Source organism: Diadema antillarum, unplaced genomic scaffold (genome assembly GCF_040938485.1).
Source record: "Diadema antillarum isolate AM-2024a unplaced genomic scaffold, OU_Dant_1.0 seq00000226_RagTag, whole genome shotgun sequence".
NCBI classification, from domain to species: Eukaryota; Metazoa; Echinodermata; class Echinoidea; order Diadematoida; family Diadematidae; genus Diadema; species Diadema antillarum.
In genome coordinates, this window is record NW_027271278.1 from 135,572 (window position 1) to 207,660 (window position 72,089).

General features: G+C 38.2%; 1 protein-coding gene across 1 annotated transcript; it reads right to left on the minus strand.

Annotated features, from left to right (window-relative positions):
* Nucleotides 1–25,871: 25,871 nt before the first annotated feature.
* LOC139729219 (stAR-related lipid transfer protein 5-like) lies at nt 25,872–57,612 on the minus strand. Its single transcript, XM_071640150.1, has 5 exons — nt 57,577–57,612; nt 54,850–54,899; nt 53,498–53,630; nt 37,658–37,872; nt 25,872–26,013 (listed from the first exon to the last, which is right to left on the minus strand). Exons 1-5 carry the CDS (start codon nt 57,610–57,612, stop codon nt 25,872–25,874), a joined length of 576 nt encoding a protein of 191 aa, XP_071496251.1.
* Nucleotides 57,613–72,089: the final 14,477 nt, after the last annotated feature.

The following is a 72,089-nucleotide window of genomic DNA, read 5'->3' on the forward strand; positions in this document are numbered from 1 at the left end:
TATGTGTAATTGTACTCTTGCTCTAAATTGTCTGTCGGTCGGTCGGTCGTTCTCTTTCTTACTTTCTTACATATCTGTGAAATCATCCATTCCCTCCCCACCCGACCGATGTGCAGACATACAAATATACTTGTATAAATCATTGCTTCCTCTCTGGCGAAAGCATAATATATTTGTTTCCAAACAACACCCAGCGTGTTTGTGTTTTCAGGGATAACAGTTTTAGTCCGAGCATCTCCCCCCCCCCCCCTTTCTAAGAGTCTTGGCGTAAAGGCGTTTAACTATTCTCCAACTGGGTGATTGCACACTGCGTCACGGATATGTGACACCGTGCATTGCTCATCATTTATCACGTCCCTTTCCCCCATGATATAGTAGACTGCGAAATCTCGTAAGCGAATGCCTGCGGCAGTGGTGCAATTGCATGGTGTGTGGTCGTAGGTCGACGGTGACCTTTCCACGTCTTGTCCGTACGAATCAGAATCTTCAGAGCTGGAAGTGGGAAGAATAAATTGCTAAGACACAATCAGCAAGTAAGAACACCACTGAAACACCTTTCAAATACAGACATCGTCCTCTCTTACTTTTCTTACCATGAAATCAACCTTACAACTTTATCTATATTTCCCAGAATTTTGAATTCAGTAACGAAGTAACTACTTCTCCGTAAATGCATATCACCTGTGATGAAAGTCTTTTAAGATCGCATAAAGTCCATGCGATTCAGAGAATATCTGTCTGAATAAGAATATCTTTACAAGTAACTCGTTCCCAGCATTTCCCACGGTATTTTTTTTCCTCAGGTTTTCCTGAATCCCAGTATTTGGCAAAAGATTTGAGTTTCCATTGTCCACTTTAGAGGACAGAGACCTCTGATGGAGGGCCTTCTTCCATGACCACAAACTCTGGATATGGGTGTGAAAACACCCCCAAGTGGTTCGTGTAGGGTGCGTGAAACAGGAACGATCCATCTTAAGTAAGGTGTTGTGGGGAGGGGAGAGGAGTAACGGGAAGAACATCGGCCGATAAAAGAGAGGAGGACGATGATGATGAAGATGAAGACAATGATAATCGAGAGGACAACGGAATGCAGGAAAACAGGAAAGAAAAAAAATCAAGAAATACATTAAAAAAGAGAAGAAGAAAGAATAAACTTCATGTTTTTAAAAAATGAAATGGAGATCAGGTCGACGAAAATATGGAAAAAAGGAAATAAAAGTGCGGTTTTGGTAGGAAATTGGAAAAGAGCTTTGAGCAATGAAACGCGGTGTAGAAGCACTCTGAAACACTATTGATTTCATTGCTAGAAGAAGTAGAAGAAAAGAAGGAAGACAAGGGGTAAATAAAGGAAATGAGGACAAGAAAAAGATGAGAACTAGAAAAAATGTAGTAATGACAGGTAGTTGCATTACCAGAGAGAATCAACCCAAAGAAATAAAGAAATAGATGGCATCAGTTTCCGAGGTTTTTTTTTCTTTGTACCCAAATTGATTATTCGTTATTTCTGTATTTATTTCTAAATTGTTCAAGTAACAAACCATTTCCGTGAAAAATGGACATAACACATTTCTGCATGTGATGTACATCCCAAATACATTGAGTGTACTTTATGGAAGAAAAGTGCTTGACGTTTAGTGGTGCTGCACGGTTGTCCACTTGAAGTGCTTGATACATTACTACTGCTTGAACTGTCTGATGCGGAAGAGTCCAAAATAACCAACAACCAAGATGCTACATCAATTTAATGTGGATGTAATCTATCGGGATTTCCTCTTCCCCTTTTTTTTCTCTCCCTCTTCCTCTGTCTCTCCGTCTCTGTCTCTGTCTCTCTGTTGCTAAGTATATATATATATATATATATATATATATATATATATATATATATACATATATATACATATATATGTATATGTATATATAATGCATACATACTGTACATATATTTTTGTGTCCCTCTCTCCTCTCTGTCTCTGCAATTTTCTCTCCAATTTATATAAATTTTCTATATCTTCATTCATCCCATCTGTATGAATATAAGTAATACGCATATGAAGAGAGAGAATTATCTGTGTCTCATATACCTAAATATTATTTACATAAATATATGTATATATACGTGTATACATATAATCTAAAACATATACAGTATATATGCTCTGTAGTATATATATTTATGTATATATACATATGTGTGTATGTGTGTGTGTGTGTATGTGTGTGTGTGTGTGTGTGTATGTGTGTGTGTTCCTCTTTCTCTCTCGCTCTGTATTGCCTGTAATCGGGCATGCAAGTCAGCCAGTTATGAAGAATTAAGGGAGACAAAGACAGAACATGACAATTCAGAGACTTGCCAAAAGCCACAGTCACATAAACACAATGGCCATGAGGCTGAGTAAAGCGTCATGGAAGCCTGTTGCTATTGCTTGTAATGACCTCTCTCGGTGAGCCTCATGAACAGCAAATTGAGTTAAAAGAGAAAATATGAACAACGCGTAGCATCTAAGTGAGGTCTCTGCCTTGGAAAAAGGTCAAGTCAAATTTTAAAGACATCGACTCACGCTCCGAGCTAAATAACTATATGCGATGATGGAAAAAACAACGATTTCTGCCAAAGATGACATAAAAAGCAATCCTTTAAGCTCCGAGGGCTTAGCAGCTTTGAAAATTTCCTTTTGAATTTCGAACACCCGTCGAATCCTCGATCGCTATTTTGCTTTCCTCTAGTTTGATGACCTTAGTTCTCGTTTCTTTGTTTTTTCTTCGAATGCTCGCTGGCACGGCTTCCTCCTTCAAAGTCTCTCTTCTTCTAGTCCTTTGCACTGAGTATTATCTTTTGCCAAAACCATGTCACATAAATTTTGGTGTTTGTAATAACACGAATAAATGGAGTAGAATTTGCTAAGATTTTACTCTCCACAAGAGGTTTAGAATCAGAAGAAAAATCACCAAAGTGAACATTTCACACAGCTTTTTACATTCAAACACCATTAACTTGGGAAGCCTTCTTCTTCTTCATTTTCTTCTTCTTCTTCTTTGCATGTTCTTCATCTTCTGTGCATGGCACAATGCTCCAGAATAACAATAAATTGCTAGTCATCTTGGCACTGCTGGGGCAAAACCATTAGGGATTAGCATCATTCGACCTTTTTCTTATGTGGTTATGTCATGTATGTGGGTGGACCTATTCGACGGATTAGCACCCTGCTTTTTGTGATGGATGGATGAATGGCGTGGGATACTTCACGTCCGCGAATCGTGATTCACATCGTGATTCACATACGAGACCTCCATTAAATGTTTTATCCGAGAGACAGAGTGTTTTGAGTCTTTTTAGGGGGTGTATCACCACTAAAACAGGGGCGGATCCAGGAATTCCGAAGAGGGGAGGTGCCTTTACACAACTAAGGGGCGCACGCGTTCCCCACCCCCCCCATTTTTTTCTTTTTTTTTCATTTCTTTTTTTAAAACAAAATATAAAGAGGGGGCGCGAACCCGGTGCGCCCCCTCTGGATCAGCCACTGAACAAAAGTAATAACTACGCTAAACGTAATAACAACCCTAACTGTAATACGTTTTAACCTCAATAAATGTAAGATTCACCCTATTGAGTGTACCCTGCACCACAAAACCAAAAAAAAAAGTCGGCAGACACGGATTTTTAATTAAGGGCAAAATCTGAAAGAGCAGACTCTAAACTTTAAAATGATGTATAATTCAATTCAAGTGGACTCCCGTTACCTATCTAAATACTGGAAAGAAAACACACACTCTGGAAAAGTGTGAACGGAGAAAAGAGGCTCTGAAGTACACTGTCTATTCAAGCGCTTAATCTTCACCAAGCCGTGCTACAATGTAGCTGTGCCATGCAAGGGACAAAACACAGGATGTAAACCACCGGAGCAACAACAATGAAGGGATGATCAGATTAAGCTGCAATTGAGCATGTTCTATTAGCACATGCAGCTCATGATTAATGCTAACCATCAAAGTAGTACCGTCATCCTTTCAAAAGTTATCAGACTTGAAAGTGAAGAGTGTGCAAAGGATTTCAAGACATGAAAAGCGACCTTTAAGACATACCTGATCTTCTACTCTTCTCCCAAAAAGTTGTAGAAAAACTGCTACAAACACACTTTCCATTCATGTTAAGATACCAAACTGAAGAATAATGTAGAAGAAGTATAGCTCTTTCAGAAAATATGAAAACTCAAGATTGACTTGGTTTATCCATTTCACCTCTTTTGAGTCCTCACGTAAAATGAAGGGGTGCGACTTTTATTTGTTTTGTGGTGCACAGTCACATTTTAACTCTAAATGTAATAGCCGGAGACAACCCTAGATGTAATATCAATATATTATGTTTTCGGGTTGTCCGTCGGGTTTTCCGTCCTTATTAATGCGTTATCGTCCGTAGAAGCTCAAGATCAAAGGTCAAAGGCCAAGGTCAAACCATCAAAATTTTACTATATTCATATTCATGCAATGCCTATGTTCTTGAAATCTCGTGTATACATGAATTGTGTTACCAGATAAAGATTCTCTAGGGACAGTTTTGAACAGTTTGGGGTCATTGTGGTCAAAGGTCAAATGAAAATGCAAAACATTTTATTCTTATCTTCTCTCCATATCTGGAAAATGGTTGAAGGTGTCTTCATGAAACTTTGTACATATGCATGTACTGCCTGACAATGATTCTCTCGGGAATTTTGTGGTTGTGGATTTGTGGGGTCAAAGGTCAGAGGTCATGTTTAAATGCTAAAATTCTATCATTCAAGGCTGAAACAGAACTTCTTCTCTGTACTATCGAGATTACTCAATGCATGAACTAAATAAAACTAGGTGTGTACATGTACCACTCTACAACGGTTCTGAAGGGAAGATTTTGGTCATGGTGTTAAATGTCAAGTGAAATGTTAGAATGTCACAATTTTCCCATAATTTGAAAACAGCTCAAAATATTTTCATCCAAATATGAAAATATATCATTTTTGCATTACATTTAAGTTTAAAGATGTATTACGTTTAGCGTCCATATTACATCCAGGGGGTTATTACATTTTGGGTGGTTGTTATATTTTGGGTAGGTATTATATTTAGCGTTGACATGTATTACGTTTTTGGTTGCCTCCAGTTATTATATTTAGGGTTAAAAATCCATTACATTTAGCGTTTAAATGTATTACATATACGGTTGTTATTACATTTAGGGTAAACAACTACACAATACATTCCTGAATCTTTCCTTTGTGACTGTCAGGGTCCTTATGCCGTAATGCTGATGAAAATGTACTCTGAACAGTTGTCAATTTATTGATAAATCCCTCGAATACTTAATTTGTTCAATTCAATACATGAAATGACATGTTAGAGATATCAAAATGTATTCTCTTTTCGTATGTTGTGGCAGGATCCTAATTCGTCTTTGAATGTCTCTGATGCACCTTAACTGATAATGCGCCGAATGAATTGCTGCCTCGATTTTTAACTCCGACATCAATCAATCAATCAATCAATCAATCAATCAATCAATCAATCAATAAATCAATCAATCAATCAATCAATCAATCAATCAAAAGGAGTGTCTTAAGCATGTAATCCACGAATAGTGGTAAGATTTTGGAGCACCAATCTCAAAGCCTTATCTGGAGCAAGACAGAATTCGATTTGGGTGACCACAGAGTTTGTAGTGGACACACCCAGTTGGGTGTAAAGAGCAAACTCCAAAACACCAAAGATGACGTAAACTGAGGCAGAAATCAAATAGCTCGTTTGTGTATGACATGGTAGAAGTTATTCTTTCTCGACGGTATTGTTCTGATGCCGCACTTATATAAACTAGAGCAATGTTTTTGTCAAGCAGTTTTGTCAAACAGTTTTGAGTTGAGACCTTAGAGCATGTTTTCGATGCTGATACAGTCACACGTGCCATACAGCAGTGAGCTCAACACTAGGCAATTCAGACCTATGAGTCCGATACTAGGAAAACAAGACCCACGAGTCCGATACTAAGAAAAAAAAAAACCCACGAGACCGACACATTATGCCCCGTGTTGTAATGTCGAATTCGTGGACCTTCTTGTGCCTAGTGTAGGACTAATGAGCCTTTTTACTTTGTGTCGGACTCTTGAGCCATGTTTGCCTACTGTCGGAAACATGGGTCTAATTTGCCTAGTGTCAAGCTCATATGGGCTGTTTGACACGTGGACTGTATGACTTATGGACCTTTTTAAATGTCGAACTCTTGGGCTGGGTGACTCGTGGATGTCGATCTTCTGGATGACCCCTTCACAGTAACTACAATGCGTGGGTCCAATATTATTCTCCGAGCAAATTTGTTTTGTGTGATGATGTTGATTTTGTTGTAATTGTTAAGTTAAATCGATGTCAAATGTTTTTAACAACGTACTGTCCATCTTTCAGTCTATTGTGAACAACATGTTTATCAACTTCTTCAGTGGCGACCTAGGAAAGGTCTCAAAACTTTACAGAAAAAAAAACCAAAACACTGAGAGCACATTTCTTGCGTACACACGTTTCACTTAAAGACCGTGATTCTGTCACTTGTAAGAAACTAGAGTTTGTCATTCGGCCCTCTCACAATGATTCCTGGTCATGCTCTTTCTGCAAGCATTCACTGGCACATCTAATTGGACCAAACATGCGTGCAATGCCCCAAAATAGAAAATAGTGATGAGAAAAGGGGGGAAATAGGGCCTACTCATTAACCCAGGCAAACAACCTTCTTTCTTTCTTTAGAGCGAGATCATCTTAATTTCACGCCCGAGGCTTGGGAAGTGTCGCCCCTACTTGAATTGGAGCACAAGGGGCGCTCGTTTTGAATGTGGATTAAGGTGAGCTCTGTGGTGACTCGTCCCACAGCTCCGAGTTGTGAAAAACGACAAAGCCGTGCGAAGACGGCCACCACTGTCGATAGAGTACATCTTGATGACTTCGCTTGAGCTGAAACGCAGATCCGGAAACTGACTTCCTATTTTCGCATCGACCCATCGCCTCTCGTGGACGAAAGTGCGCGAGTCATGTGGCAGCAGACACCAGCTAATCACTGGAGGACTCCCCCCCCCCCCCCTTCTCCTCCACCTCCTCCTCCTCTAATTCATCACCTCCTCCGAATGCTCCCCCGCTTCCCATCCACCTTTCTGGCAACAAACAATTGATGTCTGTTCCATACATCGTCAGGTGCGACTCCTTAAAGGTAGGCGCCTAGTTTCTTTTTCTGTTTATCTATGTTTTTGGTGTTTTTTAAGCCTCTGTCATGTCTGCATTCCTCCCAGAAATTGGAGAAAGTCCTGCCAAGCACCACGCCTGGCATGGCGGGACTGAACGCATCCATTAAGAAAAGCAAAAGAACATTTTGAACTTCATGGGTTGTCCATTTTTCCTAGCAATCTCTATTCTACCTCAAGTTGATCTGTTTATTCTCTTGCCTCCTTCACACACTGGCTCAAATTGTTGAATTACATGTTTGTGCATAGGCATAACTTTAATCCAGATATTCTATATCTTTTAATTTGCTTTAAATCATTAAATTCTGTTGGTTGAACTAAAGTCAGAAACATCGTTTCGTTTAGATGCTTCTTTTGGAAAAAAAAAGAGAAAGAAAGCCTTTAACAGATCTCTCGCCGTCACTTATCAGCTCTACGTCCGCCTTCATTAGTATGTACGCGGACCTGGCGCAGAGGTTCTTGACTTTCAAATCACAGATTTAGCTCGAACCGAGGGAGAATCACAGCCTCTCCCTGGACCGAGATGGAGTCAATGTTATTGGCGGGCTCAAACAGCGTATGCATTCGGGTGCTATCCCGTTCTCCCGTTGAAAACCATGTTCGTCATGGTTGTCGCCATCTTGAGCATTTTTGTGTTCTGTGGTGGAGATGTCAGGAGATCAATAAACGAGTAGCGTTTACACAAGTCAAGTATAGATCCAGTGGCCGTGATGGATTGAAATGTATGGCTACTGAAGAAATGATTATTAAAAGCGAATAATCACACCCTTATCTGTGTTTGATCTTTCTCTTTGATCAAGGAAACGTCCAAACGCCCTTAAGATAGCGAAGGTAGTTCTGGTCTTCAGAAAAGGACGTACCTTCTCTTCATTTATAGGTAACTACAAACCAAAGTTTATAACGCCTACCATTTCAAACTCAAAGGGGGAAAAACCCACTCATGAAGGACTGTGCATTTCTTTCGATGTAGATGACCTACTCCTACTAAATCAGTTCAGATATGATTATTATAGATACGATTAGGCCACTTAATACTGTGCAAACTTAAGCAAACTTAATTGGCATATTTACAAAATTATCTAAAGCATCATAAAACAGATATCATTTTGATTGATCAATCAGAATATAAGAAATTCACGGTTTTGAACTTGTATGGATAATCGATTTTTGGATATTGATTAGAAAAAGACAATGTGTTCCATTCAACTTTTATAAATACCGATATGCAGTCGAGGATGTGGCTTTTCCAAGGGATTAGTATTGCTGTGGCGGATCCAGGAAAGATTTGATAAAAGAAATGAAAAGAAATAAATCAAAGGTGCACCCCATTTAATTTGCACTATTTTTTTCTCTTTTTTTTCTTGTCAACCAATTAACCCCGGAAGTGGTAAGAGAAAATACCTGTTAAGGCTTTTTTTTTTCTGCTTGCTTGCTTGTCAGCTGATTAAGCCCGGAAGTGGCACCAGATAATTATATAAACTGCTTTGCAGCCCCTCCCCACCCCTTTACGGAATTCCAGGATCCACCCCTGTATTGGACCCCTAATTGATCCTTGCTTATATTTTATGATAAACTATATATATGAAATTCATATGTTTTATATTTGTGAATGGCGCTATTATTTTACCTCTCGTAAGAACCATGAAACACTGATTATTACCTTGTACACGAGAATTAGATAATGTTTCTCGGTGATTTATAATATGACTATTATGTAGGGTCTAATAAGATGTCCCTAACTTTCTCTTAAGCATGTTTAACACGTTTTAAAACATGATTACTTCACAACTTATTAATAATGATAATAATGACAATGATTTGTAAAAATTACTATTGTCTTCGGCATTTTTAACGTTTATATGTTTGTGTTCAAACACAATTCAGATATCAAATAAGCTTAAAAACTTCCTATCGCAATATTTCCTTACTCTTTTATACAGTGCTATAATTCTATGATATCATATTAAATATACTGTTTGGGAAAATTGGGGCTCAACCCTCCCCCCCCCCCCCCAAAAAAAAAAAATCGTATTCTTACTCTCCAGAAGCGTATTGTGCAATTATTAATCCCTGATTCCCGTTATTCATCCTCCTCTAGTCCCCTATTTTATGAAGTAAAATAGTATTTTTAAAAATGGTATTATTAATGATTACTTTTCATATCAAGTTACATAAAAGATGATACATTGTAGCACAAAATAATCAATGTTTTTATAAAACATGAGAAACGGAGAGCGGACAAGAATATTTCATTCCATGTCAGTTAACAATACCAATTAAAGGAAATCTTATTCAGCTAAGGATGAAAACAAGTTCAGGGAGTATAAGGGTTCACACAGTAGGCTGCAGAGTCGAGTGGAAAGAAGAGCATGTGGTATCAGCAAAATCCATCTACACCTGTACCCGCCAATCACGACTGTAAGCTTCTCTCCATTTCAGTCCGTATTGTCATTCAACAAAACACGTGTCGTGTAACAGCAAGTCCCTCTATCTGCTCGAAACATGATTATATCACCGGGCTACCATAAAGAAATGCATACAAATTTCATGTTTCTGCCTTTTTCTTCATTTCAGTTCATTTCATTTCAGTTCAGTTCAGTTCAGTTCAGTTCAGTTCAGTTTTTATTTCTGCATTTCAAAATCAATACAAATCAACAAATCAACAAAATACTTACATAGTCATTTACAGAGCTAATATTCGTAACGTTTGGATCATACATACATTTTCTTTTTCCAAAAACGAATATCATATATAAAAGGAAGCAATAGGAAATGATAAAAATGAAATGCAGGGGACCATCATCATAAGCTAAGCTTGACGAGGAAGATGGCCCCAGGTAAAGAGATACATAAAGAAAATCTTGCCACTCACTGAGTGGGGGTAATTGTGCGAAGGGCACAATCAAGAGATGCATAAAGAAAATCTTGCCACTCACTGAGTGGGAAGTAATTGTGCGAAGGACGTGCGGTGTGCATTGTGTTGGGATGAATCTTGGTTTGTACGTTGAGTGTTATTTTGTGTATCAGTGTGATGAGGTGAATGTTACTTCAGTTATGGCCGTGAACTCATTGTTTAGGGTGTTTGTTGACCAGATGGTATGAATGTGTCAGAAGTATACTGGATTATGAGGGTGTTTTTTAGTTCTCGTTTGAAAATGTTCAACGACGTACATTGTTTTAAATTAGGGGGTAAAGAATTCCAAATATCTGGTCCATTATGTTTTAATGATTTTTTAGCTAAAATGATTCTGGGGTTTTCGAGATGGTAATCGGACGACTGACGTGTTGGATATGAATGAACGGTGGACTTTGGAGTGAAGAAGCCATCAAGAATTTTTGGAAGACAATTAAATGTATATTTATACATAAAAAAAGGTTAATAGGGGTAAAGCACTGAATCGACTCAATCTTGGAACACAGCTTGATTCATGAATGTGACAACGGTGAAAAACAAATGAAGGTAAACATACATTCACACATTAAAAAAGACAGAAAAAAATCAAGGATGGTTGTTAAATCATCTTCCTTAGAAGCCCTACACTCGGACGATTGCAAGTAACATTCGGTGCTTCCCGTGGAAAACGAGGATTTCCAGTAAAGTTTGCCATCTCAGCATTAATCACGCTCATCAAACCATCAGGACATCACCGTGTCCTTCACGCGCGTATTTCGCCAACTCCCAGCACACCAGTTCGTACGCGGATTCACCTCAAAATCTCTTATCTTCTCGTCTGCTCTCCCCTCCCCCATCTCTCTCTCTCTCTCTCTCTCTTTCTCTCTCTCTCTCTCTCTCTCTCTTTCTCTCTCTCTCTCACTCTCTCTCTCTCTGTTTCTTTCTCTCCTTCTGCACATCCTCCTCCTGCTGCTCTTCTGCTCGCCTTCACAATCTCAAAGTCGTATTCTCCCTATCTGGCCCTGCCCTGTACAACTTGCTTGAACGCTGCTGCTGCAACCTCTTATATAAAATCTCCTCACACGTCGACAGTTAACCCGTATACAGATACCATCTTTACTTGTTGTTTTGTGGTCTTTCATTGCTTTACAACGTCCTTGATGGACTTATGGCCTTACATTCTCTTGTACAATCGTTTTAGTTGTCGTATCCCATGTTGCATCGTAAATGATGCATAATACATCACCAAATCTTAGGGTAAAGTATTCGATCTGAAGTTGGTGTGTGGGTATAGTGGAATTGACATTACATGATAGCTACACTGGTTTCGTTATAGCGAACTCTATAAATCGTAAGTACTTGCGATTAATAAATGTGGTGGATACAGCTACTGTAATGAACACTGCTTTTATGATTAGTAACTACATTGTGCATTGCAATCCACTTCCATGAGATTTCCCCCCTATACTCTCTTTCTCTTTGATTTGTTATTGCGTGACAAGTTAAATCACTGTTATATGTTAGACAATTTTCCCACTTTGGGACCTACAATGTATAAACTATGACTTTTTTTTTTTTTAATTAGGCTCCTCCATATTTTCACTTGTTTGGTATGTCGTCAATATGAAGAACAAAAGAAAGAAAACTTTTTGTGCTTGTTACCCGTTACGCTTTCTGCATGAAATTATATAAGTTTGATTAATTTGCATGCAAATGGATGCACTTTGTACTACGTAAGTTGTTTATCACGTTTCTAGACGTGTATCAATTATTTGTCACTAATTGACTGATTGAGTAGTCGGAATGTGTTATTTATTGTCATTGTATTGTTAATCATGTATTATTTCATGTATGTTATATGTGAAATATGGAAATAAATTGAAAATTAATTGAATCATTGAATACGCGTGTGTGTTTATGTTAATTGATAAGGGTTCAAGGAGAACTCACTCATGACCTATTGTAGAAAAGAAAACTGTCAATCTCATACATCACGAAATCGTTAATGCAAATATGAAGCCTTTGCCGGTATGAGGTAAATTTTATGACATACACATAATGACACTACATGACACTACTTTGTACTTTGCATGCATGAAAGTTCAACTTTGACAACGGTTTGACAAACACATATTTGATATTAGACTTATATTACTGAAATTGCCCTAACTCGACATAAATCTTGATTATTATCCAAGTCCATGACTATGAATAGATTTTTATCATGTGACCAAAAAAATACTACGTCACTTTCCAGATTTCTATTGCACTGCTTCTATAAGTTGATTGACCTTATAGAGACTTACAACTTCACGGTATTTTTCTGGCATAGAACAGTTCTAAAACGAGTAAGCAAAAATACGCAGAACAGGGTCCATTTGTCTGGGTAAGTGAGCCTTGCTCACAGTAGGACTTGTTAAAAGTCCTAGATCTTTGTACTTTTAGTAACCCTGAACAGCCTTCGCAGACTATCAACTAATAATCATCTGAAACTTTAACTAGAAGATACTCTATCCTGCGTCTTAAGTCATTAATTCGAAATCAAGCTCGCGGTCATCCTTTCAGAAAATGACTTCTCCAAATTTCATACAGTGATGTGCAATCAACTTAGAGGCCTCCAGGGTTAATTAGTAGAAATAGCACACTTAAGTACTTTAGAATGAAGTAAGCGTGGAGATCCCTTTCCCTAATTTACCATGTGAGAAAAAACAGTGTCTGGTTTGTTAATGGAGGCGCCGTTGGTGTGTTTGTCGATAATAGACAAGGGACGTCCCTCGCGCACTCGTGGGCTTTGCTGTAGCGCTCTCTGCGTCGAATGGTCTGGGAAGGGAGCTACGCAGTAACCCTACAGAGTGTTTCTGGTGAAACACGAGGGGAACTTAAATTCGAGGAGCAGATATGAGACCTTGGCAGGAATAAATGACATCGAAGTTACATGATCAGCACTAATGGCCTCCATAAATGCTTGAGCACGTTCCGGCAACTAACCGGTCGTGAACGCAGGTCTTGAAAGGTCGCTGAAGGTGTCCTCTCCGCTTGCGGCTAATGGTGCTTGAATTATGGGCAGCGTGAAAATGACGCGGCAAACGCCACTTCAGGCGGTCAATACACAGCTATGTTTCGGTTGAAACTGATTGAAGCCTGCAAAGTGCCTGACGTACACCGATCCACGCCCTATGGTGTCGTGCTTGCTGGGATTCATAGCGGTCAAGAAGAATCCGATGCACCTCACTTCAGTGATCTGTGCAAAGCTATCGAAATGTTTAGTCGAAGAGATAGGACCGTAAATAGCCCTTGCCAGTGTAGCAGGAGACGAGTCCTGCAAAACAGCTTCTACGCTAACTCCAGACAATTTGTGGATTTTTGTGTGATTTTTTGTTAGTTTTTGTCATTTTGTTTTTTAGGTGTTGTCTAGGGCCAGATATATTGGAGCGAGTACACTATATACACACATGCGCATACACCTAAAGTTTTATTTTATTTTTTGTTTTGTACAATGGAAGATGAAACATTATTCTACTAGGTTCATGACAGCTGTATGGATCTGAATACAAGATGTCATTGGTCAACATGAACCCACCAATCTCCAGGGCGCAGGAGCTTGATTTACACACAAGACCATTGAAAAACACTGTTCTGCCAGGAAGCATCCGGGTCAAGAGGACGCAAGCCTGTCATTGTAGGTAGCCCTTCGTTTCTATAACCATTTTATCCTTCTGTGATATTACATGTCAACACCTGCTTTACAGGCTTGAGCTGGCCCATTTCTGATTCCTATAATCTTCATTACGTTTGATACTGATCCCCATTGCTAATGTATCCCGGAATGACACACACACACACACACACACACACACACACAGATACACACAAATATACATATATCAAAACTTGTATGTGTGCCTGTGTTTGCCTGTCACTGTGCAAAGAAGAAGAGAGGAAGGATAAGGAGGCGTTAGTTTTCATGAACACTTATCTCCACGATTTAACACGAAATTTTCTTTTACCCGTGTTCACTAATTTTGCTTGTCTTGCATTAACATTTACTTCTCTCTGATTAAAACCATATTCTACTTGCCAAGCTCAACTCTATTGTGCACCCCGTGTAAACCTTGCGTTGAATCTGTATGATAATGCAGAGACAATGATGGCAATCCACGGCCGTGACGCAAGCATTAGAGCCGTACATTCTGCACATAAATACGAGGACACTGAAGCGGCGCCGAAGTGTTTTGATGGTACTTATGGGTATTCCAGTCACCGCTTCAGACCTGATAAATACCCTGATCCGCAAGGGAGGTAAAGTACTGCTCTAACATCGTTTATTAAGTCGATCATATTACTTCCTAAACAGAGAAAAACCTATAAGACTGCTTGCTTTTGATTCCCCCCCCCTCTCTCTCTCTCTTTATGCGGAGAGATGATGATAACACACTGTTAGAATGTAAAATGTTTTGGTTGTAGGAAAGATTATAGAGATAAAGTGAGAATTCCCCGAATGGCCAAGTGCTACTATCTCCGTTAGATGTGAAAGAGTTCTTCCATAAAATCTACACTTAGTATACAATATAATTATGTATGGGCCTTTATATATATATATATACATATATATATATATATATATATATATATATATATATATATATATATATATTTATATATATATATATAATTATATATATATCTGCAGAGATGCTGACGCGGGTGTCTATTTCAACAATAATAAAGAACGCTTACTTCAAATGCAACTTATTTGGTGCCCTACGTAAGCAGCACAGAAAAACATACAATTTACCCTCGACTTATCTAGTTCTGTCTATCAGTTAAATAGAAAAGAACTCTGTTTGTCCGAGTCAGTGCAACAGTTGAAAAAAATACCTATATAATAGATTATGAAGACCAATATGCTTCTTCCAAGTAAATTTTGTAGACCCCCCCCCCCCCCTTTAAACACTGGTTATCCCTTCGATGTGTATAATCATGGTAGAGAATTTCTTCCTTCATCGAATTTCATACCAAAAACCTATAAGCTAATGGAATTACATAAAATTATGTTCTAACTTTTGTATGCAACATTTCTAGTTTGATATAAGAATGAATATTGCAGTTTAGATTAAAACGTTTCACCAGAGGTAAGTAGGTCCAGGATTTTTTTTTTCTGCATAAAAGCATAAAAACTCCTAATCATAACTCATAAAAATCATAAATATTTAGACATTTTAAAAACATACAAGATTGGAGTAGTGCCGTATGAGCTAAAAAAAAAAGGGAAAAAGATTAAATGACTATAATGATGCGTATTGCAAGTTTTGGAGTTCAAAAAGTATCCCCAAGTAGATGCTGGCCCCACTAACCCAAACAGATATACCATAAGTTAGAAAGGAGATACAATTGCGTTGTAAATCATATCACAAACAACACACTATCGTAAAAAAAAAATCGTATATTCATTAGGAATACCATTTTTTGGCAATTTCATTGCAAATGATATATATATATATGTATCTGCAGAGATGCTGACGCGGGTGTCCATTTCAACAATGATAAAGAACGCTTACTTCAAATGCTACTTATTTGGTGCCCTACGTCAGCAGCACAGAAAAACATACAATTTACCCTCGACTTATGTAGTTCTGTCTATCAGTTAAAATAGAAAAGAACTCTGTTTGTCCGAGTCAGTGCAACAGTTGAAAAAATACCTATATAATAGATTATAAAGACCAATATGCTTCTTCCAAGTAAATTTTGTAGACCCCCCCCCCCTTAAACACTGGTTGCCCCTTCGATGTGTATAATCTCAGCAATGTATACACAAATACATAACGGTGAAAACAGATGTTTCATATCGTTATAATCGCTTTAGAGTTTTGGTACAATGCTCTTTTTCAAAAATAACAACGTCGTTTCTTCGGAATAGATTAAGTGCAGCGATAACAAGAAAGGCTCTCTGAAAGAATGCAGAAGATATGGTTGAATTTGAAAAGGAAGTACATAGATATAAGTAGGAATGACACTGACTTCAGCTGCACTGGAGTGCACTGCAGCAGTTATCAGTATACAAATCGTTAGCTACTATGTCCAATATGAATTCTGATTTCCCTTTCAGATTTCTTTTTCGGCAGGAAAGTGGTGCTTGGCGAAAGCTGGACAGAAATAGAGAATATAAAGTATATGTAAAATATGAAGGGTCGATGTCAGCATCAGATATTTTACAAAGAGGACTGGGGTTTTTAGTAGATCTTTCCGAAAAGGAAGCAAAATAAAACAACAAAAAGTAGAATGATGTTTTTAAAAAGAGCTTGATCAATCAATGCTTGATGACGAAATCGGCACACCTTGTCGTGTCGGTCGACGTCTTCGGATAAACTTCATTGTCTGAGGGAAAGGAAAATGAGGGATGCAAGAATTACAGAACAGATCAAATGTTGATATATTTAGACATCTCGTTCCCACTTCATCAATCTATGAAAGGCGCCCCGTCGTTTAAAGATGGTCATTTCATTCATTAAGATAACGAGTCAGAAGAGCAGAAGTCTTAATTTCCCCCGTCTCTGCCTCTGGCTCTGCTATTTTTCAGGCAAAATAAGCATATCACTTTTTTTGTCAATGTTCTGATGGAGGGTTGGTGGTTGGGAGATCTGAAAGGGTAATTTAGCCTGCTCACGAAATACAATTTTTTTTTTTCAAGAGTGACCTCTTTTCAAGCCTAATTGCTGGCCTGCAAGTACCTATGATGAAAAGCGGATCCTGTTTCTATGTTACTGCTGTTTGATTAACGCCTAACAAGCTTCTCGATCAAATGAACATGTTCCTGGTTTGATAACTGATATTATAGAATAAAAAGGGGAGAAATTTAGACTGTACTTGAATCACACTCGGCTTCCATGTCTTTGATTCTCACTCTGGCAGCCAATATGCTTTTTACTTACTTTTTTTATTCTCATTTTGTCTCTTTTGTTCACTCGAGTGTTTGAGATATGTTTGTTTTTTTTTTTCAGTCAGATTTTCATTTCTGCCTAATGCCTTAGTTGATTGGTTTCACGTCACGAAAATTAAAAGTCATTTAAAGTTATTCCTATGTTGCCGATTTAGATTTAAGCTTTAAAAAATGTTATGAACAAATCGGTTGATCGGAGAAAGGGACATTATGTTTTCTTCTGTTTGTTTTCTTTTGTCTTCTTGTTTACTTAAATCAGTCATTAGCGGCATGATTAGAAAAACTAGAAAAAAGCGGACACAAAATATATTGCGCAGTTTGTGCAGTATACAATTCTTATTATATCTGTCGTGTATTAATTGTGTCTCCCTCGACCTATGGGAGAAACGAAATTCGATAGTTCAGTATAAAAGCGATTTATGCTGTTGACGGATTTCTTCTTTGTTTCCTTGATTTAAAGGTCTAACATACTAAACAAACATCTAATTTATACGCAAACAACAAAGTCAGTGTCCTGAAAAAGGGAGGTATAAAATGAGCATGGTATAGAAAAAAACACAGATATAGGGAGTGGACGCATGATATTAAAGAATGCTATAAACAGAGTCTGAGAATCCCGACATGGATTCTCATCAGTAGAGCTGTCACTATCGTTAATAAACACGCGGGTAACATGTCGTGATCGTTTGACGGACCGAGCCTCAGGCACAACGTCGCTATTACGCTCGCTCCATCGACCTGTTGCATGTATTTCGAGAAGATAGGTTTCCTTGCGCCTGTTGTGCGATGGCGTTTTAGCTTCAAAACATTGTTACATCACCAGCTACAGACTATGTTGTTGTTGTTGTTGTTGTCGTTGTCGTATTGATTTGAGGAAGAAGGATAGTGTGCTCTTGTTTGCAACATTAGTTAAGTATTTCTAGTCTCAGCATGATGTAATTATTTGCTTAAAATCTTTTGTAGTTTACTCTAGAATCATTAGTTCATCTGCTGCCTACGAGACTCTGATATCCGAAAGATTTTGGTTCACGAACGAATCGGTCTGTATATAAAAAGGATACTGGTCACCTCCTCACCTTGAACTCCAATCGTTCTCTTTTCCCTTTTGTTCCCTCAATGCAAACACAGCTCATAAAGATTTCAGATATCAAAGAAAGGATGATTTCTTATTGCATACGATGCAATAGATCCCATAGTGGTTTCGTTTGTTTGTGACCCTACTCTAAATTTGGTATTTGAATGCTAAACATACGTAGTTCAATCAACACTGAAAAGAAAAGAAAATAAATACCTCAGAAAGTATCACTTTGCACTGATTCATTGTACCTAACAGATGATGGAATTGCAAAAGCTTGAAATGAAAGTGAAACCAATTAAGTGTATATCTGCTGTATATACAATGTAGTTGCTGTGTCCGTCCATGTGTGTGCGTGTGTGAACGTGCGCTTTCAGCGACTCTTTTCTTTGCCTAACATAGTAATGTTGTTGAATTTACTATGAAGAATCGCACGGCCTGAATTTACTCCCTTTGGGTCCCGTAAACTGTCGTTACTCCGTTCGTCAGAAATAGAAGAAAGTTGAATTTGTTTAGTTTGACATCTTTGTTTGTGTATTCCTCTGTGCGTGTATGTGTCTGTCTGTCTGTCTGTCAGTCTCTGCGTACTTGTGTCTGTGTCTGTGTCTGTTTGTACTAGGCCTACATCCTGTGACGTATAACTTTTACTCACAATATACACAGTGGAGATTCCTTATAGTATGAATTGTTGGACTGCCGTCGAAGAGAGAATGAGAGAGATATTCTTGGTGGTGTCGAACATGATGCAATATGATTTCGTCACATTCATTCCCCCGAAGGCAAGGGGATATAGATGCGTCTCGAAAAGGCGTCACGTTCTCATGGCCTCTGGGCGGCGCCACCGTGGAAGGAAAGAAGGAGAGTCGAGGAGGTGTTGTTTTGACCCTTCTTTTGAAAGTATCTCTCCCTCTCCCTTTGATACATTGTAAATTATCTCATATATATATATATATATATATATATATATACATATGATATATATATATATATATAAACACACATATATATATATATACGTGTGTGTGTGTGTGTGTGTGTGTGTGTGTGTGTGTGTGTGTGTTTGCGTCATCAACTTGACGAGGCTTCGGCCGAAACAGAGCAACGCCTCCCATCCTACTATATATATATATATATATATATATATATATATATATATAGATAGATATATATACAATAACAAAAAGAAGGAGAGATGTGAATAAGAACTCGGGTGATATGTAACGTCTTTTGTAATGAATATTTTGTTAATATAGGATCATCAAGTTTGAAAGTAAATTTGAAACATATGATGATGAATACACAAAAACCTATGTAGATTATGATAGGAAATCTGTCTTTTTTTGCACCTATTTCTTCTGTTGAAATTCTGAAAATTTCTAAACCTGACTTCAGTGCTGGTTGTGATGGTATTGATGTGTGGAGTTATCAAAAAAATCATTAATTTTGTATGTCGACTTTTAAGTGTAATATATAATAAGTGTTTTCATTTCGGTGTTTTCCCTGATGAATAAAAGATAATTCGTGTTATTCCTATTTTTCAAAAATAGTTCTCCCAAAATAGGATCTAACTACTGACCATTTTAAGTTGTGCCAATTTTTTTCTAAGATTTTTGAAAAATGTATATATACAAAATCATCTTTTATCTTTTTTAGCAAGTGCACTTTTCAAATTCAAATAGATATGATTTAAGGGAAGGACATCATATCTAACGCTTTTATAGATCTTATTCATAAAGTTACATTTGCAACTGGTAATGAAGAAATATTATTCAAGTTATTTATAGATTTGAACAAAACATTCGATACGCTTGACTCTCATATCTTGTTTTCTGAATTACAATCTTATACTGTGAGCAGATGATACTAGCATTTTCAGGTCTCATAAAGATCTGCATATGCATATTGCAAACAAAGTTTAATGATGAATTGGTTAAAATATCAAGGTGGTTGGGGATGAACAAATCATAATATGTTAATACCAATTAACGAATTTTATGATGTCTACAAATAAAAATGTCAATATTTATGATATAGAAATAACATTTTGCTGAATGTGTAAATGAACTCTCTTTGTCTAAATGTGTAAATCAACTCACTGTGTTTTTAGGTATAGCAATTGATAGTAAATTGACATGGAAGAATCATGAAGATACCATTTGCAATAAAATTGCCAAAAAATGGTATTCCTAATAAAAGTACGATTTTTTTACCGATAGTGTGTTGTTTTTAATGTGATTTACAACGCAATTGTATCTCCTTTTTAACTTATGGTATATCTGTTTGGGTTAGTGGAGCCAGCATCTACTTGGACATACTTTTTAAACGCCAAAACTTGCAATACACATCATTAGTCATTAAACCTTTTTCCCTTTTGTTTATCTCATACGGCACTACTCCAATCTTTTATGTTTTTGAAATGTCTAAATATTTATGATTTTTGTGAGTTATGATTAGGAGCTTTTATGCTTTTATGCAAAAAAAAAAATCTTGGACCTACTTTCCTCTGGTGAAACGTTTTAATCTAAACTGCAATGTTCATTCTTATAGCAAACTAGAAATGCTGCATATAAAAGTTAGAACATCATTTTATGTAGTTCCATTAGTTTATAGGCTTTTGGTATGAAATTCGATTAAGGAAGAAATTCTCCACCATGACACTTTATCATATTTTAAAAAGTTTAAGAAGCATCTATTAAAAAAAATAAAATTTTATATTCAAATCATTCAAGCACTGAAGAATTCAAAATGTAACGTTGAATTGTACTGTCTTTTCTTCAGTTTGTGTTTTTTCACTTTGAATGCATTGTTGCATGTCTTATTGGGATTTTTAAATTCTGTTCTATGTAATTGTTGATTACCATTCCTTTTTGGCTGCCCCCCCCCCCCTTTGGTGTTTTACCGATGTTTCTATGCACGTCTATGTTCACAATATTTAACTTAGTATTTATTACATTGCGTGTTTTTTTACATCTTTCACATAACTTTTCTTTTCAATTTCTTTTCTTTTCTGCTGAGAAAAGAAATTGAATTGAATAAAACTGAAATTCATAAGACAATCTAGAGCGTCATTGAAACAGCGCCACCAAATGATAATCCGTCTCAGGCCAATTGAAATAGAAGGTAGGAGGGAAGATTCCGTCTTTCACACTGTCAGCTTTGACAAGTTTGCCTTGCATCCATCGTTCAGACGGCTTCTCGGTGGCGCCACGCAATAGACATAGGTCAGGAGACTGCCTTACACTTGACCTTGAATGCATGCCATCTTCTTTAAAAAAAAGGACAGAAAAGAAGGGTAATAGACTAGATGAATCAGATACATACATCCTGTTTTGTCCCGTACAGCCAAGCGACAGCCGTTTCAAGCAGGAGCTCTGAGGTAGACTGTAGGCAAAATTCACATGACCACCTCTATAAAGTCATCTTGTAATCGAAGCACGACATGAATATGGGTTTTGAACATGTTAGCTGTGATTTAGTGTCGCTACGATCCTTAGGGCAGATCTTCAACAACTGTAATAGCAACGATACCCACTGTAAGATTTCAAAAATGCAACAGCATTGATTTTGATATGCTTTCTTTCTTTATAGTAATTGCTGCTTCCTGGTATCACAAACCTTACGGAAGGATAAAGGCAGATACACATTTGATGATGTCACAGACTTAATTGCAACAGTCACCATCGTCATAATTCTTAGGCAACAAAGAGCAAAGACTACGGCGACTGCCTACCGACAGAAAGAAAATTGTCCTACCACTCTGAAATAAAATCCAGTCTTGAATTGGCAATTGAGTCTCATCAAAAACTTCCTGTTAAATTGACAGTGTGTACAATCTGTTTCACACGCCCGCATGTCGCTTGACCTGGTTCGAAAAGAGAAATCATAGAAATATAACAACTGAAAAAGTAGCATGTTGCCACGGAAATAATCGATGACGTGGATGATGAGAGAGAGAGGTTGGAAAACAAAAGGCCTGTTCTACCTATATTGGGAATTTCCAATAGACCTGAGCTCTCAGAAAATTTTCGAATAGTCGAGGACGCCCTAAGACCTCAGAGTTAAGAATAATGTTAAAAGGGTCGTTGTGACAAAAAATGAAGAGTTTGGGTTTTTGTATGTAATGTAAATGGTATTTGGTACGTGGTACTGTATTTATCTCAAGAAACCTTGTTCCACATTGGTTTTTTTCTCATTTTCTACCCTACTTTCCTTTTTCTGCCCCTAGGTCGCAGAAAGACATGTAGATGCACACACAACACATCTAATATAGTCATGTAAAAATACAATGACGTCTTGCGTCAAACGACTGAATCATATTTTTATTTTAGTCTTTAAAGTGGTTGTTACTTTCAATCTTTGAAGTGCAAAATGGACATGGTAATATCTAAGGCAAGCCATTCTGTTGGAAAGAATGATATGAACAGTCATGTTAAATGGAGCGATCGACAATGTCCCATAATGTCAATTCCTTTTTGTATCATTTTCAAGAAAGGGATTTACTAATACTCCTGTTGCCTTCAATTCAAATTATGGAAGCATCGTTTACTATCAGCTTTTGAACGTTGTTGCTTCTTCTTTCTCTCTTTATGTGTCTGTCGACTCTTTCTTTGTTTTACCCTGCAGAGGCAAAGATATACAATAGTGTACCTTGAGTCGTAAGGTGGAGGGAGCACAGGGGCTAGAAATGTTTGGCATCAAGACAAGAATAAAATTTATTACAAAAATGGCAGTATACTCAAATCATCAATCGTTTTTATTTTACATCAATGAAAGTCCGATGGTAACACAGGAAATACAAAATCACAAAGGTATACATTTTAGTCCATGTATCAAAAATGCCGACAGTACAAATCATTGGGGGAAAACGATCGTTTCAACTAGTCAAGAAGAAAACGTCTTCATATCCAATAATAAATATCATCACCATTTTTCTTGTGTTATTATTTTGTTTGTTAAGGGCAATCATAATATCATGTTGTTCTGCTTAATTTCTATCGTAAAGCAAGCATTGCTTTACAAATTTTCCTGAGGGCAATATTCCTCTGAAAATCAACGCAAATACTACGAATACTACTATGAATGGCAATGCACAATCATTTACAATGTCTTAAGGTCCACAACTTTTCATAACATGCTGAAAGGGTGCCCTCCGTCCTAAGTGGTTAGAATAAGTATCAAACATAGTATGGATGAAATGGCGTGAATCATCTCTGTAATATCTTTAGCCACATTTCAAAGATTCCTCATACATGATTTCATTAAAAAAAAACAGCTATTGTTTACAGTGAACATGAATTGTTACCAAGTGCATTTATTCTAGATGTAGTGTGCAATTTTTGAAAAATGTCAAATGGTGCAGTAAGAATTTTCCTGCCGGAAAGAACGTAATGTGCCAAAGTGTGTTCTCAATGTGGATATTGTCCATTTTGTAACAATGTGAAGCAAATTTTACACTATGATGTGGTTTTTCACAGAGTTTACGTAGTTATTTTCTCTTTCACTCGTGAATTGATTATTCACAATGTGTTCACTACGTTAAAACGCTTGAATTTAACATTATGACGAGATTGTACACTGTGTTCACAATGTATTCACACTGTCTGTCTCATTCTGTTTCGCACTGTTTGACACTGTGTTCTTTGCAGCAGGGAAAAAGCAACTACACACACAATGTTTTAACCGCTAAGCAGCATTTGTGCCTGGTAAACCGGAAAATTAATACAAATACAAATTGTATGCAATTACAATTATTTATGTTTGAAAGAAATTACCGGGTTCCAAATCAGAAATATAAAATGGACAAGTTACAATATACTCAATGCTACATTTTTAAATGCGTTCTGCTGCAATAATGGATATGACTTGCATGGGACGTGTCTTTAACAATCCGACGCGTGAATAGTCGCCGCTACAACCAAACATTTAAGTGTTGCTGCGAAACGTTCTTTAAACGAAGGCATCTGAAGTCACTTCTTGATCTCATGAAGTGTTCTTGTTGTCCTTGGCTTCTTTCACTTCATTTTTTTTTTGATTAATTTTCTTTTGTTTCTTTCTGGTATTTTCCTATAAAATGTTGTAAGATGTTTGAAATGACTGAAGTAAAGTCTGAACTAAAATAATAATTAATTTTTATCAAACGGGAAACATGCTTGTTGGTGTTCACTTGAAAAAAAAAAACCAACACCTAAAGTATGGGAATTATTTTTAGCTAGCATCATCTGACGTAACATCAGTATATTTCCTTTTCTAACCACCGCCTTTTTCTTATTTAACTCTCCGAATACCGCAAGGTCTTTCTATGATTTTTTTTTCCGCAATGATAAGATTTAGTCCAAAATGATTTATACTTGCTCATGTCAGAAAGTAAAGCGCCCTCCCTTTGTTTCTGTTACATTACGTATAACTATGAACATGTGGATGACGTATAACTACTAGTATATTTCTATTCCTCAGTAGTATCAGTAATGAAATCCTTAGGATGCCCCTGACACATGAGTTGTTATGATGAAATTTGAACCTGGATCATTGCACAGTGAAAGAAATAAAACGTCAACACAATATCTAAGAAATTTAAAGAAAAGTTTGATTAAATATGTAATTGCACTTTCAACGGGTTCAAAATTTGTCTTAAAAAAAAAGAAAAATCTCAAAGCATCTCAATTTGCGTTCAGATTTAAAAAAAAATCATTAGTAATCGCTTCGTCTCGTGTTCGTATTGTTTCTATTGTTTTGTATGTGAATGTGTTTCTAAGGCAACAATATTTACAAGGTGACTTACTTTAAATATTCTGATATTACACATCCTACACCAGTTACTGCCTGTGTATAATTTTCCTCCTGAAATCGTTGTTACACTCAACAGTAGGACCCCTATTTCGTGGAACGTTTCTCAAACCTTACCTGTCCTATTCTGCGAGACAGAATACAGGTCGGACCTCGTTGAAATAAAACCAATTTCGAAGACCTTCATGTTGTTGTTTTTTCGGCCTTTTCTAATTTTTCATTCATTTTGTTTCGTTATGCTTATATGCCAAATATCCAGCCACTGGGGATCGAAATGGAGCGGCAGCCGGAAAAAATAACAACAACAACATGGCAGTACGTGATGGCAACTGCCAGCTTTGGATGAATTAACAACGATAAATATCTGTAAAATTGGCAGGATGTCCAAATACCGACGGCTGAAAATTATGAATGACCTACAAGAGTGTTTGCACTATCCTGAGGCATGCCCAGAGTAGGAAAGTAGTTGGAATGTATAATGGCCATCAAGTACTTGTGCAGGGAATAAAGAGAATTTGGAGTGCTGGTCAAGGAGGAGCAAGAATTATCTGTTCGATTCAACTTCATTCGAATTTTAAATGGGTTTTATCTGATAGCAGCATATGGTGAACTCTTTGTAGTGACCTTGAACATTGGTGAAATCTGCTTTTAGAAAAATGTTTAACACTGACGTTGTTTGTTAAGTATGTTAAAATTTATGCTTTTGTGTATATCTACTCATGTTTCAGTGTTCACACTTGATGCACGAGGCCCTGAAGAGCATAAAATATCTAAACGCTATGAAGCAGCAAAGTGTTAAGCTACAGGTTTACAAATGTCATCTCCCTCAGCATGTTTCCATGTTGTTCTGCTTTGGTTTTTGCGTGCAAAATGCATCGCGTTATAAATATTGCAAGTACTCAATATCCTCTTTGATTTTTTACACTTTACAACATGTCGTCACTTCTTGCCGCCTTGCACCGCCTTGTAGTACAGCTCCATGGTGGACGCCATGATTTGAGGTATAGAACTGTCAATAACGGACTGCGGCAGACGCCCTCCCAGATCCACGTGGTAGTAGTTCGTTATCTTCACCTGATTTCTGGGGGGGGGGGGAACAAGAAGAAACAATGAAAAAGTAAGAAGTTGTTGACTGATTACACTTATTCCCTGTTATGCGTTATCTTGTCTTTTTCACTGTCAGTGATCAAGTGTTTTCTCGTTCTCTTTCCTTAAAGGCATGGTACAATTTCGGTTGAGATGGTGCTTCAGGTTTCCAACGTGTTTTGATGATGATTTTTTGTTTTTTTAGATAATGAGAAACCTCCTCTGAAATATGAAAGAGCATATATTTTTGAGGGGAATTCAAAGTTGTTGTTCGTTTGTTTTTTAAATCGATTTTAAAATGTCTGAGATATCCAAAACAAAGCGATCCTAATAAAGGTGCAGGCCCGTAGCCAGGGGGGTGCGTCGGGTGCGTACGCACCCCCCCCCCCCCCAATTCTGAAAGGTCCACTTTTTCATAATAAAGGTTTTTAGCAATTCTCAAGATAACAATCCAAATAAATATAAAGACACATTATATGCTACGTAAATGTGGAAGAGTACGTTTAACAATGTTAAAAATAATTGTACGAAACCCTTTTGTTGTATGAACCATCGGATCGTCCCCATGCACACAAACACAAATGTTATGTATCAATTTGTGCGAGCTATTACATATTGAAAACTTTCGGTCATCTGCGAAGCCGCGCTTCTGCGCGAACGCTACAACACGTAAAACGGGTCAAAAATCGACGCATTTTTCCACAAAATCTGCCATAACTTTTAAACTGTTTAAGAAGCAAACTTGGGGCGCCCGGATTCTGAAAGTGGACACTTTAGGGATTATTTATGTGTATATATCTTTATTGTAACATTTGTAGCAGTGACGCAAATTAGATCAGAAAAGTACCTTATGAGTAGAATTGTCTATGGCGAACAGTCCAAATTTGACGAATTTGAGCATATTTTGCCGTCTTGCAATTCTTCCAGACGGGATATCTCGAGAACGGAAGATCGCACAAACTTGGGGCACACGGTTTCAGAAAGTAGAGGTTCTGCCCATTTTTGTGACATAAGAATCTTGTCCATTGGTTGAGCAGTCCTGACGCAAATTTGCAGTAAAGCTAGACTACCCATTCACAATTGCTGTCATAGTGAACGTGTACAATCCATACAGAACTATCACGTGACGAGACTACCAACGAAAATTTGAGCCGTTGACCTTCACTGTCTGCCGTTGTCAGCAGTATGACAGTTCTATTGGTTCTCACTTTAAAGTGAGCCAAAACCTAAGAACATTCTCACTTATAATTTCCAAAGAGTATTATGCAGGCACGCAAACTCATTTTAGTTGTATTTCATTTAAATGTAATGGGTAAGAGGGTATGAGAGAGAATGGAAAGTGCTGAGCTATGAAGTAAAATGGGAAAGTAAAAAGTTTGTCAGATAGTATTACAAAAGCCTGAATATTGCAAGAGCTCCGGAGTAAAAACAGTCAGTGAAAAACCCTATGTATGATAGCATTGTGAGAGCGTTAGACTGCATTGTGACGCATCGTTATTTAATTTACATTCTTTATTGATATATTTTCATAAATATCTCAGGTAATGAGTCGGATTGGATTACAATTCTCACTTACAGCTTTGTAGAAGTCTGAGTCAACAGTATCACACAGTATACTTCAAGACGTATTATAGTACAAACGATTTCTTGAGCCTGCACCGTTTCAGGCTCTGTTCTGGATACGGCGGTAGAAACTCATTCTTTTTTGTTGTTTATTTTATCATTATTTACTAATCTCTTTTCTAACTTACAGGTAGCGGATTTCTTTGCAGGCCAAATTCGGAAATGTAGTGTTGATTATTACTTATACATTTTCTCATGTTGTGACAGTTCTATTGGTTCTCACTTTAAAGTTAGCCAAAACCTAAGAACATTCTCACTTATAATTTCCAAAGAGTATTATGCAGGCACGCAAACTCATTTTAGTTGTATTTCATTTAAATGTAATGGGTAAGAGGGTATGAGAGAGAATAGAAAGTGCTGAGCTATGAAGTAAAATGGTAAAGTAAAAAGTTTGTCAGATAGTATTACAAAAGAAACTCATTCTTTTTTGTTTGTTTATTTTATCATTATTTACTTATCTCTCTTCTAACTTAAAGGTAGTGGATCTCTTTGCAGCCCAAATTAAAAAATGCCTAGAGACAGCTAGTAACCAAATATGCTACTATAATTTAATAAATAAGAAATAACCATTCCAGTATGTATCTTAGTGTGCACAGTAAGACAGATCAAATCAAATAGGAAAACATCTGAGCACTGAGGTCTGAATTTGCACTCAACTTCTTCCAATGGCTAACGGATGTTTAATTTTTGAATTTCACTGACCTCCAAATTTCACAAAGAAAACCTTCTTAGCATGATGGTTAATATGACATTTGACTGCTATTGGAGATGTTTGCGAATCGGATCTACTACCTTTGATATTATTAAATCTAAAATGATTATTTGAAAGTTCGGAAATGCTGGAAATATCCTACCACAAGGAGGCAAAATATAAATGGTTCACATTTACAATTCATTTTGTTCTAAAAATTTTCTTATTTATTTTCGTTTTTGACAAACTCGCATACCAACGGCTGATATACTGTATAGTAAAGTGAATGTTTCATCTTCCAAACAGCATCCAATGGGATGGAAAACTCCAACTGAAAGGTGGACACCGTGACCATGCTCGCTAAAGAAAACGCGTAATAGGGGTCGTTTTTTCTCACGGATTAGATGGAAAGTGTGATGTACGAGCGTATATAATCAAAGGGTATTAAAAAGGCCGAAATTTGGGAAAATGGTATATTGTTCAATCATGATGAAGTACTTCTTTAGGGTGCAGGAAACATTTAAGGAATACTTGTTTTTAAGGCCCGAAAAAATCATATGATCATTACTCGTTTAGGGGCCATTTTGAAAGTCCATGTATGAGCATGGTGTCCACCTTTTAATTGTCGCTTCCCCTCCCGGGACAGTATCAAAGGACCGTTTTGTTAATTAAAGCAATCCCCCCTTCCTTTAAAAATCCTGGCTTCAGGCCTGCTAACGCGGGTATACAATAGAAAAAATAAAAGTTAAAACAACACCAGGAAAATTACTATTCTCAATTTTGCGGCGCGCTACGCGCGCAGAGTCTCGAACACAATTAAACTTTGCAACTTCCTGGCAAAATGAGTTTTTACTATTTCCTACAACATGTCCTAGATGAAATACCGTAACGCGATTGCATGCAACAGACAAAAATACAAATTTCCTCGAGACTTTAAAACGTCATTAAAACAGTCAAAATTCACAATTTGCGGCGCGCTTCGCGCGCAAATTCTTATACGACTTTTGTAGTTCGGTCGTCCAAAGAATATATATATACATATTATATATATATATATAATTATGTGTGTGTGTGTGTGTGTGTGTGTGTGTGTGTGTGTGTCATCATTGGTATTGGTACCGAAGGTCCGTTTTTTTTAGTGACCGCACCCCCCCTTGAAAAATCCTGGCTACGGGCCTGAGGTGGGACCCACATTTTATTAGGAACACTTTGTTTTACCTTGTTTCTGGATACCTCAGCCATTTCAGGTCCGATTTTCATCAAATAAGCTTTGAATTCCTCTTTTAATTGTATGCTCTTGAACATTTCATAAGTGTTTTCTATTAAGTATCTCGCAAAAAAGTTAAAAGCTGAATCCTTACCTCAACCAATACTATACCATCCCTTTAATCCATTTGTAATGGAAGACAAAGCAACAATATATGATTATAATATGGACCCTACTACAATAACTAAGAGTATCAATGCAACGAATAATGTCAGTGGATACGATTGTTCTGTGAATTCGCGGTATTCCGAATGTCATTTTGCACCAAATTCTTAGATCAAAATAAATGAGTGAAAAGGTTGGTTGGTCGGTAGGTATCATTTTGACCTGTTGCCTTCGCGTGATGATAATGGCTGATACACATCACACATGGTTCCTGTCAGCGATCGTTTTCAGTCGTTCATCAATCGCGGTTGCACTGCTTAAACTTGTTTTTACGTCTCTACTGGAGCCAACCTACAGTGTTATGAAAAGAATCCGACCACTTTAAAAAAGTGAATGGTTGTAATGACGACAGTAATGAAAGGACGTGGGAAGAGTGGGAAAGAGGAGAGAGCCGGGGATCGGAAAAGATCATATTGAAGTTTTATTAGTTTACCGCGCTCAGTGGATCAATGTTTATGGTAGTTTAGTGGCGATTAAGACAGCGTCGAGTGAAGATTATTAGCTCAATGGGAAGGCTTCATTCACTTGATATTGTCCCGCGATCCGTCTCGGTAGCTGTGTTATCACAGCAGTTTATCGTTATCCTTTTTTTCTAGTTCAAAATTCTTGGTAGACCATAAATGGGTGCGGGGAGTAATTTGCCCACACCGAAATAGCTCCGGCGTGTGATTGGCCACACAATTTTCTAGCACGAGGAGAGGAGAGCGCATGGATACACTGCCTCGAAAATTGGGGACAATTTCAGAGAAATTCTCAATCTGACCTACTGGCAATACAAAGAGAAAGAAAAATAAGAAGGAAAAAAATGTTCGAGGTGTAGCCAATATCAGCTTATAATTATGCATATTCTACAGGAACGCAGACTTGGGCATCTTAGCTGCCTGGAACCTACGGGCTTCTCTTCACCCCGTCCCCCTAAACTATGGGAAATTGAAATTAGGTTTCCACGCCCTGACAGAGCCAGTTCGTCAGATGACATGTTGGATGTTGGTGGAGGCATTGTATTACCTCCATAAAGCAATAACGGGCTAAACCTGATTCGTTTACTGTGAACACAGGTGCGTCAATGGAACGTGTATGTTTGTCGGAGGTGGGGGAATAAAGCTGAGTCTTGCTTTTGTGAGGTCGTATGTCCTCTTGAAAGTAGATAATATGCTATACCTGCAGGTCCTACGTCCGAATGAAAATTGACTGTTGGATTTTCATGGATTTACATGGAGTATGTTACCCCAGTAAATCACATTATAACCAATGATTTCAGGTATTATTTTTGAAGTATACATCTTTATCTGAAAATGAATCCAATGCATGTCCAAATTTATGCATATCTAACTAGGACTAGGCGATTATGTTGAACTTATATTGAACTTTTCACATTTAAACTTTAGATTTTAACTTTTATATTCCATCATCTTCATTGTAAGCCTTAGAACAAAATTTAATTACCTCGCGAACAACATAATCTCACCCAACACATCCTTCGCTGCACACATGCACTCGCACAAACGTGCACACTCGCATACACAAAATATTGATTAAGGACCTTCCACAGTTACTCTATACACCGTATCGTGTCGACACAGGAGAGTTATAGCGTCGGTTGCTTGAGACATGAGAGAAAATCCCAATGTCCTTCAATATTTTGCAGGCAAATTAAAAGTTGCCCAACTGATGTTCATTTGCTCAGGCCCGGCCCTCCAGGTATCTATAGTCGTTGCGAGTTGCGTCTGCAAAGGAATGACAAGTGGGATTGATTGAAAATCCGGCCTACAGGGTTTCATCTCAAATCACCCTAAACAAGAAGATAAAAAGTAATACAAGATGATGTAAGGCTAAGCCTGGCTTAATGGCTGTCCGCGCAAGATACACGTGCGCTATGCATCTGTTTACGATGCGCACCCATGATGTACCATGGGAAGTAACACAAGGGTGTGAGCGTGTAAAAAGGAGATTAAAGAAGCAAATCAACAAATGACAAAGGAATTCATTACGTTTGTGATTAACGGATTAGCCGATAGTGAATGAGCTACTCAATTAATAATTTAATCAAACATTTTTATTTTGATTAGATATTATTATCACCTGAAATGGGAGGAAATATCCACGAACCATTTTAGCATGGCCAAGTCGTAGTATTACTACTAATGGATACCTCCTTTTTTTCCCGAAAGTCGCAGTCGATTTCAAACAGTTCACCCTAAAAGGCAACAATTATTTTTAGAGGAATCGAAAGTTGAAAGAAGTTAGATAAAGTCACATCTAGAACCTGCATTGGGAATAGTACCTAATTGCGTACACGTTAAGCCTCCGTCTATGTGAGCATGTGGAGGGGGGGGGGGGGACTTCCCAGCTGTTTTTGAATAAGATCAAGTATATGAACAACAAATTTGGACAGCTAAAGCGTAGAGTTATAGGTCATTATTAAATACACAGGACAGTATGGCAATCTCATCAGGGTTAATGCATTCATGTAACTGCCAAAGCGGGGTATTTTGCCTTATTGCTGCGAAAGTAAAAGTTAATTGAGCAGTCGCGGCTAAAACCAAAGAATTATTGAAGGGCTCCTTGCATACAGCTTCTCTCTGCCGACCCCGTCGGCAAAATGAGCTAAAGATGCATGGTTGTCCATTAACGGGAAATGAGGCACAGTCAAAAAAAAAAAAAAAAGTCATTATGCCTTCATTGATAGTTTCTCCTGTTGTTGTTGTTGTTGTTTTTGGAAATACATTTCAGCCACGAATGCACTGTAGAGGGTAGCATCAAATTAAACGAGTTGGAAGCACAGCGTAGATGATGCGACTTTGACTGGTTGACAGGCGCGAATAACGGATTTACTCATTCAGGGCAAGTGAACTATAACATTATGTAGAAGAAGAAGAAGAAAAAAAAAGCAAACGAAAGACGGTACTTTGCTGCATGTTGTTTCGAACCAGACCTAACCGTCCAATGTAAAGGCCCTGTCACACCTTTCCGGGTACGCTACGGAGGGCTTGTTGCGAATAGGGATTTTCCAGCACGCAGGAGAATTTTCTGCGGGCGGACAAGGATGTTGGCGAGTTCCGTACTTGCGTCTTATCGCTAGATGCGTGCTATTTACCTGCTGCTTGCGTGTATTCCGTGTGACCTGCGTGAGAGCTTGGAAACCGATCCATTTTTAGCTACAAGTGACGTACGGGGACTGCGAAGTATCTGCGGGGGAGTTGCCTGCGAGGTGCTGCCGCTAAGGGCCTCCTTCTGGTGTTCTGCGTGTAATCTGCGGGCAAACCCCCGCGACTCACCCGGAACGAACTTTGAGCATGTTCAAGGCCTTGTCACACAGTGTCTGGGGAAGCCTTGCGGGTTGACTTGCGGGGAAAATTTTTGCTGCTGGGACCTCCCAGCACTTGTCCGCACCTGACAGTACCTATCGCGTATCTCGCCCGTAGTTGCCCGGAGGTGCGCACGCAAGTCCTATTAACCCGCAGCCAAATTTTGAGCATGACCAAAACTTTTTTTTCCGATTGAGTCGCGAGGATTGCCCGCAGAGGTCCACGCAGAACTCCAGCAGGAGGCCCCTAGCGGCAGCACCTTGCAGGCAACTCCCACGCAGGTACTTCGCAGTTGTAACGCAGGTACCTCGCAGTCCCCGTATGCGGCCAAGATAATGACATTCTGCCATTCCTTCAGAGGGATTCCTTCACCGAGTTGTCAGCCCTCACTCGCCACCCATGCGCCTGACACGCAGGTCACACGGAAGTAGAACGTAAGTAGCACGGGTCCAGCAGGTAAGACGCATGTGAAACTTGCCCAAATCCTTGCCCGCCTGCAAAAAAAAAAAAAAAAAAAAAAAAAAAATGGGTGAGATACGTGCTAGGTACTGTTATGTGCGGGTCACCTGCGGGGACCTCCGGATAGTAAATTGTTCTTCGCAAGTCGCACGCAAGGCTTGCCCGGAAAGGTGTGACACGGCCTTAACCCCTTCCTTGCGAGTACCAGAATGTATGAATAGCCGAAAGAGTCAAAATGTATTTATCTCTTCTCTGTGCTGAAATGACAACTCCCCGTTCACCAGTCTTACTAGTAGGGTTAAACCGTTGAGCTCTTACTTTCTGCATGAAAAAGTGACTCTATTCAACTATATTATCATCATAAACTCACGATGAAATAGGCATACCCGATGACGGCTTATAGATTTTTAGACAAGCGAGATATGTTATCGAAAATAGGAGAGTTTTTTTGCATTATCTGGGTTATGTTTTCGTTCAAAAATACAGAAAATAGCTTATTAACGGTCAAAGTGATGCTGTTTGATGGTGTTTTTCCTAGGCAGATATCTGCAGTCTGGCACAAACAGTACTCTCTCATTTCTGTACTCTGCCTAAAATGTCTTATGCCAGTAAAACTTCATATAAAGCTGGCATACCACAACCATTCAGTATACCGCTGTATTCTATGTCCTTTTCTCTCTTTTTTTGTGAGGACGTGCATTTACACGCACACGCACAAACACACGCACAAAAACACACACACACACACACACACACACACACACACACACACACACAACCAATAACATGCACAAGACACACACATATAAATACAGCCGGTGGCAGGACAGGTGAATCTCGAGCTTCGGAAAACCTTACACCACGTCTGTTCTCTCTCGAGACACTGTCATTCATTGTGACGATTGCTTTATAGAGTAGAGTTTCTTCCTACTTAATCCGTGTAATCCTAGCGTGCATCACTGAGGACCTGCAATTCGTGAACTCCACGCCTCATCCTCTTTAATTCAGTTTAAGCACAACGCGGGAGAAGCAGGTGAGTAAATATGTTAGCACGAAAAAAAGAGGAAAAAAGGAGGAGGAGAAAGAAAGATGGGAGAGGATTCGGAGCCAGAAATGCTGCACTTCCGAGTTGTGCTCAACGAATCTTGTAAAGAAGTTGACAATGGGATTTCAAGGAGGATTTGCTCAAATCACGATCCTGTGTTTGCATGCATGTCTTGTCAACCACCCGAGTGTGTGGATTGAGACATTAAGTCACTAAAAGGCCAAAAAGCAGAAAGGGAGAAATCGTCGTGTGCTTTAATGCAGCAGGCACCCCTTGCGAGTGTACGCGATGATTATGCTCCTGAATTATTTCATAATCCATAACATCGTTTGGTTCCAGACTTCTCCTGTCAACCTTGTAGGGTTTTTCTTTTCAATGTTTTCACAGAGCGCATTGAATAACTCCCAAGAACAAGAAATGAAAGAACCTTTTCGTCTTCATACCTTATTTACTTTTTTGGATGCCCGTGTGAACTTTTCTTTTTAAATGTGTAGGTGTCTTGGTTTCGTTGATTTAACCAGTTGGATTCCCCCTCTTATCACGGGACAAGGCTTTCATTCTCGGGTTCCCGAAAATCACATAATCGGTCCCTAATGACGCGAATAGGTTCGCTCCGGCGCCTTGTCTCATGGGGAGAGTGGTGGAACCCGAGGTGTAACAAGAGGATTATTCATAAGGCCATCTGATACAGTCCATCGCTATTTTGCGAATCTCACCACAAAAGCCAATGACCTTCTGCTAGGCCGTCAAACAGAAGGTTCCCGGCGATGAGGTGTGTGATCATCCCGCTAGATCGCTTTCAGCCACTCCGCCACAATCAAGTTCTGGCTATCGCTATCGCAATATGATTTTCCCTCGCTGAAAAATTGATGGATATCTGAGCGCGGAATGATATCAGGTAGTGCAGAATTATGGACCGGGGCCGAGAGCGAACTGCCTGATATTTTTTGTTGTTGTTTCGACTGCATGGCACGTTTTTGAGAGCAGTTTAATTATGAATGTTCACCCACACCCCAGAGAAAGTCTTTCTTTCTTTCTTTCTTTTTCATTCAACCACACGGAGGCTAGTGGACGAAAAACAAACGGATTGTGGTTTCTTTTTTTTTAGTTTAAATGGCAGTTACGGATCTTAGGTGTTTATCTAACTAGAAACGCTTTTCAAAAGGTCTATACTTTATGTGGATGCTGCGTTAATTAAAAAATCATATAACACCGGTTCGAAAGTTGAGACTGCGTAGCTCCTTTGCGTCGTTCGACGAGTTAGGAACAAGTTGTAAACACTTTTTAAAACGGCTTTGCGCTTGAAGAGAGGCTTTTGAGGCTCAAACGCGTTTAAAATCGCCCTTTTATTGGCGTTTCAAACCAGGAATGAAAACAGGGTTGCGCTTATCTATCGCAGGAAAATGCCTCAAATGTGCTTGGAATTTCATGGGATTAGGCCTCAGAAAAAAAAATGTTGCATGAAAATAGAGTAAATCAAATACCATTCAGAAGAAATCTATCATGCGCTGTTCGCGTTCTTATGTTGTCGTTGTTTTTTATACATTTGTTTCTTACGCTTTTAGCAATGTCATTATTACCACTGCATTCTCTTTCTCTTTTCTCTCTCTCCCTACATCCCTTTCGACCCCCCCCCCCTCCCTCCGTCTGTCGCTCTCTCACTCGTTCCCTCTTTCACCCCCCCCCCCCCTCCTCTATTCTATGCAGTAAGCTAATATGGCTTATGTACTCACTTCGAGGATTCACAAAATTATGCCTCGAGCGAACGGTTACGTCAAAAGTCAAACAGAGTGAAAATTTGAAACTTGAGATTAGAAATAACGTGAGCTCCGGAAGCAGCACTACTTTCGTTTTAAGCAGTGAGAATGCATGAATGACACTGAAGCATATTGTACGGGTTTTCTCAAGCAGAAATGCTGAAGCACGAGTACATCTTTTTCATTAGCCCTGCATCCCTGCTTTGCATTCCAAAATTGCTAGCAGGATGTTCATGCTAAACGGATCTGAGGAATTAGGTTTGTAATACGCGATGTTGTTCTTTGTATTATTGTTGCTTACATGTTAGTTCATTTCAGATAATTTCCCCGTGCACTCTAGCAATGGGTGCCTCAACTATTGTGTACATTCTCATTGCGTTTCTATTTCTTAGTCCAAACACTTTAGAATTGTGTAATCATTCAGATGGTCAGACAGCCTGTGTATCTGTGTGTGACATGCATACGATCAGCCTTGGAAACACCGGGCACGTAGGAAGAGTGTGTGATACATGCAAAAAATAGGGGCCTATGGATTTGTCGTCAACCATTTCCAGACAATACATAGATCTATGGCAGATTAAAAGCCATGGACGACTGAATTAATTATCACCTCTCTCAATGAACTTCAACTCGCACTTATCATGTATTCACTCCAGTCCCCGTTACAGGGCTACAGTGTATATAATACAATGCTATTTTACAGCCGGCACTAGCTTGTCAACTCCAACTTCAGTCCTTTTTAGCTTTCCTACCGGGTATCTGCTTATACGCCTTAGGCGAGTGGAACATTATGGATGTCTTAGCATGATGCACAATGACTCAAGTTCTTTAGCACCCATCCAGCCCAGGACCTTCTAGAGCAGTGCGCAAGTTTCTGAGTTAAAGTTGTGGACTCAACAGAAGATGTGGTTGCGGGAGCAACGCCGTCAACATGACGTCATGGTATAGGCCTAGCCTACTTTGAGGCTATACCGCGCACTAAGCGACTACATGATTCACCGGTCGCACGACCTAGCAACCGGAAGTGTGACGTCGCCAGTTTCGCCAGTTTTCGGACGTTCGACTGGGTTGCAATGCCAGTCGTAAAGATTTAACATAGAATTTTCGCCACCGGACATGGACTTTCAACCAATCACGCTGCAGTACACAGACGACAGCACATTCGTAAGCGTAGCTATGCGGTCATCGCATACCACTAGTGTGCGGTGTCGAGTCGCGCGACTGGTCGCGCGACCTGGCTTGCCTCCAGAGCCGTGCGGCCGGTTGGATCTTGTAGTGTGCCGTGGGCCTATAAGCTGCAGACGCCATAGCAAGCTTCACTTACTCTGGTAATACCGTGAAGTACGTTCCACACGGGTAGTTCCTGCCTCGCACTGGGTTATCCTTGGCTGGGTAGCTGGGATGGTCTATGCTGATACATGACGTCATAATGTAGTTGTCCTCGAGTTGCCGAGTGACCTTGAGGAGGTAGACAAACTCACGTGACGCTATCAGCCCCATGAGTTGGCTATGGGTTATTGCCCTGTACATAAAAGTTCCCTGTCACACAAAAAAGAACAATACATGTCGGTATTATTTTTAGATCCAGTGTTAAGCGAACACAACATTGTAAAGAATCAGACAACAATGTAAAAACGTTAGCATCTAAGTTTGTGCTGTTGTCTTCGTTCAAGTTAAAGGCATATTTATCATTTGCAGCTGAAACAAAATCCCAGCACTAGTGCTTCAAAATAGTTCTAAAATGTGAGTTAGGGATAGAAACAACCAATGTAAAAATTTGAACCAGTATAATCGATATCAAGTATTGTTAAATATACAAAATGTGAACAATAGTTATAATAAAAATGCGATATCTGCTTCGTCGTGCAGGGGGCATGTATAATTATCAACCAGCAACCAGACGACGTTAAATGGACTTGTGGAAAATTTTTATAGTCAAACAAGATTACTGTCTTTAAAATTTTGTGAATCATCAGCTGCAGGGCCGGTGCGACCGGGGGCCCGGGCCCCAAACCACCACTTGTTTTTTTTTTTTTTTCATAATACCTATAGGGTCTTACTACTTGTTTTTTTTTTTTTTTTGTCTGTGTGTGAAGACTTTTTTGGGGGTGGGGCTAACCTCGGACTGAGTGGCCCTTAAACCCTTTCTTTGTCAGCCGATTAACTCCGAAAGTGGTACGCACAAAAAAAAAGTTAACCTTTGTTTTTATTTTATTTTCTCTTTTTTAATCCACTGTCATCCAAAATATATCCCCCTTCATCCTCAAAATGAATTGACGTTCCTGTTCCCATAGACTGGGCCCCCTCTCTTTTAAAAAAGTAAAGCCGGCCCTGAGCTGGACAATGTCCAGCCTTTTATAATCTATAATGTTTTATTTTTCGAGTCATTTTCTTTTTTATCTAACAACCTTAAGACATACCTGGTATAAATTCATTATTCCTACATGGCTTAAACTGAACTCCCCTCTCCTTTCCATCAACATAAAAGTATTGTAAAGTTTTGTTTTGCGTTGTTTGTTTTATCTAAACACTTCTTTTTTTTTAATTCCAGTCAGCCGTAAGGCTGCTTTTCAGCAAGTCCGTTTATAAGTCAGTAAAGTGCTCTCCAAATTGTTCATTCGTACTTATGAATCATGTATCTATTTACCATTATCAAATTATTGGTCGTTAGGAGAAATCTTAGATAGACATCCCCTCATGTTTCGCGTCTATTCAAAAATGTAGCTAATTTCATTATCTTGCGTGCTTTTTTCCTGCTTTCATCATACACTATGTACACAGGTCTGTTTCACCACGCTTTCCGTTCACGTCAATACACTACTTCTCAGAGTGTTACTCATACATTTTTTCCTACATTTTCATACACACACTACCGCTGTGTGTATTGTCTTACATATTGAATCGCCTAAACTGAATAATTGACCAAAATATTGACCAACATATCCAGGTTGCCCCATGTACGCCTACTTCCGTTTTTTGTTTAACCCCGCGGGCGCATAGTCGTTTCGTATCTCCTTGCCGAGCGAAGTGTAATACCGCCATATTTTTCCCCGCAGTGGAAACGTTTATGAAGGCCAAATCGATTATCTTAAATGGCAAGGCACAATTTCACTTTCATTACTTCACACTTGGGGCTAATCAGTATTCGAGTCTCACGAATTTGCCAGTGATATAGGAAATGAGAGAATATCAAGACGGTGAGAAGGGGATCTTTGTTCACAGTATGTTAGATCACCATGGAATTTGAAACTTTCTTGCAAGAAAGCCTGGAAAACAACCTTTATCAGTTAGATCAGATTTGTGAGTATAACCATGGAATTCGAAACTTTCTTGCAAATAAAAAACTAAATCTAGAAAACAACCTTTAACAGTTAGATCAGTTTTGTATGTATAACCATGGAAATTGAAACTTTCTTGCAAGAAAGGCTAGAAAACAACCTTTATCAGTTAGATCACATTTATGCGTATAACCATGGATTCGAAACTTTCTAGCAAGAAAGCCCAGAAAAAAGTCTTTATCTCTTAGATCAGATTTGCATGTATAACCATGGAAATTGAAACTGTTTTTTTTTTATTACACACCTCATTTCTTTTTGCGAAGTAATACGTTTTTTCTTCTTACTGATTTTCAACACCAAGTGCGCACATTAATTTCTCCAAGCTTAGGTTCAAAAGAGAGAAAAAAAATGTAATGAAAAGATGCCAAGGCTAATTGATATCTATTTCATCATTCTGTTAATGGACATTATGAGCTTGAAGATTTCTTAGACATTTAAGACTGCCTGCTTTTCTTTCTCTCTGCTCCCTATCTCTCTCTCTCTCTCTCTCTCTCTCTTTCTCTCTCTCTCTCAGACACACACATACACATACACGCAAACGCACATACACACAAAAGATAGCCTTCCAGACATGCTAGAATATCATGTTGTAACAAATTTTGACACTGCCTCGCAGAATAATTGTATCACTTATAAAAAAAAAAAAAAATCCTGGGAGAAAATATGAGTGAGTTTTTCTTCCTGGAATGCAAAGGCAGGAGATGATAATAATAATAATGATAATGATAATAATAATAATAATAATAATAATAATAATAATAATAATAATAATAATGATAATAATAATGTCTTATTTATCCAGGGCAGCCTCTTCAGTGTTGCCACTGCTCTACCAGAGGGCCCTGCCATTATTATTACCCCAGCGTTGCCAGGTGCCCATTTATACACCTGGGTCGAGAGGGACATTGTGGGTAAAAACATCTTGTCCAAGGACGTAAGCACTGGGCGGGAATCGAACTCGGGTCCTCCGATCGGGAGTCGGGAGTCTTATCCACTATGCCACAGCGCCCTCACGAGATAAGAACAACTCCGAAAATCAAGGAGGTTCAGATTTAGATTCAGATTCATTTGTTGTCCATTTAATAATATAAGATAATATCGTCAGAGAATTTCCATGAAGAATACTTCATTTCACCACAGCAGATTTTTCCCTGACTGGCGAGAGGAATAGAGGTACCGTTTATCATGCTCCACGAACCAAATTCATTTGAAAGTTTCCTCTTTGAAGAAAAAATGTGAAATTAATGGAGCATAACTTTTTCTCATAGTTCATGATGTTTCACTCAGTATGTTACTGTTTGGTTTTAATGACTTGCTTTTAATTTTCTCCTCCAGTATGTACATTACTTTTTAAAAAACCAATTTCGCGTTCAAACACTTCATTCAGTATAGATGTAGATATAGCAAATTTTCATAAACGGCAGTTTGGGAAATGTCAGCTATTGAGTTGAGATGTATACACATGAACTTCAGATCACTTGCAAATACACCAAATTGCAATTACTGAAAATTGCACGAGTACTATGCGTTTGTGAACAAGGCAATGTGTATGTTTCTGCTATACAGATATCTGACCTGGCAGTTTCCCATTTCACAATTGTTTCGAGCTTCTTAATTCTGGTTAAAAATAAGGAAGAAGTTAAAGAATCATAAAAGTGTGTATCGAAAGCTGTTTTGTCTACTTGTTCAAATGTTTAAGATAAAAACGCATAGATAATGATTCACATGACCATAGACTGAGGAAGAAAGGAGCAAAAGGGGTACTCTCTAAAAAGAATCGAGTGAAAATTTTCACTCTAAAAAGAGTGAATACAAAAAAGAGTGAATTTGGAGTGAATTTTGAGTGAAAATGCTCATTTTCACTCATTTCGGAGTGACGTCAGGGATCACTCGAAGATTTTGGAGTGATCCCTGACGTCACTCCAAAATGAGTGAAAATTAACATTTTCACTCAAAATTCACTCCAATTTCACTCGAAATTCACTCTTTTTCGTATTCACTCTTTTAAGAGTGAATATTTTCACTCGATTTTTTTTTAGAGAGTAATTGCTGCAAACAGCCAGGGATACAAGTAAGAATATCTATGCTGTTGTCGGTGATCACTGATATAACATGAATACTGATAATGGTGACAGCGTTGCTTCAATTCCATATTGGTGTATGCACTTCTAAAATTGGAAAAGAAAACTCACGGAAGGAAAACTTGGTACAAGGACAAGAACGCCCATTGTCATTGTAGAGTAGTGGTTTCGCCGTCCATGTTATCTTAGCCTGCATTCATTTGCCGTCTGCACAGCTCAGTAACGGCTTCCTATCCATGACTCGTTGTATGTCATGCTTTCATGACCCCATCCCTTTGTCCTTCCTCCACTAGATGTCACTTGAAGTGATTACTCGCCACTAGACCAATCTTCATCGAGGTTCGTCAATATTGACCGCGCTTTGTTTCAACAATTCCTATAGTTGCCTTGCTAAAGTTCTCCCGCGTATATCCTAGGTCCGCGTTTGAAGGAGGCATTATGATTGGCAATCATTTCTGAAACAATTACTGATACCATGGCAACATCCGGTTGATGTAGCTAACATATTCAATGAATATTTTACTTCCTTATGTAAAGAGTCTGGACCCATTTCTTCTGTAAGCAGTTGTTCAAAATACACAGACACGCAATATCACCTTGATGATATATCCGAAGATGATGTTATAAAAGCATTGAGAAATTTAAATGAAAATAAAGCCCCAGGACTTGATGATATTCACCCACGCCTACTTAAAGAAGGTGTAGTATTCATAAGCAAACCCTGACGTATTTTTTTAATATTTCACTCAGAACGGGCTGTATACCAAAGGAGTGGAAAAAGAGCAGGGTGACACCACTTTATAAAAGTGGAAACAAAAAGGATGTTGTTAATTACAGGCCTATCTCAGTTCTCTCTCATGTAATGAAAATATTAGAAAAACTTATATGGTCAGTTGTATACTTATTTTGAAAACAATAATTTGTTGAGTAACTGGCAGTCGGGATTTCGACCAATGCATTCCACACACACTGCGCTAATTGATCTGAATGATTATTTTCTGAGAAATATTGATGAAGGGTATCTGACCGGTGCAGTTTTTCTTGACCTTAAACGTGCTTTTGACTCGGTGAGTCATAGTATTTTGCTTGATAAACTGTCGAAGTATGGTTTTACAGAGAGTGCGCTCTCATGGTTCACCAGTTACTTTACCGAAAGGGAACAATGCGTATCTGTCAATGGGGTACTGTCTGATTTTAAGTCTGTTCAAACAGGTGTACCACAGGGGTCACTCCTGGGCCCGATGTTGTTTTCCGTCTTCATCAACGACGTATGTCAATTGCCTTTTGATTGTAATACGAAAGTATGTTTGTATGCCGACGACACAGCCGTGTTTGTCCGCTCGAAGAATGGCAATTTTATCTCAGAGCTACTTCAAACTGAAATGAGAAAAGTCTGTGAGTGGTTGGATAAAAATGCTCTTTCATTAAATACAAAGAAAACAAAAGTAATGCTAATAGGTTCCAAACGGAAAACAAAGGGCATTTCACTTTCAGTGAAGCATGGTAACGAACCCATTGATCAAGTGCATGATTTTAAGTACCTTGGGGTGATAATAGACAGTCATTTGATTTGGGCCAAGCACGTTGACTACACAGTGCAGAAAATTTCTAGGACGACCTGTTACCTCTCAAGGACAAAGAGTTATTTACCGGGTGAAATACTTAAAATGTTATACTATAGCATGATTTTACCTCACTTCGATTACTGCAATGTTGTATGGGGAAGTGCAGCCAGTTGTTACATAACGAGGTTACAGAAGCTACAGAACAGATTCGCTCGATTAGTATTAGGTGTTTCAAAAAACATTTCCCACTTTTGATTCTTAATAATTCAAAAACTATATATCAGATAACACTGTCATTAATATGAGTGATAGCTGAATAGTATACAATTTGGTTGAAGGTGATTTGAATATGAAAGCATAAATAAGTTTCATGAAATCCAGTATTAATTTCACAGTTAGGTTCCAGACTTTGTTCTATTTTCAACCCTCTGTACAAAATTTCACTTTGCACAGGGGTCAATGGGTGTGTATGGGAGTGTGTGGTTAACACCTTGACAATGGTCCTGGACAATGGCCAGGGTTTGAATGCTTCATTATTCATTCATGAGAAATTCCACTATCATAGCTAGTCATTCATGAGAAATTCCACTATCATAGCACGTTTTAAGGTCAGCCTCTGGCAGTATCTGTGTAAAGTCAAACGCCTGTCGATACTGTCGTTGAGTCGCGTCAGTGCTCTCTCTATTTCTGAAAAACAAAATTACAATGAATACCTTCTGTTCTATCGTAAACGTGGTGACAGGAAGTAAAGAAAATCGAGAGAGTATATCTGTATATACACTTGTGTATATGGAGCCTTAAATAAATCTACTCTGAAACAAATCGCCCTAATGATAAATGCTGCTGAACTCTTTACCAGAAATGATCTCTTTTTATCGAAAAAGCGAAAAATTTGTCAGACTACTTAATTAGTAGACAGTTGTATTAAAATGAGGAACTTTAGATCATTTATGCTTATTTATATCCAATATTAAGTGATAAGTGAAGCAAAATTTGAAAATGATTGCCAGCTGGAATGAAATGTGGTGTTTGCAAGCACTTTACCGTGCATGAATTCAGACTAGCAGTGCCCAGGGCAATCCGCATGAATTATTGATTAAGCAATCATGTGCCAGGGAGTGCCAGACTGACGCCTAGTCAACAGGTGGTTCAGGCATGTCCATTGTTAAGGGCCATTGTCAGCACACACTCACATACACATCATTGGTTCCTGTGCGAAGTTCAATTTTTGTACAGAGGGTTAAAATTTGACCAAAATCTGAAACCTTACTTCAAAATCAATCTTAGATTTAATGAAACTGATTTATGTTTTCACGTGCACATCACCTTCAACCAAATTGTACACTATCCAGCTATTACTCATATCAATGACAGTTTTATCGAATGAACAGTTTTTAAAATATTTATGATCAAAAGTGGGAAATGTTTTTTGAAACACCTCGTACTTAACGTAGATTTTTTGACCCCACATGAGCTAATGCTTCAGAGATTAGAATGGCAGTCAGTCACCCAGAGAATCCACTATCAATATTGTGTCCTTGTATATAAACTCATCAATGGACTGACCCCAACGTATTTGCAATCTTTAATAACAAAACGAAATCCTTTTTTCCAAACTAGATATGCAATTAGCTGTCCTCTCAATATCAAACTTCCCAGAACTGAATATTATAAAAAATCTTTTCATTATCGTGGATCTAAAACTTGGAACAATTTACCTGATTTCATCCGAAATGCCACCTCTGTGAACTCTTTCAAACGGCAATGTAAAATGCTTAGCTTAATTGATAGACTTTAGACATCTTGTGTGCATGGCGGCATGGGTGTGGTTGTGTGTAGGTATGTGTGCGTGTGGGTATGTATTTGCGTGCGCGTATGTGTGCGTGTACGGGTTTGTGTGGATGCCAGTGTACTGGTGTGGAGGTGAAAGTGTGTGTGTGTGTGTGTGTGCGTGAGTGTTGGTGTGTGTATTAGTGAGATCTTTTCTTATACCATTATTGTTTTTTTCTCTCCCGGATTTGATTGTATTTTTTTTTTCTCGTTCCATTTTTTGTTTCATTGGCTTGTGTACAATTCTTTCCTCTTGTACGCTTTATATGAACGTATGTATTTTGTGTTTTATGTTCCATCTTTGTTACCGTGTTTGTAACTTTGTGTTTTTTACTCAAATTGTACTTTGTCCGTGATGCAGGGCCCCTTGGCAGAGCAGTTCCGAGTGAGCTGAAAGGGCTACCCTGCTAAAAGAAAACTGAATAAATAAATAAATAAATAAATCTGTGAGCCTGTGCATCATTGCTGTATGAATGACAGTTATCATAATGGTGATCCAGGAATAATTTAGCAGAAAATTACAAGAATGTAGAAAAATAACAGACTCCGAAAGTACCGGTATAAGGACCATGCACTGGCCCCGTCATTCTCTTCCAAGTTCGACGAATCTTGGCCCAATTTTGGAGAAGCCATATATCAAAAATTCAACCCCTTCTCCCACCACCAAGCAAGAAAACTCCCTTCGTATAGGTACAAGTATATTACATTTTGTGAGTAGACCAAAAAGTCTTCGTACGTTATGGAATGTGGGCCAGATATTGTGTGAAGAAGTTGTGAATCTGACTGAGAATTTCGAAACGGTTGTAACTTAAGATACTCCCCTCCCTATCTGCACATTCTTTGTTGTCCGTGTTGATGATTATGGAAGAGTTCGTAGAGGGTGAGTTATGGTGAATAAACGGATGGTCCTATGGTAGAAAACCGTCCTTTACCATTTACAACAACTACTTGTAGAATATTATACCACCACTTACTCACACAAACAAACACATACACATCAGAACTATAATAATAGTAATCAAATTTAAAACTGATAATGATAATAATGATAATGATAATGATAATGATAATGATAACCATCATTACCACCGTATTCTAATCATCACATTATTTATTTCATTACCTTTTTTGTTAATATTGACGTTAAATGAAAGCAAGAGATTCTTCAGCAAAGGGGTGAAGATACGGGGTATTAGTTGTCATCAATATGTCTCCCACTGCATACTATACAAATTTTTGTTTAAAATGTATACCAGCAGTTGCTATCTCACGATTTTCATTTTGTACAGAGCGAGACATATTGAAGAAAACTCACATCCATATACATTGTTACTATCATGATGACAATAGAAATAATGATAACGTTACATGTCAGTGGATGACGTAGTAGCATTATATGCTTGAATTGTTTGTAGACCAAACCACCTGTTTTTAAGTTTTGATGCGACATACAACATTGTAAAATCTTATTTTCACTACATTGACATCAACGTCACTATCTTCGACCGTTATATCCAGAACAGAATGGAAATTTTCAGTCTCATAGAATGCTACGTCATTGCAATTGTTTCATGTTAATGTTTTATCATCTACACCGTAATGCCAAGCTACATTCAGAATATCGTGTCGAAACGCCATTTAGATACGCGGACGAATAATTGTTAATATCTTTAAGCGCAAGAATTAATGTTACAGCACGGCTCTACGCTCACCCTCAATAGATCTTATCGTTCGTGTCCCTGCCCTCGACACGCCACGCGTAAATATCGGCCGGTTGTGACAACATCCTTCGGTTCGAGTTGTGTTTTGATGGCTGACACAGGCAGCCGTGTCTTGGGGAGGAGCAGACGAAATTAGCCATGGATGTTGATGTTGCTTGTTACCCTCAAGGTATCTTGTGTCTTGTTCTGGTCGTGTGCGTGTGCGTGTGCGTATGCGCGCGTGTGGGTGTGGGTGCGTGTTTGAAGAAATTAAAGCCATCAGATAACAGAAAGAGACACGTAAGGAGCGGAAGAGGGAACGAGAGAGGGTTATCTGGATGCAAGAGAAGAGGGAGGGTGAAGTATGTCTTTCGCCTGTCCAGTAATGGCGCCATTTTAGGAAGTCATAATTGCTCTCCTTATCTTTCGCACAAAAAAAGGAGGGAATTATTTTGTTTTTCATATCAATTCATTAAAACACACGTAACTATCGTTTCTATGATGATAATGTTGGAGTCAGGTTCCAAATTTGAACGGTGCGTGCATTATTTCGGAAAAGGAGTACACTGTGAAGTCCCACATATGAAATTATCATTGATGTATGTTATTGTCATTGTCTTCTAGTTGTAGGTCGCGCACATCTATGTTTCTATATACGATGCCAAATTGTTCATACTAGTACCAATGTAAAAATGGACAAGTGCTCGTACGTGCATTGCCTTTTCTATCCTGAATATTTTACAACTCTTGTACTCCCATTAAATGGATAATACTTACTTTTATATATTCCCCCTCCTCCACCCAACATAAAAACGAAAAAAAAAACTACTCTGTAGAGGAATGCCGCTCCCTAGAGAATATGCTGTCGTCATTTATTCTTCTTAATAAAATTTCTCTCTTGGCCAAAAACGAAGTGAGATTTTGTTAGTTTGTTGGAGCGAGAGCGGCATTCCTAATGAGGTCAGAGCTTCCTTTTCCATTTAAAGGAATAGAAAGGCACTTATATTTTGATTTTTTTTTTTTTGTCAGTGCATTTTGCATTTTGCCCAGCCTATAATGGATGACATTTTCCCGCCAAATGGTAACAGTGCATTTCCTGAGCAAACTGCAGTGTAGAATAGAGTCCTCACACCTGCCTTTTGTGGGTCCAACCTATCGGTTTACATCAAATAAAGTAAAAGAGCTCGTTACCAGGGCAACGAATCTCTCTCCCTCCCTCCCCCTCTCTCTCTCTCTTTCTCTCCCAATCTATCTCTTATTTTCCTTAATCTCCTCTTCTTTCTCCGCTCTCTTAATCTTTCTCTCTCTCTCTGCTCTCTATCTCTTTATTTAATACCTCCTTTCCTTTTTATCCTGTCTCCTAATTTCTCTCCCTCTCTCTCTGCATAGTTGTTTCTCTGTCTCTCTGTTACTCAGCTTTTCCACGCGCACAAACATACACATATGTTCCAGAAGAAAAGCATGCTAAAGTAAAACCAGATACTTATCAGATACTTATCGCCGTCCCTACCTATAAAAGATGAGCAGCACATACTGGTATACAGACACGAGGATGCGCATTCAAAAGACTGTTCGAAAATTGATGAAATAAGAATAAAAATTTCTCGACTAAACACGTTTTGCCATTGATTTGACATATTGATGAATAACGACTTATGCTTTAAGATAAGAGTAGATCATTTTTATTTTTAGGAAGTGATGGGGGGAGATGAATTCGGCTTTCCAATGAGGGTACAGTTTCAAATGCTTTCACAGCATACAGCTCAGATTTACATTTATGGCATATGCCCATATTAACTTTTGACGGGATTGACTTTTGTCTTCCATCCTTTATCAAGAGAAGAATTTTCACGGCATTCAATAAAGATACTATAGCAAAATATAGCCGACATTTTATGTTAGCATTCAAAATGAATCTTCAGATAACTCAGAAAGACGGCGACGTCGAACCCCAATTATCAAAGCCACAAATGAACCTGAGGAATTCTTTTATACATCCATAAAAAACTGTCAGCTGTTTTAATATTTACAGCCTGTTGGAACTCCATCTCTTAAGCCTCCTTGGTTAAACAATGGAGCTATCAGTCTATTTCTATTCTTTATTCTGAAGTTTTGGTTGTTTCAGAGAAGCGTGCGAGGAGTGGATCATTAAAAGGAGTTCCCATGTTCAAAAAGGAACAATATAATGTTGCACAATCACAGGACTCATAGTGTCTATGAACTTTAGACACGCAAACAAACCGAACTTCAAAAGACGTTATGTTTCACTTACAAATAGATTGATACATCTATCAACGCAATTATCTTTCTATTCTCTGGTTGAAATTACTATCAAAATAGCCTCTTTTTATAATCACTCGTCCTATTTTCTCCAGTCTTTCCTGCATTGTTGATTGTATTCCATCTCTCCCTTAGCAGGCAAAGTCCCAAAGGAGCTCTAGCTCTTTAAAAGTAAAAGTCAGTCAACGTCAACGAGATATGCTTCGTGATGGAACACTTTTTGAGGTTTTTTTTTTGTCTTTCTCTGCAAAGAACGAAATGGTTCGTGTACTGTTTTTAATTCTTGCCCGTGTGTAAATAACAATGATAACAATGCAAATTGAAAAAAAAAATGGTCAAGTCATGTAAGTTGTTTGTGTCATACAATGTACAATTTCGGATTGATAACGCCTTTTATAGTAAAGTCCGTGTAATGCCATACATGTATGGAATATGGCTTTCCAAGTTCTTTCAAGGGTTAGATTTGTAGTGATGCATTTATGTTAACATAGTTTTAAAAGGCAGTTGCAGAGTATATAGTATTGCTTTAATGTTTGGTTGGTTGTTTGTTTGTTTGTTTGTTTGTTTGTTTGTTTGTTTTGGGTGGGGGTTAATTCATAGTTGGGAATTTAGTATCTTGTCTGTCGATTAAAAGAGAGAACGACCATGGAGTAAAGACGAAATTCCATCACGTCTAAGAGTGCTAGATAGTTGCACCTGCCTTGCCAGTCACTAATTTCAGGTGTTATGACAAACATTTTTCATTATCCTGAACAAATACTTTCATAGGATAATTAGTGAAAAACTGATCAAATTGGAAAACGGGGTAGGTATATTTCAAAGTGACTGGGAGCAAAGCGGTGTCTCTCCTCAATCCGTTTTCAAGATAAAGTGCCATCCAATTTATATTAAAAAAAAAAGATTTTAGGACACCAGCGCAATAATGTAGAAAAAAAAAATTCGAAAGCTTTACTGACGCTCAATTATTCGCCCGCAAATCGATACAAAGTTAATAATATGGATTCAAGCAATTTCCTTCTTTGCGGCACAGTGACTCTGTTTGTATGTTTTTAATATCCCTCTGCAGTTAAAAAAAGCACAATTACATGGAAAGTTAAATTGCATTTCCACGAATCGAAACACCGTTCGCCCAATCATTTTAATCAAAGGCTTCTTTCAAAATAACCGTAAGACTCCGGGCGAAAGTTGGATTTGGATAACTTTGAAAACCACTCAAGACAACAACAATACTTTAACTGTCTTCTCTCTTAAATTTAGTGGCAAAAGAGGGGCAAAGAAAAAGTGATTAGAAAATACGTTCGGGATTTTTTTTTAATCGTTTTCCATGAATGGGCTTGTCTTAATGGTCACAGGCAAGACATCAAGAAGATAGTTGCACATACTGTTATTGTTTTTTTTTGTCTTATTGTTTGTCTAATTTTATTTCAATTCATTTTATTTGATTTAATTCGTTTCGTTCTTCTTTGCTATGTTTTTGTTTTGATGAGGAGATTTTGTTAATGTGTTTAAAGGGAGCCTACATCGAAAGAATAACATTTTGTTGAAGTGTTTAGGTACTGCCAAACAACCCGAAATCTAGTTTTACGACTCATCAGAGAAATCGGTAATAGAGGACAAAACATCTCTTTCTTGTATGTTTGCCCGTTCAATACGGAAAACGGGGAATCTGGCGGAACTAACTGGTATATTGATTCCGTACAAGTGCCGGTGATTAGAGTCTTTTCCCTGTCGCTAAATCTTGTAAGTACCGAATCCTCTAGAGGGTGGAATTAACAGTGCCCAAACACGTGAGCATACCATAATTTCTGGTTGTTGAAGCCTTTCAAGGCTTTTTTTTTTTCTTACAGTACTGTGGTAGGTGAAAACAAAATTTTAAGCCTCATGGCTTAAAGCCACTGTTTAAAAGGGCATTGTACCGGTTTTTTATTTTTTTATATGTTGTTCTTTTAATTCTAAAAGACCCAGCGGTGCAAACAGAATCAAAATTTCATAACGATTTAGCCCGTAATTTCATGTTGAAAATTGAACTTTTTTGGCGAGAATTATGCTAATGAGCTGACGAGCCCGGATGTCGTGATGTCACAGGTGCCAAATATATCTCTGATTACTAGCCCTTGCATACGCGTGCGTTAAATCGTGCCGAGTAGCAGACGACGCTTAGGCTCAATTTAGCTAGCAGGCGGCACTTGTGTACTGTCCTATCCATGCAGCTGTCTCAAATTTCGCTGAACCAAACAGCACCAAAATTACAGGATATACTTCTAAGCATATTTCAAAATACTGTATTATATTTGAACGAAATCGGTAATCGAGAAGTATCAATATTGACGCCGACTTTCAAGTTGTCACTCAAAAAAAACTCACTCTTCGCGAGAGATCTTGGTAAACGCGACATGCACAATCTAGAACTGAAGTTAGCCGACTAGTACTGTGCGAACGGGGAATTTACGCGGGAACTAAACTAAAAAAAGTCATGATTTTGGCGATTTGTGTGATTTACGAACTTTATTTTTCATTCAACTTAGCTCAAATAATTTATAAATTGATTTTTTGCTCCCGATTACTTCAAAGATTTGTCTCATGATATTAGATGGCTAACTTCAGTCTGTGTAGGGCTACTACGCCGCGATCACTCTTGTTTAGTCGTACAGAGTAGATTGTTTTTAGCGACGGCAGGAAAGTCGACAACTTCACTTACGCTTCCCGACTTGCGATTTGGTTCCAATTACCGTGAGCAAGTGGACATGAGTCATAAAATACTTCTTGTGATTTTGGTGCAATTTGGTTAAGCGAATTTTGAGATATCTACATGGATACGGAAGTACTCTAGCACTATGATGCCTACACCAGCGCTTGGATCGCGAAGCGGCGGCACTGTTTGTATGTACGTGGTCAGGCCACTCTTCCGAGGTATGACCGGGTCCTACTAAAACTAGATCTAAGTTAGTCCTTGGTGTTAATACGACCACCATGAGATTTATCTCGACTACAAAAACATTGAAAATCCATAAAGCAGATACCTTACTTGCAAAATTCAGCACAGAAACAACAGGGCCTGCAGGACAAGGGCCTAGATCTAGCGGCAACGCTAGACCTTGGAGTCTGGACTTGCGTCTGGACTTTCTTCAAGTTCTGGCAGCAGGGGTATGTATTGCATAATAAATGTTTACGCTGTGCCTATTGAGCGCTGTGCACGTACAGCTGTCGACGGGGCGGCGAGTAGAATCTTCTCGGTCCTTGACTGCTCACTAGTCCTAGTCCTAGTTCTAGTCTGGAGTCTATATTTACTGGGTGCATAACTAACTAGGCGTAAACCGTGATTGCCGTTGACTATTTTTTGGATTTAGATTTTAAGAGTCACTCAGTCCTCATCTTCGTTAGATAGTTTGAACTGTGATGTCGAACCATTATCGCTTATCAATGCATAGTTAGTTAGTGCAACGTTACTTACATACAGTTTTCTATGGGCAGCACGTTTGGACAATGATGCCAATTTCAATTTGCATATCTGGAATATTCCCCACAATTTTTTTTTCTAAATAAAAATCTTTTGAAGAGATTCCTTTTAGAAATTAATAGATATTGTTTAACATGTTTATTTCAGCTCCATATTGCAATTTTACTACATAACAGTTTTTGCAGTACTTCGTGGGAGATTTCATCAGTAAATTGACATGTGTAGTTCGTTTTGCTAAATTCGGAGGTTGGCACCTGTGACGTATGCCAAATTGTGTGGATCGTTCCTTGGCTTGCTCGTTTTCATTTTTTTCAAAAAAATCATTACAGGCTTATCCTGGGTTTTAGAATCCTCTCTTTCCAGTTGTAGGCATCAAAAAATGTAGATTAGAATTATCAGACAAGTAGAAAATGTCAGTACAGGTTTCTTTTAACATTGGCAGGAGTGATTTTTAAAAAAGTTATCACATTTTATGCATATGTATAATTCAGTTGTATCACGAAACATCCTTATACAATATGAGAATTTCCCAACAAACACTGTAGACGCTTTATTCTAGAAACGATTTTAATGAACTATTGTTCACAATTTGTATATCTAACCATAGTTAACATTAATTTTTGCATATGTTTTTTTCTATCCCTAACTCACATTATAGAACTATCTTGAAGCAGTAAAATTTGCTTTTGTTCTTTCATCTGCATTTATTGTAACTAGTGGCTTTCAGTATTTTGATCGTAACAGCAATATCCCTTATAAAAAACAACAACACGCAAATGCTAATGATTACCACGTTCACAGTAACCATTTTAAATCATGTGGACTATAGAATTCCCCATTCCCCCCCCCCCTCTCTCTCTCTCTCTCTCTCTCCCTCTCTGGAAAGAAGAAATTTGTCTCATTTTCGACCTACCTCTTCAAGTGTTTGAAGAAGTTCGTGGAGTTGTAAAGTTTTGTCCCATTCCAGGCGTGAACCGAGTGGGGTGGGCATGTACCGCTCGTAGGCTTCTTCCAACGATGCATTCACGATGCATTCAATGCGGTGCCTGCGTATAAGAAGATGGCCAGATGTTTGTATAACAAACGTAAAAAAAAAAAATTGTCGAAATTTACATGGGAAATGAAAAAATGTGGTTGTTTATGTCTACAAATTGGGATTTCCCCTGAACAATCTCAAAATGGCTAGATAGACTTTGAATAGTTGTATAGAACTGAATACTTAAAGTGGCCTTTTTTTTCTAAACGTATATTCAAAATATAAACACACAGGAACGGATAAAGTATACGCGGAGTCGGAGCTGTTAGGGAACTAAAGCAAATTGTTTTTATTTCCTTAATTCTAATAACAAAGAAAAAGTGTGAACTAAGTAAGCTTCTAAATATCTTATAAATATGACAAATTTACGGACCTCATAACGTATCTTGCGTTTCCATGAGAAGGGCACATTATTGACGCCTTACCTGCTTGTTGTGGTATCTATTTTTTTTCTTTCTTTGCAAGTTACATACATGACAATTGTATGTGTGTCTCCTTTTTGTTCTCTTTCTCTCTCTCTCTCTCTCTCTCTCTCTCTCAACGAGCTGCTTCTCTTGCCACACTTTGGTTATAGAAATCACGTTGAAATCACTGTAGATTGAGCAAAATACTGTTAAACCTGTCTAATGAAGTAAGGTGAGCGCTAAAGTGACATGGCGAATCCAACTCTATAGTACCATCATAGCTGCTTTTCGCAAAGTCTATTCATATCTGGTGTGTTCTACACGGGCCATGACGAGAGATGTTCGTTATTCCGAAGGCTCGTTATTCCGAAACACACAAATTCCTTAGAACTAGGTGTTCGTTAGTCCACAAATGAAATTTGGTTCCTTATCCCGAACATAAATTGTTTATCAACCCGAAAATTAAATAAGGTTCGTCAATTCGAAAATGAAGATAATTTACGTACTCAATTTAGTGAGTACTAACCTTATTTCTTTTTCGGATTAACGAACCTTCGGGACAACGAAAATGTGGGAAAAGGAACCTTAATTCACTTTCGGATTAACGAAAGTTCAGAATAACGAACCTTCGACACATACTCCATTATCTGCAGTTTATGATGGCTACTACAGATTTTATTTTACACATATTTCATGTCACCAAACAATGGTTATGCTAACCATACCGTCAATGAAAACAATTTCTTAACGTCAACTGCTAAAAGATCAACCCTACTTCTCATCAAACTGGTGCCACTCACACAAAAACGTTTTCATCATACTCACATGTAACCAGGAAAGAGCGTCGACCTCTTCGACCATACTTTCACGTGCTTCTGCAAATTAAAGGGAAAAATAGAAATAGATTTTTAAAAAAAGAAAGACAGAGCAACACAGAGACGGAGAGATCTTCTGTAAAAACTTTGTACGAAACGTCTGCAAGGCGAATCCTGAGAAGACACTTACATGACATTTAAGGTCTGTTTGGAAATCCCAAATGCGAACGTAGCCTCGTAAATTTTAGAAAAACGCATACGTATGGCGAATCCTAACACATCTTGGTCAGACATGGAAAAGCAGAGAGGAAACCACAAACACTGCCAGATTGAATAAGCGTGTTTGCAGAGAGCATTTCGTCCTAGATATCGAGTTTCTTGTGGTCCATTATTAAGATCCTGTCAGGATTACTTAGAGTCTAAGCTTTAGGAGCAATTTTACCCCTTTTTTCTCCTTTCCTGGGCGGTCGATAGCTTGCCTCTTGGCGCCGCCATGTTTTTCTCGATTTTTTTTTTTAAATCACCACTATTTCTTCCATTTCTAATAGTTCTAGTACTCCTCCTGTATGTACTGGTTTATTTAATCATTTAATTCTCTTTTACTGTTTATAAAGCATTTTTTCTGTCTCATCTTGTCTATTTTCTTATTTTCTCCTTCAACTATTCAACCTTTAGAAGGAACACAAAGCAGTAAAAAAGAATGATATTCACACACACACACACTCATAATGTATGTATGTACGTAGGTCCTATGTATGTATATATGTATGTATGTATATGTATATGTATGTATATATGAGTATATATATATATATATATATATATATATATGCATAATCATACATTTTTCTACCTATCTATCCATCTATCTACTATATATTAATTATTCATCTATTTGACGCGCCTGAGCAGCAAACGTATTTAAGGTGTATTAGGGCCGACTTGCTCAATGAATACTCATGTCCATGAAAAGGTGAATGGATAATAGTACTCGACACTAGCTGGTATTCTCCTTTCCTTTACACAAATATCACTTTCATGTGAACTGAAATACTTCCTACCATCAAGTGACCATTACTTCTTATTCTTAATACTTATTCTTAATATGTTAAATTGCTTATAGTGTTGAACTTATCTCACGGGATTCACAAGTAGACAGTAATGTAGGCAAATGGGCAGGCGAACAAATTTTCTGTGACTATATTTCCATTCTCGCCCACAATAACACCATAGAACACGCGTGTATATCAATATACACAAAAAAAGTGCAATCCTCGTGTTACTGCGGTCATCTCTATTACTGTGCCTAGGCTTGACATAGTACACTTGACAACTGAAGTGCTTTTTCGATATGTTTCGGGATAAGGCAAAAGTGTGGACACGACCGCGTACATCAGGTTCCCCTTCTACGGTGACTGTGAATCAGTCAGGGAGGTCATCTGTATACATGTGTCGTTACCTTATGTGATGGCAGTGCATTGAAATGCATCACGACCTCGGAGTCTAGAGTTGGTTTATTGTTTTTGTTGTTCTCCTCGCCTTTGTCTTTCTTCCTCAATTCTGCATGTCTTTCTTACTTTTTTATTTCCAATTAGTCGTGTGGGAGGTGGAACTTGCTCTGCTGCTATTTTAGGACTATAACCTATACGTGCGTTCCCCTAGAAGGCAGACGGTGTCATGCTGTCCAGAGTGTTTGTAAGAGGAGAAGTCCTTACCATGGGGGGGGGGGGGATATAAAACATGCATTGAACTCTGGCGCGTTCCTCGGGAGAGTCACACATCTAGTAGCGAACAATGCGATTACACTAAGATGCTTCAAACCAATACCATGGTTTAAGGATCGTTTTTCTTTATTAATTTCAAACTGTTTCATGTAACACTTGGTTGACAGGAATATATCTTTTCCCATCTCTTGTAAATTCTTTAGTAGTTGAGACTCAAGGAGATTATTCTGTGCAGAGAAAGGTTTATGAGTAACCTCAAGATGCTTGTCCCTTTGGGCTTTCCTCTGCTGGTCTCTAAAGCTTATTTTACCCTCATCATTGATTAATTCCTTGACACTACTCATGTAATATTCTGATCGCTTGCTCGATGTCGGCACTTATACAAGTATCTATAATGAATGCATGTGTATATGTGCAAATGCGTGTGTGTGTGTGTGTGTGCGTTTGTATTTTTGTAGTTGAAAATCATTCTGTGTGAGGACACGGGAAAACAAGAAGAGAAAGAGATGGAGCACTGCCTCTAGGTGGAGAGAGGTCAACTGCACCCTTAAACTCAAGATGCAGAGTTGGGTTACCACCATAAGAAATGGGGGGGGGGGGATTCTACAGACGGTGACACGACATTTGCCTCTGCGACGATTGCTCGGATCTTATTTTCTCCAAGGATTTAGGGTTACAGTTAGGGTTGTGATAGGGCTTTAGGTTTAGTTTCATGTGAGGATTAGGATTAGGGTTAGGATTTTATTTGTGGGTAGAATTTATGTTTGGCTTAGCGTGCAGATATTTCATGGAGCAATTGCCATGGAAACGTTGCAGACAAGGTCCCAATCAGTGAGTGTCACAATCAGGAAAGATGAAAAATGTTCGAAATTTTCGACTCTTAAAGCTCTAATCTAAATCACGATATGACAGACATAAATAGACTACATTCTTTCACCAAGGATGGATAAATGCATGGCACGTGTTTTCCAACATGATACATTTTTAGTGAAAAATGGTTTTGAAACGCAAACTTCGCACTCATTATCGGCCGAGTGCCCCACAGTCATGGTTCCCTGTCGCCCCCAAATGAGTTGATATCATCATGAGATTTCGCTAATCCTATAGACGGTCCCGTTAAGGACTGCAACGATTTCTAATAAAAAAAGAATGTGTTAAGTGTCAGTGTACTCCAGGCATTATGCCAAACCTTGATTGGAGACAGAAATGAGTTGAGGAATGCGTGAATAATATCATGTGAAATATATGAAAGTATCAAAGAACACATCTATTCCGGAAGCTCACCTTTTTCTTTTTACAGGTACGCAGTGACCACAACACATTTTTTCCCTTCATTTTGTATAGTCATAAAGTTTTGATAAATTCAAGCATTGCAGCTCCTCTCCCATGTTTTGTCATATTTTGTAATATGGTAAATCTGGAAATCTGACCATAGCAATGAAAACGTTCTTTCTTCTTTCTGTTCATAGATAAGCAAACCAAAGAAGACACGTTGGGCTGACACCACTTTCCATCCGATGAGGGTAGAGAGAGAGGGGGAGGGACGAAAGGAAACATGAGGACAATTGAAAAGGATAAGCATCAGACAGATGAATTACAACACGAAATCAAAACTGAGAGTAACGGAGAACGACAGAGGCAGGAAAAAAAAGATGAGTGGGGAAAATAAGGAGCGTGGGAAAGAGGAGTAAAGAGAGACAGAACCTGGCTGGAAAAAAAAGAGAGAAAAAGAGAGGGAGATTGAAAGAGAAAGGGAGGGAGAAAGAAAGGGAGAGAGATGAAAGAATGGAGCAGAGTATACATGATGAACTTAAGCACGTACTCTGGAGAGTATGAAACATGAAAGCGAGACTTGTTCCGATAATCATCGCAGTCCTGAGGGTTGAGAGAGATTCAATGGTCTACCGAGGCTAGCTGGGATGTTTGAATATCAATCGGACCTCATCGATCCCAGGTAAGCCTATTCCTTCCGCCGCTCCCAATAGCATTACTGAGAAGATGGTCTATTTTTATTTCAAGAAAAATATTGTGTTGATATGATATTACAATCTTATTCATCTTCTAACAGCCTGCCGTATTTTCTTCTCCCAACTTCCCATGCTCCCACATGCTACGACAGCGGAGCGTGCGCACATCGCAGAAGTTAACACACCACCGTCGTCTTACTGCTGAGGGCTCGAGTTCACATTTGAGAGGAGGAGAGGGTACGTCGAAAAAGGTCGAGTGTGTAAAGGATACGGGCATCATGAAGGTGGATACTCTTGCGTGCCACTCTAACTCTCAGGGAAGCCTGCAATCTACCGGGCATCAGTGGTGGCAGGCGAAATCAGGGTCCTGCGGGATCCGCTTTGATGGCAATGATAGCAGCGAGGGCAATGAGATGGGGGAAACTGAGTTGCTGGAAGTCTCTTGATGTGGTTGATTTCCACAGAGGTGAGGTGTGTGCAAACAACAAATGATCCCTATCAAGGGGACTGGAAAAGGAGATCTATGTGTCTTTATGAGACGAGGTCCCATTCGGGGTCCCTGGATCACAAAAAAAAAGGGCAATTGATATGTAAATTTTATAATATTCACAACGCAAAATTGGAACTTGTAAAATGCTTACGAGCTGTCGTTAATGTTTATCCAAGAACTGAGAGGTGGCCAAAATATGGCGTTTTGTCTTTCATAGTTGGATATGACCCTCCAATTTGCAGTGTTTGTCTTTTGCTTTGTAACTCTCCTCTTGTAGTGAGATTGATAAGGGGCCTTGATGATGGGAAAGGGGAGGGAAGAGGTTTTAGAGGAGCAATAACTAATCTTATTTCAATTTCAGACTGGCGAATCTTTGGAATAACAAACCTTCAGAATAGCGCCACAAATGATCGCATTAACGAACCCTATTTCATTTTCCGATTAAGGAACATCTAGGTATAGGGAATCTGTGTGCCCCGGTATAACGAATCTTCAGAATAACGAACATCACCCAACATTATTGTGTCACTGACTATTTCGTTAAATCGCATTTATGCTGACTAAGAGTATCCAGCTGTACTGCATTTTGTTATTTAAGGACATCTTCGTCATGTCGTTCGAAAAATGTAAAAATAAGTGAGAAAGATCTTAAAGGTCTGATGGACAGGATATTTATTGAATGTGAAAATCACAAATGCAATGGAATTGCAACTAATGTCTTGTGATTTCCACTCTGCATAAAAAGCCCGCAAAAAATGGACCAACTTACTGCTTGACATGTTGTTTTCAAGTCTATATCCCATCCGTTCGTTTTCACAAATAAGTGCAAGTTTAATACAAGCCCATCGTAGCCCAGCTTCATTTACTTGCTAATCTTTACTTGGTTTACTTGCTAATATATCTGCCTTTTTCCGTTTTCTCTCCTTCTTCACTTCTTTTCTTCCTGATCTATGCATTTCTCTCTTCTTCTTTTTTTCAAATTAGTGTGCATTATATCATTTGTCAGAAGCTTCAAGTTTATTTTTAGAAGATTTCCATCACATCCAATTACGGTCAGCTTTATGTCCCAGGGACTGATTAATGCAGTATACATAATGATGTTCTGTTATGAAATAATACTATTATCATGTTCTACCGCATTGATGAGATGTGGCAATGCACAAATGGAAGGCAAAAAGGGGCTTCAGATGATGTTAATACAGTCACAAAGAGAAACACCCTCATGCCGACGGATAGAATGTTTGTCCAGTGAGAGGAGGGTGATTCTGATAGGAGATAAAAGAGAATGAAACTAAACGACAACGACGGATAAAATGATGGGTTTCTTAACGGGTCAACTTGCTCATTACAATTACAGAATGATTAAGGAAATGATAAAGATCCTAGCGTTATATCAATAGACAATGGATATTACAAAGGAGAGTATATTATGAGGTAATTTTCATGTTTCATACTGTGGTATTCTGCTTGTGTTTAGCCCTAATGTACTAGACAGTATTCATTCTGTTATTTATGTCACATCAAGGGATTTGATTAAATCACCTCTTTGGTCTGCTGTCTTCGCCGCGTCCATCCGTGAATGTTTGGTGTTGGTCCATGCACATGTTCTACTACTAAATGTACACGAGAATAGTACTTTGAAAAAGGCTCATGAGTTAGCCGCACAAATTGAATCATTTTGAAACCAGAACCCTGATGATTTTATATCCAAACGAAACTTGCCTAAAAGACCCCCCCTTTTTTTTCTTCTTTTTTTTGCTGGAAAAGAGAGAGAGAGAGAGAGAGAGAGAGAAACATAAACGAGATATTATAGCAGATATGTCATCTGCAAAATAGCCTGTGGTTAAAAAGCCAATTTCTTTCGTATGTTGGTATGCATGGGCTTCGATGCAAAGGAAGGAACACCGACTTGCTTATCAACCTAAAATGAAACTTGGTTTATGATGACCTTCAGTAACGCTAATTCTCCGCATCTCCCAATATCATCACTTTATCTGATTAGGGCGGAGATGGTTGCTTCATATGCTTTTGTACTTCCATCATTGAATACCGCCCTCACGTCGCACAGAATGGGGGAAGCCGTATATTGGCCCTGTCGGCTTGAATTACCGCTTTGGGGGATAACGCTCGCTTTGTTTGACGTCAATAAATTAATGTCCTAAATGGAATGTCTCTGATACTGTGGTTGATGGTGCTTTAAGTGATTAGTGGAAACATGAATATCTGGGTCACAGAACGTTCATGGCTTCATTAGGAGAATCGCAAATGAATACGCGCTACAGTGAGAGATACAAATGGACATTTTTTTTTTTTTAAATGAAGAATTCTAATCCGGACGTGATTGACTAACATCGGTCAGGATTCTGACTAGGGTTTCTGTATAATTGATTACTCTATGCCCCTTTACCTCTAAGATTTGTATAGTGTATTCCTGCGGCTGTATCTGTGTGTGGGGGATGTACGTGTGTGTGTGTGTGTGTGTGTGCGTTTGTGTTCTTGTGTTTATAAGACTTGTAAGTATTTTCAAATCAAGAGTGTCATTCAAATAATTTGTGTTATAACGTAAAGATATTGTAGTTAATTTATATCAGCTGAAATGAGAGTTGCGGAAATAAATTATATACTAAAAGGCGTGTGTGTTGCTATTGTTGTTGTTGTTCCACCCAGAATGAAGTATTTTTTTCAAGTACTGTGTACTTAATATCTATGGACTCTATTTTCATAAAGTTGAATATATGACTGTGAATTGTGCAGTGTGATGATTACATAATGATTCGGATGAAATCTAAATGAATATGAAACATTTTGATAGTATATTAAAGTATGGACTAGCACTAATTTGATAAACTATTCATAATGAAAACGGAAAGACGGTAAAAGTTTGGCATGTCGCCTTTTTTGCTCTTCTGAATTGATGATTTGTATTGTGATACTTAATTCTTGCTTGCTGTTGATTATTTTACTGTGACGTCAATATAGAAATGTCTGTACTGTTAGACGTATTTTTCTGTTTCTAAGTTTCTTCTTCCGTGGGGCATGCATTGTAATTTCAAGTGTTTCCGACCTTGTTGATTCTTATCGTAATGCAAGACTTTTGTTTGTTTGTTTTTTATCTGCGTAGTCCCAGCTCCATAAAACTTGATAAATTTGCTAAATCTTGATAAAGATCGAAGACTTTTTAACCGAACCAGTTAGAAAAGAAGAGGGAAGAAGCCTCATAGCTGGACGTCTTCAGCACCTAATATTGAATTCATCCTGATAATACAGAGACCTAACCAAATGCTATCTGTAGAACTCAGCAAAACCTTTCTGACAAGTGGTATCGATTACACCATGCATTAGTGGGGGCTGATATGACAGACGCTTGTATCTAATTTGAATACATTATTAAAGAAATCTAGTCTCTCCTCTCTGCTTCTTTCTTCTTCTTTTTTTTCCCTTATTTTTGTGACATGCTTTCTCTTTCCATTGTTGTTCTAATGTGCATTTCCCTTAAAAACCCAATCCTATTTGTGTATTTGTTTTGAGAAATATTCCATTCGAACTTTTCAAGAAAGTTTGCATATTGCGTAACTTGTAGGATGTAAAACCCCAAGGCCCATATAATAATTCAGAATGATGTAGCTTAAATGCATATTTTACGAGGGTGTTTATTATCGATTCAATACTTCCTGACGCACAAAAAAAAAAATAGCAATTAGCTTTCAAACGATTTGCCGACCGAAGATTCTGTGTAGCTTTGTTTGATTGCACACAAACTACTCATTATTATAATATTATTAATACTATTATTATCATTAATCGACCAGATAAAGAACATATACATAGCATAAACATTAGAAACATAAGATGAAAACAAAAGTGAACATTACAAAAGGATACACTGTACTGTACATATAACACACAATGATACGGGTAAAGATGGTGATAACATGTGGGTCAGCCTGAGGGCACACATAAGTAAAGACATTTACTGATGCCCGTATAGGCAAGTGAACCTACACAATGTTGCCCTCAAGGAACATTGATATGATACATACTATTAATACACACAAATTTAATTTCAAATATTGTACTGTAGACATAAATAACCTATGTAAACTATAAATCAAATGGATTAAGAGCAGACAATTTAAATTTACAGGTATAATTCTGAACAAACACTATAGTAGAATATCTGTGGCAGAGTATATAAACTGGAAATATGAATATGGCGGCTGGGTATACATGTACCTCCACCACATAACATTAGTCTCCCATAGATATGTTTTACATCTTGATAATGATTATGAAAATAATAACAATAATGATAATAATAGTAATGATGATAATAATAATAATAATGATAATGATAGTAATAATAACCATTATTATTATTATAATTATAATTATCATCATCATTATTATCATTATTATTATTATCATTATTATAATGATAATAGTAATAATAATAACAATAATAATATACGTTTATAGTAATAATAATGATAATGTTAACAATGATTATACCGTCTTATTTACCCAGAGTAGCCTCTTCAGTGTTGCCACTACACTGCCAGAGGGCCCTGTCACTATTATTGCCCTAGCGTTTGCCAGGTACCCATTTATACACCTTGATCGAGAGGGACCTTGTATGTAAAATATCTTGTTCAAGGACGTTGGCACTGGACGGGAATTAAACTCTAAAGTCCTCCGTTTGGGAGTCGGGAGTCTTATCCACTATGCCACAACGCCCCCTCTTACCAGCGTCAAACTACAATTTCACGTAATTACCCAATAAGAAATATCAAAATAACATGTTTTAAACTTTAGTTACACAACCCCAAATATATTTAATTTTGTATATTCCTTAAACCGGATATTTATTTTGAAATAACTGAATTTATTTCTAAAGCAATTATTTGGGAACTTAAACATTCTCACTTAACCTTTGACCCCCATGCATCTTTGACCCTATAACCCACATCTTTCCTTCATAATCATACAATAATGTCCATTATCATGACATTACTCCGAGCTATCTTCAAAACATGAATTCAAATGAAATACAGAGCAAGAGAGAATCTGTAAAAAAAGAAGAAAATAGAGGGGAAAAAATGAGAAAAGGAACCTTAGATTCCCAATCCTTTCCCTGTGCGTCAAACGTCGCAGAAGTTTTATATCGACAACGAAATGTCAATCATTACAGACAGCAACATCTCACGCTGTCATGCTTTGTCCTTTATACTCTATACATAGAACTGATTCGAAGAGTGGTAAACCAGCCTGTATGCAGACATTAATTAACTGAGAGGAACAGTCTCTCTTGCATAGCACGCATGTGCGCTGAGAAAGAAAACTATGCACACACAATACAAACAGCATCCAGTATGGAAAAGGAGAAGAAAGTCAGGGTTGTTTAAAATGTCAATTTCTGAATCATGTCGTATGGTGAACTAAGAAAGCGATCCTCCGAACTGACATTTTGCTCCAACCACGCTAATGTCTGCTCAGGACCGCTGTGCTCTTCGAATTGACGGAAGAGATAGTTACATATATCCAAACACAACAGTGTGTCAACCTTTGGACGCCGAAGCAGGGGTAGGCGAATTCAATGGCTCAAAACAGATAAAATAGCTGATATGTAATTTGTTGCACGCGACCGGATGAGATCAAATTGGTAACTTTTCACCGGACGAAAAGTCGTTCCGAGCAACCCCATTTCCCCAATGCGGATCAAATTCATATCCCGAACATATCTTTGAATTATTTTAATAGCTTCCACAGATATATGAAGAAATTTAAAATCAGTAACTTGCTCACCAATTTCAATGCTTTATACTAATCGGAGCAAAATAGATTCCAAGCATACAGTGTGTATAATAAACGTGTATACTTCTCGAAATATCCTGAGTTAGCGTTTGGAATTGTATGTATTGCTCACTGCTGTCGCATTAATACGAAAATGATATTGGACACCACTAGGAATATAGTAATGTAATAACATTGTCATACCCAGCATCATTTCCACTCGCCTCTTTGTCAGTGTCCAATCGAGAAACATAATAATGCTACCGAGGAAGACGGAGGCACAACCTTATCTACCATAATGTGTAGTAATCGATAGAAGACAGACGTGTGCTGGTATGTATATCCATTTAACTGAAACTGTCCTATGCTGTTTATCACTCTTATACTGTGGACGGATATATTCAGGCATACTTCCAAATAACCATGTTACACAATCCCTGTTGTCGAGCAATTCCTATGCTTCTAACTTTGTGTGTGCGTGTCATTGAAGTGTGTGTGTGTGTGTGTGTGTGTGCGTGTGTGTGTGTTTGCGTGTTTGTTTATTTTTGCTTTTGTTTGATTTTTTATTGGGTGGGGCTTTTATAGTGCCGTGAGAGTCTTAGGGCGTTAAGTTAACAGAAACAAATATATTCATCATCATCAAGCATGTCATAATTACGACGATGCTTTAGCAGGGAAAGGAGTATTTCGTTACAGTACAAATATATTAAAGGGATGGTAAAGTATTGGTGGAGATGAGAATTGGGCTTTTAACTTTTTGCGAGATACCAAGAAAACACTTATGATATATTACAGAGCATACCATTTTAAGAGGAATTCAAAGTTTATTTGATGAAAATTGGGTTTGGAATGACTGAAACATCCAAAAACAAAGTAAAACAAAGTGATCGTAACAAAGTGTGGGTCCCACACTTTATCAGAATCACTCTTTTTTGGATATCTCAGCCATTTCAAAACCAATTTTCATCAAATAAACGTTGAATTCCTCATAGAATTACGTGCTCTTTCATATTTCATAAGAGGTTTCTCATTATTTCACCCCAAAATGTTAGAAACCTGAAAGTAGGTCTCACCCAAAACTGTACGATCCCTTTAAGTCGTTTCGTCCATTGTTATGCCCTTCGAATGACACAACGAATCTTATGGCGGAAGTAAGCTAACTAAACATGCTGAGTGTGTAATACGCGCGTCAATATTAATTACGAACGCCACCAAGTGTCTTCAAACAGAGACGACTTCTGTTCCAATTGGAAAGTCAAATTGGAGTGGTCATTGGAAAGATCTGTTAAGTGTTAAGTTAGATTACAAACATCAAACAAAGAATTAAGCATGAGATAGAGTTCAGCATTTTGACAGAAAGGTGCATGCATTGTTCACAACCATGACAACAGGAAGATAAAGACGATGAATATGTTGGCAGTAATGTTCATCCACGCGTCTATAGCTTGAACTGACGTGTGTGCGAGTAAAGAAGAAATAAGAAGAGACAGGCTTACAAAACGGACAAATTGGCGTTAGTTTTCTCAAAGTTATTATATCATCGACATAACAAATGTGACAACTGTATTTTATGCAAGGCATCATTACTATTGTCATTTCTTATTTGTCATTTTCTCATGGAGGATTCGTACGTGAAGTGGCCTATTTGTTATACAAGGTATAGTTTTTTCCAATGGTTGTTACAGTTGTACGGTGAAATGCACTGATGCCAAACAGCTTTCTGCGATCTTGTGGAACGCCATAATTTTGAACTTCCAAATATACGACACGACGCTGTATGTCAGATTGTCGGAGAAGCAAGATGCTTCGACGATGAACACGCCATGTAACAATAAAAGCGATCGGATATCATGCTTACAAAAGACACCGGTATCAATATACCCCCTGGGATTTGAACCTAGAACTCTCATTGTCTGACGAAGACAGTGAACAGTGGATGAAACCCGTCTCGTGTACAAAAGACGGTGGAAGACGGGCATTTTTTTTTTTTTTTTTTTTTTTTTTAGCTCAGTCAGCTTGCAGCTAAGGCGACATAGACGAGTTAAGGTGGAGGGTAGTGTACTGCAGAATTGTGTTGTTCTCAGATTTTCGTTGAATGGTGATATGAAAATAAATTTTGGGCTCAACTTTCAGGGTATAAATACCTGTTCTTTTCCATGCTTTTTATCATGATAAAGAACAGAGACTACAATGCCATGTTTGCCTATTGCGTGTCATTGCGCATAAAAACACAAGGATTGTTTTTCACATTTCCTTCCCTTGCGTCAGATGCCTTGACCAAATTAGAAAAGAAATCTTCCTTTATGCTGTTGGCGTTTTTCGCTCATGTTCCCTAAACACCAAGCTAATGTGTACCCAACATTGTACTTTGATATATGCGGTAAGGATAAGAGATACACTGTGGTCTACATTCTAAGCCCCTGCCATTCCGTATCATTCAGACACGTGCGTTTGGGCTAAGTGTGTGTGTGAGTGTAAAACTGTGCCTGTACGCTGAGTTTTTTTTCCCTTCTTTTTAGTGTTGCAAGAGTTTCGAATGGTAATCAGAAGCTACTGTCATTCAAATTCAAATGCAAACTGTATTTTCACCTCTTTTTTTTTTTCAACAGAATGTACAAGACGCAATAATATGATAAATTTGACATACAAGTCGTTGAAAATATACATAACCAGACAGGGATAACATCATGTTCATATCTACACGATCAGTACAAAAAAGAAACATACACTCTTTATACACTCTGCGAAAAAAAAAGAAACTATGCCTGTATCATGTGGGTACCTCTGAGGGAAAGGGGGAAATAAGGGGGATGAAAAGCTTACAACTACAAAGACAAAAGACAGCAGTTTACAACTACATGATATTCAACAGGAGTATGGATTATGCTTATATTACTTCATAGAATGAAATTTGCTGGGGTTTTTCGTTTTTGTTTTTTTTTAGTCGTGAATCTCCGCATAGAATGAAATTTGTTGGGGATTTTCGTTTGTTTGTCTGTTTGTTTGTTTGCTTACTTTTTATAGCCGTGAATCTCCGCATGTTTTTATCTTAGGTTTTCATTAAAGGTACCAAAACCCCACAAGATGTTATGACAGTATTATTTTTTTTTAAAGCAGACTTAAAAAAAAAGAGAGAGAAAAGACAAAATTGTTTGTTAATTTGTTTTCTTTAACGGTATCCTTGAATATCAATGAGCATCTAATGAGCGCGAAATACAAGTATTTCGCTATACTTTCGGCCAAAGGTGGCGCACTTTCCTCATCATGATAGAGTTCACGGCTACTGCTTATCCTCACTGATCGCTTAGGCTTACGTGTTAAACTCATGTGACTTAAAATTATTGTGTGCGTAAAAGAAGGATTTCGTTCGCAGTCCTGACAGTGTGCCCTTCTAGTCTGACTCGGTGATATTTCACCATCTCCGTTTCAGGTCCTCATGTCGATAATGAATGATGAGTAAGTCGTCGTGAGGAAATACAATAATGTGTCTGCTTTCAGATCAAATCAACTTTGAAATAATGTATCAATAACACGATTTGTGATTGGCTAAATTGGCACCACGTGACATTTATCGTTTGTCTTTGTTGACGGCTGCACATTAGAACCATGTATTCTTTTAGGGGTAATCAATGTAATAAAACCACTGTCAAGTCGTTAATGTATATAATGATATATGCTACATCATATTTCTTTCCAGACTCTGTAGACTAAGCGCTCCTGATGCTTAATAAACTCTCACTCAATAATGCAATAATGAAATTGAACTTGGGCAATTGTCGTGACCTCGTAGATTATAACAGACAAATGTACTATTTGCATTGTATTGCAAAAGAGGAATGTAAGACGTAGGCTTGAAGTAGTAAAATGGAAAAACTAAAGCAGATAAAATTTTTAAGAAAAAGCAATGAATTGAGGGGGAAGTGAAAGAAACACGCTAAAGAGTTCATCATCTTGATTATACATCAGACTTCAATTGGTAAGATGGCCACGTAATTACAGTATAATTAAACATACACAAGTAAAGAGAGACAGACAGACAAAGAGAGAGAGAGAGAGAGAGAGAGAGAAGTGAAGGGCGGGATATATGTTATATTTGTGTTGCTTTATTTGAATATCATTTGTGACTCACCGTTGTCTTACTCGACTTCCAGTCAGACGGATCCTGATGAATTTTCTTAAACGCTTCCTCGGCCTCCTCCAACGCCTTGAGATACGCAGCCTCTCTTGACGTAATGGCCATTGCCCCTTAGTCTTCCCAGCTCTTCTCTCTCTCTTTATCCCTCCCTCTCAGTTTCTCGGCGTCTCCCTCCTAAGAGTAGGATAAGAGATAGGGGGGGGGGGGGGAATGAGCAAACAAATATTAAACAAAGAATGGCGGACTTAACGACATGTCTAACATGAGCGAGAAGCAGAGACGCAATCGAAGTGCTCTGAATTGAACTCTTTTTCTCTCTTGGGTACGCTCCCTCGCAGCAAAGCCTGCTTCAGCCCCTGCAGGAACCACACACTCACATTCAAATAAACGTCTGAAAGAGAGCAAACAGGAATAAATGCTATTAAAGAGCAGTTGAAGAGTTTGATCGATAAAACGGATAAAGCGCCATTTTTGAACATTCTACAATAAGTCCATAATCACATAGAGCAAATTGAAAAGTCTTCACGGACACCTCGCTTGTTGCATAACAGATAACAGCTTTAAATAAAGATGTTCCATTATTTTCTTATCATTTGATGTTGGTACTTTTAGCAGTTAATCGCAAATATCTCAAATTTACGGGAATGGAGTTAATTATTATTTTTTATTTAATTTGATTTATTTCCACATTCAATCAGATAAAAAAAAAGTGAATACAAATTTCAAAAGAACAAACTCAAGGAATAGCAAGTGCAGTAAAATAAAACGATAACAGTACGCAAGTAGATACACATTAGCAATTTTTTCAGTAAATAACAGAGATAATTGAATGCAGGAGACTGCCATCGTAAGCGATTAAGCTTGAAATGGATGGGGGCCTCATGAAAGGGCTATCCAACGACACAGAACAACGTTTGGGATCAAGCGGCGTGTCACTCCCTGTTCAAGTTAAATTTAATAAATAAAACACACACAAATTGAATAAATCAAGTGATAATGAGAACTTTCACAGAAATTAGACACATTACTTGGGATTATAAATGTTTTCACAAGAAAGTGAAGTTGGTCAAAATCGCTGTCAAAATTTACTAGATATACTAGATCAAGATACTATAAAGATGTGGGACGTCTAACGAGAGAGAGGCGTTTCGGTAGTATACAATTCTACTATTTGTTTTTTTCGAAAGCAATCAAACTTCATGTAATATCATTATACAAGTGTTGGGTGTGACCTCATAATCCCTGACAAGTTGAAGGCTACCCTTTATCGTTCTGACCCACACAACGAAAAAAAAAAAATCCAGGCATTGAGGTGCATTAAGCATGAATACCATGTGCATGCAGAGATTGTTAACTGGTCCCCGATAAGAGCAGCCATTCATTCAAGTACCTTGGTCAACCGCCATATTGGAGCTTATGTGAACAATCGAAGTGCGTCTTAGTTTTTGTTTTTGTTTTCTGTTTCATCCTTCATTTTCCTGTCTTCATTCCATGTTCTGCAGATATTTATTTCGAGATGTATGGTTGCTTTGTTTTGTTTTGTTTTGTTTTGTTTTGTTTTTTGTAAGTTTGGTGGTGTTTGACGTGTTCTGCAAATTGTGGTTTCAATTTTCTCGCTCCTCCTATATTTTCAATTTACGGTTTGATTCTGGGACGTGTTACTTGGGGACTATTTCTTGAGCAGTGAATTTCCAAGTGCACAGTAGTAAGCGGAAACGAAATCGTAACTTTTGTAATCAATCTCTGGACAGTGAAACAAGAGCTTGTATATATTTCACCTCCGAAAATAGTGCTCAGATTATAAACACAGAAAGAATATTATGATTTATGCATTTCATGAGAGGGAGAGAGAGGGGCAGACAGGTTTTATGGATTTGTCATAACTTTGCAAAGAATTTCAATGATTAAGGCGGGGTGGTATCTCACCAGAGTGCTTCACTCCACAGCGGGGGAAAAAATAATGGTGGTCGGTGAATAACGACATAGACGGGACGTGTTTTAATCAAGACGCTTGCGAGATATGTTTGATATGAATAAACATGGCTTCAGGAAGTTTATCGCCATGTTGATTACTCGTTGATTCATTTTACGACAAAATAAACATTTACCTCACCACGGCCTGTCTTTTTTTGTAAAGCTACTTATGCTCTCCGAGATTCATCTCGTATATTGTGACTGTCATTGAAAACTGTGATCAGGGAGGTGGAAGGAGTCTTTCACCTACCTCCGTGCAGTCATCCTTTCAAGGTTGCACTGTAACACATCTCTCCTCTCTTTACTGGAGATCACGCTCTTTATTTCTATCTTTCTGTTGAAAGTAGATGTATAGACATACGATAATACACTTTCTGTATCATAAATATTGATATATATGATATGTACATGTACAACATATATGTATATAGGCTAATGATAATGATGTCACTTGCAGTTGAAGGAATTATGAATACTTCGCGAAGAAAGGAACCCCTGCTACCACTATCACCCAGCCACCAATCTCCAGCTCATCTCGTCATCCCTATCCCCATCCTCCAAAAAAAAAAGGCGATTACAAAACTGTAATGTCGCACAATGAATACTCGAAATAAAGGATACTCGAGGGTTTTGTCATTGCCGTTGTTGTTTCTTATTTGGCGGTTCACTTATTTTTTCCTCAAGATGCTGTCAGCAGACATCGTGCTGTCCCGAGAAAGACTTATTGATTTCCGAGGATGTCCGAGTTCATCTTGAATGACCTTTGATTCATCTCACCTTCACCATGTTCATGAAGGTGACATGTGCAGCTCTGACGGGCTTACACTTTATGTCACTGGCTTTCATCCTAGGGTCTGTCCGAATGTCGTTTTCATATCAGCAGAAGCACTTTTCACTTTTTAACGAATGGCATGCTTTTAGTGGCGATGGACGCGTGGTCGATGAGATAATTGAAGCAACCCTACGTTCCATTGATCACTATGGTATCAAGTTATCAAGAGTGTTTTTAATCCCGTTGAGGACGAGTCCAGAGTATACTCGGGCATATGTCTATGGGAAATGGGTGTTGTAGCAAAATCAGTCCGTCCTCAACGGGTCAACACTAAACGACTGTCATTGAATATCATCCAGTTGATGTTCAATAATGCAGTGTTACAGGAAGAGTGTCTG

Bases quoted from the DNA above. Each gene is read 5' to 3' on its own strand.
- LOC139729219 (XM_071640150.1), bottom strand. From the start codon at position 57,612: ATGACTGTGGGGCACTCGGCCGATAATGAGTGCGAA. The intron at 54,900-57,576 runs GTTTGCGTTTCA...TTTAATTTGCAG, and splicing joins CGGCCGATAATGAGTGCGAA to AAGCACGTGAAAGTATGGTC. The intron at 53,631-54,849 runs GTGAGTATGATG...TCTTATACGCAG, and splicing joins ACGCTCTTTCCTGGTTACAT to GCACCGCATTGAATGCATCG.